This window comes from Leptidea sinapis, chromosome 13, assembly GCF_905404315.1.
Source record: "Leptidea sinapis chromosome 13, ilLepSina1.1, whole genome shotgun sequence".
In the NCBI taxonomy this organism is placed as follows: Eukaryota; Metazoa; Arthropoda; class Insecta; order Lepidoptera; family Pieridae; genus Leptidea; species Leptidea sinapis.
The window spans coordinates 3468063-3540151 of record NC_066277.1 but is presented as its reverse complement, the minus strand read 5'-3'; the positions used below and the strand labels follow the sequence as shown (position 1 = coordinate 3540151).

The 72089-nt window shown below is 36.3% G+C and overlaps 3 protein-coding genes across 7 annotated transcripts; 2 read left to right on the top strand and 1 right to left on the bottom strand.

Moving 5' to 3' along the window:
* Positions 1 to 590: 590 nt before the first annotated feature.
* On the bottom strand, positions 591 to 16317 carry LOC126967482 (protein nessun dorma-like). Its single transcript, XM_050811971.1, has 10 exons — positions 16102 to 16317; positions 15827 to 16007; positions 14218 to 14425; positions 12704 to 12927; positions 9453 to 9619; positions 8409 to 8637; positions 7430 to 7605; positions 6139 to 6246; positions 2549 to 2697; positions 591 to 669 (listed from the first exon to the last, which is right to left on the bottom strand). The coding sequence occupies exons 1-10, from the start codon at positions 16108 to 16110 to the stop codon at positions 591 to 593; spliced, it is 1530 nt and encodes a 509-aa protein (XP_050667928.1). The 5' UTR covers positions 16111 to 16317.
* Positions 16318 to 17643: 1326 nt separating this feature from the next.
* Positions 17644 to 31795, top strand: LOC126967773 (protein nessun dorma-like). 4 transcript variants are annotated; one of them, XM_050812459.1, is made up of 11 exons: positions 17644 to 17815; positions 17908 to 17982; positions 18116 to 18303; positions 19340 to 19553; positions 20414 to 20622; positions 21382 to 21539; positions 22578 to 22806; positions 25148 to 25320; positions 27218 to 27325; positions 31038 to 31189; positions 31428 to 31795. In XM_050812459.1, exons 3-11 carry the CDS (start codon positions 18123 to 18125, stop codon positions 31504 to 31506), a joined length of 1503 nt encoding a protein of 500 aa, XP_050668416.1. In that variant the 5' UTR covers positions 17644 to 17815; positions 17908 to 17982; positions 18116 to 18122; the 3' UTR covers positions 31507 to 31795. The 4 variants fall into 4 exon arrangements, with proteins under 4 accessions (XP_050668416.1, XP_050668414.1, XP_050668415.1 ...); XM_050812457.1 differs by having other exon boundaries at positions 18102 to 18303; XM_050812458.1 differs by having other exon boundaries at positions 17644 to 17819.
* A 10667-nt stretch (positions 31796 to 42462) lies between these two features.
* On the top strand, positions 42463 to 67880 carry LOC126967774 (cytochrome P450 4g15-like). Of its 2 annotated transcripts, none has more exons than XM_050812461.1 (11): positions 42463 to 42600; positions 48673 to 48847; positions 50546 to 50652; positions 53833 to 53920; positions 56509 to 56691; positions 58011 to 58086; positions 60746 to 61004; positions 63022 to 63090; positions 65903 to 66077; positions 67046 to 67225; positions 67712 to 67880. In XM_050812461.1, exons 2-11 carry the CDS (start codon positions 48685 to 48687, stop codon positions 67870 to 67872), a joined length of 1461 nt encoding a protein of 486 aa, XP_050668418.1. In that variant the 5' UTR covers positions 42463 to 42600; positions 48673 to 48684; the 3' UTR covers positions 67873 to 67880. The 2 variants fall into 2 exon arrangements, with proteins under 2 accessions (XP_050668418.1, XP_050668419.1); XM_050812462.1 differs by having other exon boundaries at positions 42574 to 42600; positions 48676 to 48847.
* The last annotated feature ends 4209 nt before the right edge of the window (positions 67881 to 72089 follow it).

Genomic DNA, 72089 nt, shown 5'->3' with positions numbered 1-72089 from the left:
CTGCCCACTGCCACTTCAGTATCGCAATCATTTGGGACATTTGGTTTTGCTACGGATCTCCTCATCTCGCAGGGAAAGTCCGAGCATAGCCCTCTCCATTACTCTCTGAGCGACCATGAGCTTCATCAGGCCCATAGTTACCGACCACATATGCGTACCGTAAGTCATCACTAGCGACAAACTGGTAGACAACCTTCGTCTTAAGTACCTGTGGTATTTGGGACGAGATGATTTTTTCTAGCTTCCCGAACGCTACCCATCCTAGTTGGATTCGACGAGTGACCACTTTCTCGAAATTGGAGCTGCCTTACTGGATTGTTTGTCAGAGAAAGACATACCCGTCAACAATTTCGAGAATACAGTTCCCAATTGTTATGGGAGTAGTTCCCGCATGGACATTTGATATGAACCTCGTCTTGTCAATATTCATTTGAGACCTACTCCTTGGGAAGCTGTATTGAGACTTCCATTTACAACCTAATGGAGTATAATTATGTCAAAGGTTAATAATATTAAAAAAAAAAAAAACAGATATAAACAAACAAAATAGTTTTAATAATTTCCCTTAAAAGCTTTCTCATAATAATATTTTAATAAACAATTTGTATTTCTTTCAATAGATCGCCTGAGCCGATCTTGCAATTGTCCGACACATTCAGTCTTTTAAATCTGAAACAGAGAAAACAATACTTTGAAATATACTAACAGCCTTACAAATGTATTTGGTATTAAGTAATACCTGAGAATAAACTAAAATATATAAAATGTCAAAATGGCTGACAATACTGTCAATACAGTGATAATTTTGAAGTTTTCAGAATGTCAGGCAGCCTTGCGGATAAACGCGTGAAACGTTATAATAGAATAAAGTATAAACCAATCTTAAGCAAAATGTCTATTGGTAAACATTTTTTGCATATTCTTGGTTTGTTCTGTGGTATAATTTTAAAACCAACACTATTTTATTAGGCCGCAGGTTATTTAAAAATGTACTAATGCATAATATACTAATACAAAAAATATTTCTCTGTTTATTGAGATTCTCTGTTATTCATTCGGAGATGAATGAAAATGGGGTTTCATATAAACGAAATTCATGAAAAAAAATCCAAAATAAATGGGTAACCGAAATGACACGTTACCGAATATAATGCGGGCGACCCTTCGACCTTATAAAGGGCGCACGCTTCTAGATACACAATATATATATAATGAAAATGGTCTTTGTTTGAGGCTCTTTCACGCCTAAACCACTGATCGTATCGACATGAAACTACCACCATTCGATGCGAAATTTATTCTAGATGGTTTATGGCTACTTATTTTTTTATTGTTTAATTTATTTCCATTTAAAATTCGCCCAGCGAAGCGGGCCGGAACGGCTAAAATATATATTTATACAATGAAAATGATCCTTGTTTGAGGCTTTATCACACCTAAACCACTGATCGTATCAACATGAAACTACCAACATTCGATGCTAAATTTTATAATTCGCCTAGCAGGGCGGGCGGGTAGTGGATTTTATATAATTCCACAGTTGCCAATAGCGATTGGATCCCTATCTAACAAAAGAGCGTCCAATGCCCTGCGCCCGCTCACCTTAAAAACTGTCACGGTGAGGGATTGGTCTAATTGCTCAGGAGCAAATAGACCAATCCCTCACCTCAGACCAAGGGGATTCCAATTGGATGGAACTAGTTGTGGTCAACATATTTATGGAGCATTTAGAGGAGAAATCAATGCAGAGTGCGCAATCATAACTAAAATGCCGGTGAAGAAGTAGATAATATCTTAGCCATATTTATTTTTGATGAAAATACGGGACGAGACGAGTAGGACGTTCAGCTGATGGTATTTGATACGCCCGCTCATTACAATACAGTGCCGCTCAGAATTCTTGAAAAACCCCAAAAATTTTGAATGGCACTACAATTGCACTCGTAACCTTGAGACATGAGATGTTAAGTCTCATTTGCCCAGTAATTTCACTAGCTACGGCGCTTTTCAGAACGAAACACAATAATGCTTACACATTACTGCTTCACAGCAGAAATAGGCGGCGATGTGGTACCCATAATCTAGCCGGCATCCTTTGCAAAGGAGCCTCCCACTGGTTTCACCAAGTTTTCAATCAGAGTGTAAAACAAACGACCACGCTTCCAAAATATCTCCCGGATGAGAGACAGCCCTAGCCTTAGCGCCACAACCGTTATAATAATAATAAAACATAAACTTCACCAGTGGGAGGCTCCTATGCACAGGACGCTGGCAAAATATTGGGTACCACAACGGCGCCTATTTCTGCCATGAAGCAGCAATGTGTAAACATTACTGTGTCACGGTCTGAAGTGAAATTACTGGGCAAATGAGACTTAACATCTTATGTCTCAAGGAGAGGAGCGCAATTGTATTGCCGCTCAGAATTTTTGGGGTTTTTCAAGAATCCTGAGCGGCACTGCATTGTAATGGGTAGGACGTATCAATTACCATCAGCTGAACGCCCTGCTCGTCTCGTACCTTATTTTCAGAAAAAAAGAAAACTTACAATTCATCATGGTCACTGGAGCCAGCATCATAGCGAATACTTCTCTCCGCACAGTTTGATATAGTACAACTCTGCAGCTTCACATCTGACCCGAAATTCATATGAATAGCGACACCGCAATTATTAAATTTACAATTCTTCATCTCGATCTGCAAACAAATAGCAGTTCAAAAGTTTGATTCTTTAATTACAATTGTTATCTTATTTAAAAAAAACCGATGATGGTTACCATGAGTTACTATTGACGACCTGTATAGCCGAGTGGTTAGCGATCCTACCTACTAAGCTAGAGGTCCCGGGTTCGAATCCCGGTAGGTGCAAGCATTTATATGATGAATATGGATGTTTGTTTCCGAGTCATGGATGTTTAAATGTATTTATGTATGTTTAAGTAAGTATATTGTAATAAATATATCGTTGTCTTGTATCCCATAACACAGGCTATATATGCTTAACTTGGGACAAGATAATTTGTGTAAAAAAAAGTGTGTCAATGAGTAGATGATTCGGTGTATTCATGTAACTTATATTTAGTTCAATTATTTTTTAAATCTTTATTCAAACAAAGAAACAAAATACAAAGTTATATAAGCTTTATTCAATTATCTAAATTTTTTGAGTTATAATAATAATAAAATATAATATTGAGACAATTTTACATAAATTATCTTGCCCCAAATTAGGCAAGAAGCATGGCTTGCAAGACAACTATATACTTACTTAAACATACATAAATACTTGTAAACATTCATGACTCGGAAACAAACATCCATATTCATCACATAAATATTTGCACCTGCCGGGATTCGAACCCGGGGCCTCTAGCTCCAGTAGGCAGGGTCACCAACTGGGCTATATGGGTCGTCTAATATCTTGATCTCTTGTGCCATAATTTTGCGAGTCAACATCTCCCGAGGATGCCTCGTGTAGAGGCGAAGCACGTATCAAATTGATTGAAGACATATACTAGCGGAATTTACACTCAAGATAACTCAAAAAAAAATAGATTATTATTTTGGATTTTCGCAAAATTACGATTAAACTGAGTGCTTTTGAATTGTCACTAGGTATATTTCTTTTAAATTATTGAATGTCCCATATGTTCGAAAAAAGTTGAGCTCGTAGGAAGAACATACAAGAAACTCAACGTCCACTCTTTTCAATCAAATATAGTATTTTACAATGGCTGTAATATACATAACAAATTATTTTGTAAGGTGCTGCATCCAATATATAGAGGTGGCCTAAACTGTTATAATTTTTCAATGAATTATACTGCTGTGTTATATTTTCCTAACTGTTGTTGTAAACTGTTATAATATATATTAGATGTTATAAATTTTAGATAGGTAGATGGTATTTTTTGTTGTGCTTTTTAGAAAGCTTTTTTTTTTACCTGTGTAGGTACCTACACAAAACAATCTTATCGACTAATTAGTTAAAGAAACTATTAACTAAACGTATATTTACACTATTCACAAAACTTTTATTTTTACACTAACACAGTCTTGTCTATACATACCTACATTACATAAAAAAAAAATAACTCAAGACGTATTATATATTTCACATATCCATTTAATTTGCTATTCATACTATAGTTTTCAAAAACATTTTACTTCAAAATGATAATAATAATTTTCAAAACACAGTTTGTCAATTTAGAAAATTGCAAATAATGATTCTCATTGGAAATATAATTAATGAAAGTGTTGCTTTAACCAAAATGTTATTTATCTTCGTCTCATCGCAAGTCGAAATAGCTCTAATGTTTATAGCAAGAGTGTTCACAATACTTTTCAATCTAAAACAAGTGTTATAATTTTATATTTGTTCGTCGCAAGTAAAAATTGCTTTTATTGTGATATGCGAAGTGTTCACATTACTTTGAATACTAAGCACTTACTAAAGCGAATTGGAAAAAGGGCCATCTGTTAAAAAACATTAAATTTACAAAATTTTTAATAAAAGAAACGCACCACTTTCCGATCGTGTACATAGATGGCGCTGTAATTAAATTTCCAACGAATTTTAATAGTACGGAAATAATTTATATATGTAATTATATTATAACAGTCTAGTGGCAAATTTTATAATGTGTTATACTGTTGTAAAAATATATTGTAATATATAATGTGTTGTGTGTTATAACGCCCACCTCTACCAATATATGAGTCGTGTTTAAATAATATAAATTATTTCACAAGATGTAATAAATAATAAAATATATAAATTATCGTATATTGGATGCATCAACCTTTAGAGAGCTTGAATCCATTGCCAGTGTAAGGTTGCTTCGTGAACATGATGGTCGTGATTTCATTATTAATTATATCTTAAATACGAAACGGTTACGAGAACTAATATTGGACGGAATGCACCTTTCATATACCATAGGATATGTTCCACATACAACTCCATAATTTTAAATAATGCTGATTTAGATCTCTCTTCAACGACAATTTAACGGAACGAAAATTAAGTACAATTGCATAATATTAATATTGTCACAAGATTTTCTTGTATATATTAATAAATTGTTAATTTCAATCATAATTTGTAAAAAGTTTAATTTAATTTACTAGTATTTTGTTTTAATTTTTAAGTCTTGTTTTTGCCTATTGTAAATTATTATGAAACGCTGTGAATGCCTTTAAGTTATAGATATACTAGACTATAAAGAATCTTAATAATGTGTAAGCAAATGTCATGTATATCTGTTTTTGGTGTTCCAATGAATAAATATTTTTTTTATTAAATATTTAGTTGAAAAATAAAGATCTAAGAATCCACCTTCGCACGACACGCTACAAGTTTCGATATCATCACTATCTGGATGTGTGGCGGTCCTCCACAGTGCGGTTTTCAAGGAGCTTTCTTCCTCGCACTACGAAGCTGTGGAATGAGCTTCCTTGTGCGGTGTTTCCGGGACGATACGACATGGGTACCTTCAAGAAAAGCGCGTACACCTTCCTTAAAGGCCGGCAACGCTCTTGTGATTCCTCTGGTGTGGCAAGAGAATGTGGGCGGCGGTGATCACTGTAGTATTTTTTATCTTGTATAGAACATTTAAAGTAAATTTAATTTATCAGCTGGTTAATGAAATTTACAAAAACGTTTAATTCATTAACTAAACCTCAGGATTGTCATCCTAGAGTATATAATTGTCACTGGGTATTTAATTTTATTGAACTCATTTCTCCTCCAATTCTATTCAAATACTAATAATTTATCTTTGTTTTAGAATAATGTTAAAGATGATATTATATTTAACAGCGGGAGGCTGATTTGCACAGGAAGCCGGCTAGATTATGGGTACCACAACGGCGCCTATTTCTGCCGTAAAGCAGTACTGTGTAAACATTACTGTGTTACGGTCTTAAGTGAAATTACTGGGCAAATGAGACTTAACATCTTGTCTCAAGGTAACGAGCGCAATTGTAGCACCGCTCAGTATTTTGGGTTTGTCAAAAATCCTGAGCGGACCTGTATTGTAATGGGCAGGGCATATCAATTACCATCAGCTGAACATCCTGCTCATCTTCTCCCTTATTTTCATAAAACAAAATACACATATATATAGACTATACCTTTGCACCTTGTTTTAGATAAATGCCTGTGTAAAAGTTTTCCAGCACGCAATCTTCAAGTAGTATCCTTGCGCCATGAAAGGCTTTGATGCCAACAGTGCAGTCTCCCTGAAATAATAATAAATTTCTTTATTGACGCAACAGAGACCCATATTTTGTTAGTAACAGGCTTAAAAACTATATTAGTAAGTTTCAATTTATACCATTTGCTTAATATAATTAACTAGCTGACCCGGCAAACGTTTGTTTTGCCATATAAAGTATAATTCACGCGATAGTTTTATAAGTAATAAAAAAATGCCTATATTATAGCCTGTACATCATTTTGTTCTATTGTCAATAGTTTTTGCAGCGCACGCAAAAATAGGTTTTCGATTTTACACCTTGTGTTACAAAATAGCAATTTTATTACGGATCCCTAATTTTGAAAAAAAAAACATAGTCTATAGCCTTCCTCGATAAATGGACTACCCAACACTGAAAGAATCATTCAAATCGGACCAGTAGTTCCAGAGATTAGCGCGTTCAAACAAACAAACAAACAAACAAACAAACACTGCAGCTTTATAATATTAGTACAGATTCATAATACATGTCACCGCGAGCTTCCGTCAAGAACTATCATTTAAGTTTAATATTATGTGTTAGGATTTAATTTCAAATTTCAAGTTTGCATTGAAAGCCGTGTCGAAAAAAGTGTTGATGATTTTGTCTATTGTTATTAGAATCAGCGCCACCTATCGGAGGCTGCATGTACGTCGAATTAATAAGAACGCCATCTGTGTGATTACATGTGCAACTGCAGGCATTGCTCCCACCGCCGGTAATGGGTCGGGCGTATCAATTACCAACAGCTGAACGTCCTGTTCGTCTCGTCTCATATTGTAATAAAAAAACGCGCGCAAGTGATCGTGACTTAGCTACGCTAAGCTATTTCACCTTCGCACGACACGCCACAAGTTACGATATCATCCCCACCATCTGGATGTGTGGCGGTCCTCCACAGTGCGGTTTTCAAGGAGCTTTCTTCCTCGTACCACGAAGCTGTGGAATGAGCTTCCTTGTGCGGTGTTTCCGGGACGATACGACATGGGTACCTTCAAGAAAAGCGCGTACACCTTCCTTAAAGGCCGGCAACGCTCTTGTGATTCCTCTGGTGTTGCAGGAGAATGTGGGCGGCGGTGATCACTTAACACCAGGTACGCTCGTTTGTCCTCCTATTCCATAAAAAAAATAGCTAGATCCATAAGTATTTTCTTATTTTGCTAATTACGTTTCATGTTAATGTTACCTGACCATCGGCTACAGAGTCATCTAAGAGCCTGCAATTTTTCAGATGGAGTCGTCCATCCCTCATCTCAATGATTGTTGTCAACAACTTGCAGCACAGCGTCATATTATGTATCTCGCAATCTTCGCTCATCATCAGCAGACAGCAACGTATCTCTGGTGCTCTTATGGTGGTCTCTGCAACATACAATAAAGTTATCAACATTAAATGTAATAAAACTCAAATTATTAGCGTTTAAAATACATCAAATTATTATTTTTTTTAGAATATTGACACACTTTTTACACAAATTATCTTACCCCAAATTAGGCATATATAACCTGTGTTATGGGTTGCAAGACAACAATATATTTACTTAAACATACATAAATACATATAAACCATGCCTCGGAAACAAACATCCATGTAAGTAGATGTATTCTGTAAACCACATATTCATCATATAAATTGCTTGGTCCTACCGATATTCGAACCAGGGACCTCTAGCTTAGTAGGTAGGATCGCTAACCACTCGGCTATACAGGTTGTTATTATAATAAAAATATAACCTTATTCTAGTTATGAATACAATAAACTTACTTAATTATCTATATGCGGTATATTTAACTATAGTTGAATATCTTATATATAAAATTCTCATGTCACTGTAACACAAGACCGAACTCGTCCGAAACGGCTTGACCGATTCTCATGAAATCTCGAGTGCATATTGGGTAGGTCTGAGAATCGGACAACATCCATTTTTCATCCCCCTAAATGTTAGGGTGGTCCACACGAAATTTATTTTTAATTTTTTTGATTATGAGTAAGCATTAAAAAATACATACAACTTCAAATTTTCACCCATCTACGATCAACAGTTACTTTTGTATCTCCACTTTAATATCGGCAATACAACGTTTGCTGGGTCAGTTAGTATATAATAAATATCTAAGTCTATGAAAGCTTAAAACAGTGTTCAAATTATGTGAGAGTTTACTTGGCTTATGTGCCTGTTCTCTGAAGCAGCGTATAAATATCTGGGACACTGGAATCTCGGGCATTTCCCATTCATCAGAACAAATCACCATCTCATCCGGGTCTAGAGCCAGGCCATCTTCAATGGAGACCATGATACTCATGGTTTGATCATTTCTGACATGTCTCTGAAGGTACCTGGATATTTCTTCAAATTCCTTCATACTTCCTCCCTGCCACAAAGCTACAACCTGAAACATTATTTTTAAAATTTTAAATGTTACCTACAACCTCGACTTAAAGATAAAAAGTTCCAAAAAAATGGTGGTTGCCTATATCTAAAAATTATCATGTAGCAACTCAATAGAGATATAATATATTCTTAGCTATTTACTTGATTTTCACACAAATTAAATTTGTAAACAAAATTTATGAATATGCGGGATATATTTATGCGGGACTCAAACCCGCGACCTCTCGCGTTCCGTGCGAGCGCTCTTCCACTGAGCCAACCGTTCGAGTGACGTCCATAAATCTTGATGTGTCGTTCAACTCTCAGGTTGTAGCTTCATCTACAGGATCTACTTTACAGTTGATAACCTGCTCAACCCCAATATTAGCATATTAGGAAATTGACTCATAAACTCGAGTGACGTTACGTTCATAAATCTGTTTTGTCTTGTTTAAATCTACTAATAATTACTACTAATAAACTGTTATCAACTGTAAAGTAGATCCTGTAGATGAAGCCATAACTTGAGATTTGAACAAGACATATCAAGATTTATTAATGTAACGTCACTCGAACGGTTGGCTCAGTGGAACAGCGCTTGCATAGTTGATAAATTTTGTTTACAAATTTAATTTGTGTAATTAATCACAGAAGTTACAGTTATCACTTTAAAAAATAACATTTTTAAACTTAAGTTTTATTACATAAACAAATCTTGTGACTTGTTAGAGCTAAGCGGGGGAGAGTTGTCACTGCACAAAAAGTCACTTTTTTAACTCTAGATATATGGTTTACTCTATGATAAACTAACAGGTAGTTAAACTCATAACATACATTCTTTTGATTCTTGTTTTGTTGATACATGTATTTAACTTTCTCTACATATTGATCCCTGATCAATGAGTTTTCAAATAGAGTCCATTTTGAGACAAGACTATCCAATTTGGCGTTTAACTCTGCACCAAGTAATATATCATTTGATGAAGTTGCAAGCATAGAATCTGCAAATATAAGTTAGATTATTTACTCGAATAACAGTCTAAAGACAAATTTTGTTTATGAATAGGAAAAACTGGTGTGTTGGTGTGTTTATAGTGGATAATCTCATATAGGTTTATCAGTGAGAGGCTCCTTTGCACAGGATGCCGGCTAGACTATGGGTACCACAATGGCGCCTATTTCTACAGTAAAGCAGTAAGTAGCAGTAGCTGTAAGTATGTGTATGCATTGTGTTTCAGTCTGAAGGGCGCCATAGCTATTAAAATAAGTGGGCAAATGCGACTTAACATCTTATATCTCAAGGTGACGAACGCAATTGGAGTGCCGCTCAGAATTATTGGGTTTTTCAAGAATCCTGAGTGGGTCAAGATTATTGTAATGGGCAGGGAGTATCAATTACCATCAGATGAACGAAAATACTGTCACCAACTGGTACAATAGACATGAAAAACGAAACAGAGGGTGTCAATTTAACAGTTGGGAGGAAGAACTAAAATTAGCAGTAGAACTGGATTTGGTACTGGTGAATTGGTCTGTTGATAATGCATAATCTCATATAGGTTTATCAGTGAGAGGCTCCTTTGCACTTGATGACGGCTTGACTCTGGGTACCACAACGGCGCCTATTTCTGTCGTAAAGCAGTAATGTAGCAGTAAGTATGTGTAAGCATTATTGTGTTTCGTAGCTAGTAAAATTACTGGGCAAATGCGGCTTAACATCTTATACCTCAAGGTGACGAACGGAATTGTAGTGCCGCTCAGAATTATTGGGATTTTAAAGAATCTTGAGCGGGTCAAGATCATTGTAATGGGCAGGGAGTAGCAATTACCATCAGATGAACGAAAATACTGTCACCAACTGGTACAATAGACATGAAAAACGAAACAGAGGGTGTCAATTTAACAGATGGGAGGAAGAACTAAAATTAGCAGTAGAACTGGATTTGGTACTGGTGAATTGGTCTGTTGATAATGCATAATCTCATATAGGTTTATCAGTGAGAGGCTCCTTTGCACTTGATGACGGCTTGACTCTGGGTACCACAACGGCGCCTATTTCTGTCGTAAAGCAGTAATGTAGCAGTAAGTATGTGTAAGCATTATTGTGTTTCGTAGCTAGTAAAATTACTGGGCAAATGCGGCTTAACATCTTATACCTCAAGGTGACGAACGGAATTGTAGTGCCGCTCAGAATTATTGGGATTTTAAAGAATCTTGAGCGGGTCAAGATCATTGTAATGGGCAGGGAGTAGCAATTACCATCAGATGAACGAAAATACTGTCACCAACTGGTACAATAGACATGAAAAACGAAACAGAGGGTGTCAATTTAACAGATGGGAGGATGAACTAAATGTAGAAATGGGACCAATTTGGAAATTAACTGCTAGGACAAAAAGGGTGGAAAAGGCTGCAGATGGCTTTCCTTCAGACGGGTGGATTCCTTGAGGGATATATTAAGGTCATAAAATTCACATGACAAGGTTTATATGTTGAATTATAAATTAATTTAATCACCAGCATTCTTGCAGCTACAGAATTTGGTTTTGGGTCTGAAACTACTTGTGGAACTTAACATAGATTCATTGAGAATTTTTTTTACATACACGAATGTGATTTCCATGACTTACATGAATTAAGTGATTTTGATTTTATTTGAGAAACACTAACGGCCATTCCCAATATACTATCTACAGATAGAGATAAATTACTACCTTCTACTGTCAGTAATTAGCTGTCAATAATCTGAAGCTGTCCCAATATACCCGATAAGTCATTCTTATCGTCTTATATTGGGATATATGAATTGCAGTTTCCGTACAAACTTCTATCGCTGGTAAGCTATACGTCGTCCCATTGACAGAGCGAGTACAGATAAGGTGAGTTACAGTCAATAAGTTTATTGGGACAGAAAAGTCAACAATAGTTACTATTTTTATCTCAAGTAGGCCACAACCGGAGATAGACTGAATATTGGGAACAGCCGTAAATTATTTTGGTTAGGGTGATGTCTATCAATCAAGAAAATATCATGCTAATCTCATCCCTGCTAACATATTAGAAGTTAAATTTAACTTATTCAGTTTAAAGATAAGTTGTTGTTAAGAGAGCTTACATGGAAATATTAATGCAAGTGAAGTCAGAGAATTATAAAAGACTAATGTGCCTTAAAAAAGCCTGTACACCTTTCTAAAAAGCAGACTTCGTCCGGCGGTGATCACTTAACATCATAATCTATCTGCCAACCTCTCTGGGAGATGTGTAATTATAATATCTTTATACTTGGTGGCCGAGAAGTTGACGTGCAAAGCTAAAATTTGAATTTCGCTCATGTTATTGGCCAATATTCTGGGAAATTTTTAAAAATAGTTAGAAGCCATAAGCTCCATTTTTTTTTTTGATACCTTGAACATTTTCATGAATTTAGCTGGAGCAGTTATCTTGAACTTACGACTTAATTCTAAACTAGTTCCGCATTGTCTAAACTATTCATAGTTTCTTATGAGGTTATTGCAACTGTAGTTAATAATTATGAACAATAAAATTAACTAAGTGTTCAAAAAAAATTAGAAAAGTCCTAAGCCACAATTAGGTGAAAAAAGCGGATAATAGGGAAAAAAAATATTATCTCCTAAACTACGCGAAATCGTAGAACATACATAGGGGTGATTCGGATACTCATCACCATTTCATGAGGCTTTCAAATTTTAGCTTTGGAGGTCAACTTCTTGGCCACCCTGTATATATAAATACAGTGTCCTGATGTTTGTTTCCAGTGAACTCCTAAAATAATGAACGGATTTAAATGGGGATTACTTCATGGAGTGCAGTTTAGTCCAACTTGAAAGATAGGATAGTTTTAATTTAAATTTGGGACCCATAACATGACAAATTTTCTATGAATGATAATATATTGACACACGGTTTGACAATTCTGCAGTGAAACAATTTAATTATAACAACAGGGAGCATATTTTAAGAAATAATTCTTGATGTTATGAAATATTATTGAATACAGTATTTTATTTATTATGCACAGAACAACGTCTGTCGGGTCAGCTAGTAATGCATAATTTGTATGTTACCATCTGAGTCCATATCTCCTTCATTATGTGATGAATCAAGTTCCTGAATTTTCTTGTACACTGTAATAGCACTGCTCCTAATACTTCTGATCTGGCGGGCAACACAGTTTGGTATAACTTGAGTGTTAAGTTCATTCCATAATCTCAATCGATCTTCTAATGTATTCGGCAAAAACACTTTTTCCTGATCATCCCATGGCATCCAAAGATGTTTGTAGAAAAACCTGTAAAGTACACAGATTAAATTTGAAAATAAAATTTATGAATGTGACATCACTCGAACGGCTGGCTCAGTGGATGAGTGCTCGTACGGAACGCAAGAAGTCGCGGGTTCGAGTCCCACGAGTTCATAAATTTTATTTTCACAATTTGTTATTTTTAAATTGGAGGGTTTCACTTTTAAATCTGTAAAGTAATTATTATAAATTCCATGTATTTTATTCAACTTTGGTGGCCTGACCTTTGGATTTTTTCAAGTTTTTATTCAGTGTTTTTGTTATAGTAATATATCAAATATTGTTATTAAACATAGCCTAGTAATTTCAGTTTAAATTTGAAAAAATAATAATAGTTCTATTCAAAAGACTGGCTTTAGTAACTAATAATATCAACTATTAAAATAATGTTTAGTAATAACTAAGTAGTAACTAGGTTTCAACCGTTTTAGTTTAAACAGAAAAAGAATTACAAGAGAATCTTGAAACAATCCTCAACAAATATTTTTTTTAATTCCAAATATTTGCCAAACCAATATTTTTATGCAAAAACTAGAGCTAACTACGTAATTTTGTTATCTATTAAAACCCTAAACTACTTACAAAGGTATTAATTATGAATGTTGCCATATAATATAGATACAATTATTTTACCTCGTTTTTTTAGAATGCATTAAAATAATCATATTTATAATGCACTGGTAAATAATATAAAACGAATGAACAGATTATGTCATGGAGTGCAGTTTAGTCCAACTTGAGAGATAGGATAGTTTTTATTTCGATTTGGAACCCATGATTATTTTTATTTTTAATATTTGTTTTGTATGGACATATTTTCTATGAGAGAATTTAGTGATGCATGGTTTGACAGTTCCACTGTGAAACAATTTCATTATAAGAACAGGGAGCATTTTTTACGAAATAATTCTTGATGTTTTGAAATATTATTGGCAAATTCCTATAAAACAGTATTTTTTATTATAATTTACAGAACAATGTCTGTCAGGTCAGCTAGTAACATATAATTAAAAGTTAAAATTCTGCAAGTTTTTTAGTAGTTAAAACCAGAAGTACTTTTAAAAGAAAGACATATTTTTCGAAAATCTCTTCAAAACATCCTAAGCTATTGCTTAGTTTCAAGTCAATCTGATATCTATAACACTTAAAAAGTGAAGTGGTAGGCCTTCTTGACTATAAAACTTTGGACTTTTACAGAGTACCTTCGGTCTTACAAGGTTAAGAAGGTACTTACTATTAACGTTTAAATAAAATATTTAAAAATTGGAGCACTAATACCTGAGGAGGTGGATAAACTCAGCTGTTGCCTCTGCATTTACAGTTTCTTCTCTTTGCAATACTGTTGGGGATAGATCTGTTAATGAAACATCAGAAACATATTTTGGAATGGCTTTCTTTGTATGACTTTGCACTTCAACATTGGCCGTGAGCTCTTCAAAGTTTACCGATGTAACAGATACAAACACTACACATGGTGCTCTTTGATCTGAAAACAACAATATCACATAAGTAAGAGATTAAATGTATTTTTATACACTTTATATTAGCTTCACTTGTATGTTTGTAACTGACTCCACTTTAAAATGCCAGATTTCATTCAAACTTTGTAGATTTATCAAGGACCGATTCAATATTGCAAACTAAGATTTTTGTCAATTTATATAATTTTTATCTATTATTATTAGTTAATAAGGCAGGAATTGATGTTAAAGTACTTAATAGTTTAAAAAAACTAAAAAGCAGGCTTTATATAAAATTCAACTAAAAAATAGAAAATATATTTTAATAGATTTTAATTGAAAATAGTGTAAAAATAATATATTTTATTGTAAAAAAAAGTGTGGGGTGTAGAAGAATTATTATTTTAATAATATCTTAGAAAGTGTGCTTTTTAGTTTTTTTTTTCAAACTATTATTTATTTAAATGATCCTAACAGTATTCATATTCTTATATATGAGTACGTATTTAGGTTGGTATTATAGAATAGTACCATTACATTATTAAATTTTTGAACCAGTTTCTTACAAATATATTTTAGAAGTCTTGCATTTAAACTTCCCAAATCGGCACTAGATTTTTCAGAAACAACAAAACCGAGTGTGCTATATGGCACCCTTCTTCCTACTTCCTCACCAAGTTCTGAACCTTATTTGTTTTATAAGATGTTTTATTTTGCATAGTCTTATAGCTTGTTTCAATAGCTTTTTGATACATTCACTCAAATCATCCTAATTTTAAGCAAACTATAGCTACATATAAAATAGTGCTCATTAACAATATGTTGAGCAAGAGTCAAAATCGCGCCAATCTGAGGCATACTACAGTATCAGTTTTTCCAGTAATGGAAAGGGTAACAGATAGATATCATTCTTTTTTTTATTGAATTAGATAACATGCCAGTGAAAAAACTATCTTATATAGCACCAGAAGAATCACTAGGAGTAATACACAACTTTCACATGATTGGACATGTGATGTTCATGATAAACCTAAATTGAATATAACAACTGGACTGTAGGTGTCCTAAAAGACAATAATTGTGTTATGAGTACAAATTTCAAGTAGAATTTAATTGTAGCATGAAAATATATTACTACTTTTTGGTCAGTTGAGACAATGGAGTTGTGCAAATTTGTAAAGCAATAGACATTGCAATGATTACAGTCGAGATATTAATGATTATAGGTCCTTATAATCCATATTCAATATGAAAACCAATGCATCTATAAGGTTGGATCTTTATGAATGCTTATAGGGCTGTAGCCCTGATCCCGTGGATAGAAAGGGCCACTGGAGTCTTCCCTTGATCTGTAGGTAAGCTAGGTAAAACTCTAACATACTCGAATAGTTTAAAAGATTCCACTACAAAGTACGTTTATAACTTACCAAATTGATTGCAAAACTCCTTGGAAAGTTTCCACATAGCATCCCAACCAACTGGTTCAATAACTGTCTCAGCGTGCATAATAAATTGATCCTTAGCCGTGGTTTGACCAGAACCTAAGACTCGAAATAGTTCATTGCGTATTTCAGAATAGCTTTGTTTAAATACATAAACATTTTGCGTCTAAAATAAAAATGTAGAGAAATTAAGTTAGTATGTAAGGATTTAAGGTATACATTTCCGTGTAGCTTAAATAGGTTTATATTTATTTACATACTTCCCCCATTGTATCTCCTGAGTTATGTACACAAATTAAATACAATTCTTATTATGTTACGAATCCGAAGCCACAACTTTATCCTATGTACAGGTTATTGAATTTGTATTAAAATAGTTCCTTTTCCAACAATTTTGAATAGCTAATAGATAATTATTGTTCACGGAATACTATTAATCAAGTGATTGTTATTTCAATTTTTCAAAATTCAAAAAGTTACTTGAAAAACGTTTCGCATTTCACTCTTTGATTTTTTTTTGGTTCTGTTCGTCCATCTGGACAGGCAAAGGGGTCAAAAGCCCATACAGCCAAGTCTTCATTTTTATTTTTCTATTCTTCACGTTACACAGCTTGTTCAAAGTCAAGCTAAGTCTTTATCTCATCTTCATGTTCAAACATAAATATGTAGTACAATTTCACATAAAAGTAGTATTTCGTGTTCTTCATGTTTCATTTTCTTCATATACATATAGGTTCGCATGAAAGGCCGAAGCCAAGTCTTTTATTGATAACTAGCTGACCCAGCAAACTTTGTTTTGCCATATAAAGTATAATTCTCGCGATAGTTTTATAAGTAATATAATATTGCCTATATTATAGCCTGCAGCTTTATAATATTAGTATAGATATTCTTGTTCCAATGAAGATCAAGCTGAGCCCCTTATTTTTAATAATAAACTTTTATCATATAATACTAAAATATAAATCTCATATACGTTATAAGAAATATATTATACATGAATTATAAGTAATAATGATGAATATTAGTTGAATATAATTATAAGATAATATGAAACTAATTTAAGGTATAACTATTTTTTTTTTCACTCTTTGAATAAACGTTGCATAATTTTTTTCCAATTTTATGACCTGGTAACTAAGACCTTTTTTTAGTCAACTCAATTACTATTATCTAAATATTTATGCTTTTCATCTCACAGTTCAATAATTATTTCACTTTTTTTTAAATATATCTATATATTAGTTTATAACTCTTTATGTTTGTATTACTGATTCAATAACCCACAACAGTACAAGTCTGTCAATAAGATATGTTTGGCAGACGGCGGTAAAAATTTTCTTCATATTCCTTTATTATCTTGATCTTTCTTCCACATATTTAAACATATCTATGTACATCCGTGTCCCTTCCCTTTCCCTACATCTATAAAACCCATAAAAACCGTAACCGTAAAAATGTATTTTGTCTGTAAATGATACTTTTCAAATAATTTTTGTATATATTTATTTACCTACTTTTATGTTATCCATATCAAATATCAAAATTATCGTTTTGCACATATTTTGACGCGATTCTTTTCCATAGCTTGGAATAAATAAAAGCTTAAAGCACTTCGATGTAAAATATGCAAGAAAACTTCCAAAAAAATAATGACAAATAACTTAAAGCTGGCGGATGCACGGGATGTGAGAGCCAAAATCTCTAAAACAAGAACAAGTGGAAAATTCTAAATTAAAAAAAATACCAACTTCCCTCGATCGTTTACTATTTTAAATTTTTTTAAACAATTAACAAACCTTACTAGTTTTGTAGTTAATATAAAATAACAATACATACCTACATTTTGATTTTGTCAAGTGCGTTTTAGATTACCTCAAAGAGTATAATAATATATAGGGGATTACCTAAACTTATTAAAATATTGATCACATATTGATAATAGCTGCCTACTGTAATACGATATAGGCATTAGTAGGTATATTAAAATTTAATTAAACTTATTTTACCTGTAGAAGTAACAATTAATTTAATATTTGATGAACTGATGAAATAATATTTTTAAGCTTTGGTGTGTAATTGGTGTGGCTCTATTCGTGAAATCGAAAAATTCTGGGAATATTTAATTCAAGAAAAGTAAGGTACGTATCTACACGTAAATGCGCTTACTGCTTGTCATAAATCGTTACGTACCACGAAATGCTTTAATTTGAATTTAAAGTTTAGTAATATTTTGTCTGTATTCTTTTCATTGGTCTAGGAAATGTTTTCCAGTGTCCAAATGCCTGCTGCTTATCCGTTTAATAAAAGTGACAATGAAATACTCCGGGATCTTCTACTGATGTTTAGTTCAAGTCAAGGGACGGCCAAAGAGCAATGGAGTATACTCACTGAGACACTGATAAATCAAGTAGGATGGGATGCATTATGGAAACTCTCTAAGGAGTTTTGTAAGAAATTTGGTAAGCTTTAAGAACAACACCACATTTTGTTATGTTGTACCTTGTTAATTTTTACCATATACACACTTTAAATTTATTAGCTTCACTTTTTGTAACCTACTTATTTGGGCGCGATTTTGGTCCACTTTAAACGGCCAGATTTCGTTCAAATTTTGTAGATTTATTGAGGACCAATGACAATACTTTAAATTGATAAAATTATTCTACTGTTCAATTTGCAGTATAAGATTTTTGTTAATTTATATCTTTTTTAATCAATTGTTGATAAGGCAGGAATTTAAAAATGAAATTTTAAATTTCAACCATATATTATTATCTTCAATGGTTTAAAGACTTTTGTATTTTTTTCTTGTTTGGCAGTTTTTAAAGCTCCTTCAATTTTATTATTCAGGTTAGATTAGATACCTATTGGAATCTGTTTTGTTAATATGTATCTGCAAAATTGGCATGTACCAAATAGATTCACATGTAAAGAAATCTTTAGCTGCGAACATAGGAAATTAATTGCATGAATAGTGAAAATGCAAATAAAGGAAGTGTGAATAAGGAGCTTTTACTGTATATATATTAACGTGAAATTATCATTTCGTTATCTATACATGCCTGCTAACAACAAGTTAACATTATGGGCTGCTATCAGTTTGCAAAATAATATTCTTCGTATGTCACCTACAATATTAATTTATTGTTATTTCTTTCGACATTTTCACAGCTGTCACAGTCTATCTAGACATATAAATTATCTAAAAAGGAATAAAAGGCATTTATTTTCTCAAAATTGATTCCTTTAGAATTCTTTTTGATGTCATTTCTAATAACTACTAGATACTACTACCGCTTCGTAAACAAATGGCGCTCTGAGAGAGAAGAAGCGGCGCAAGAAACTCTCCTAGCATTCTTTTTTTGCCCTCTTTTAAAGGGCCTTAATCATATTTGGACCCAACAGTACATGTGTTCAACTGACTTGGGCAAGTACTGCCTGTACACATTTACAGACATAACATAATTTTTAGCATGTACTCTATGTATTTTCCAGATGAGAGATACCCCTGTGTAGTGTTTGTATCTGTAACCTCAGTTAACTCGGAAGAACTTAGTGCGAATGTAGAAGTATTAAGTGTACCACACAAAGATGTGACTTTGCCGGAATACGTTATGGATGTTCCCTTAATAGAACTGTGGCCTACGCTCAAGCAGAAAGATGAGTGTGTAAATGCAGAGGAAATATCGGAATTTATTCATCTCCAAAGGTATGTGCCCAGTATTACAATTACTTTCTATACAGTAGCCCCTTTGTAACAGTAACAGCTTTGTTTTGGCATGATGCCTCCAACCATGTAGGTAATACGTATACTATTATATACATAACAAATTTCAAAATACACAATCAAAACTAAGAATATTAGGTTAAATACATTCTACTTTACTTACAATTACATTAATACAAATAATTTATCTTAGCATTGTTTCTAATAAACGAAATCATATATATTTTCTATCTCAATATTAGTTGTATACAAATAAACGAATTTGCATAAGTAATAATTGTGTTGTATTGTTTATTCTTTTAGTCATAATTTGATAAACATATTTATTTATAGAATAGGATGCACCATATATTCATACAATGATGATTACAAAATATTTCAAGCATATACTATATACTTAGGCTATATTATGGGTACCACAATGGCACATATTTCTGCCGTGAAGCAGTATTGTGTAAGCATTACTGTGTGTCGGTCCAAAGGGTGCCGTAGCTACTGAAATAACTGGGCAAATGAAACTTAACATCTTATGTCTCCAGATGACAAACACAATTGTAGTGCCGCTCAGAATTTTTGGGTATTGCAAGAATCCTGAGCGGCACTGCATGGTAATTGGCATGGCGAATCAATTACCATCAGCTGCATGTCCTGCTTGTCTTGACCTTTATTTTCATAATTAAGAAATAAAAAAATATACACACAAGGGATGGTGTAAGAGATAGCACATCGCCTCAGGGAACTCGGATTTTTTCTATAATAATGCTTCACGACTTCAGATGTTACAATTTGTCAGAAAGTTTTTCTTGTTCTAATTTTTTTTTATTTATGCCTTACTTTGACAGATATTTTTTTGAAAATCTCTGGATGCCATGGGATGACCAGGAAAAAGAATTTTCTCTGAACACCATAGAAAATCGAATGCAACTACATATAGAACTAAATAATGGCACAATACCAAATTGTGTTGCACGCGAGATAATACAACTAAGAGAGAACGCTATCAATGTACATGAAAAGATTCAGGAGCTTGATCCACTGTGCGACGATGATGGTGAGTGAAATTAATGACATTTGACATTATTTTGGAATGCAATATTAATATAGTGGATGATGTATGTATTGTGTCATAGTTTCTCAACCTTATTCTGCACACCGCTCACTTTGAGTATATGTTTTTTTCTAGAGTATTTTCGTGTATTTTTTTGCCTTTTTAGACTTTATTTTTTAATCTACCCACGCCCCATCTGCGCCATCTCAATGCCCCCTAAGTTTCTCTGGGTCTTCCACCGAAAGTCTCAAACGCCCACAAGGGGGCGCTGTCACCCACTTTGAGAACCTATGTATTGAGTGAAAGAGTACATTTCCCATTGCACAAAGCTAAAATAAACCTAAAGTAATAAAAGTAACTAAGTAAAGTAAGCCCTTTATATATTTGAGGAAATAAAAATGATAAATATAATTAAAAAAGCCGTTGTTCTCTGCTCGAAATCACTTAATATTATAACAATTTGTTATTTTTAATTTTTGTTTAATTCATCCCAGAAGTGAGGGCTTAAAGTTAAATATTAAGGGTGGTCCACACGAAATTTATTTTTTTGTTTTTTTTTTTTTAAATTTGTTTGATTATGAGTCAGCATTAAAAAATACATACAACTTCAAATTTTCACCCATCTACGATCAACAGTTACTTTTGTATCGCGATTTTAATATCGGCAATACAACGTTTGCTGGGTCAGCTAGTAATATATAAATGTTTTTAATTGGTATATTATTGGTGAGTATTAATAAACTCGTATTAAAATTTTCGTAGACTCCATGTCGCCCGGTGAGACCTTGCAAGATGTGGAACTTAATGCCCGATTGGAAACGCTGATGTCGAAATGGACACTGTATGAAAACCCTTTGATAAGGGAGCAATATGTAGCGCGGGCGATGCAAAAATGGCAAAATCACAAGACTAAGAATAATGTAAGACTTTTTATTATTATAATAATAATACTAATTCCTTTATTTCAGGCTACAAGGCCCATAAAATAAATTATATAACTATTAAATAACCTTATAGTCTAACATACATACGATACATAATTTACATCTACGTCACATTTTCGCGGCGATGTGAGGCGCGGATTCGGTAGCTTCCGGCGGTCGGCGACGTCCGCGATACTTGCGGTACATGACCCCCTTCGGCCACAGCTGCACGTCCAGGAAGGTTGATATATGTTCTGTCGGGACGCGAACAACAAAAGCGTTGAAGTCTACTGCGTGACGCGTCACCATCTTTTCGACCCCCAACCGGAGCCTTATTATTCAATAGACTGATTTTCCACTGCTAACTTAGGCCTATAATAGTCCATAGATGAGTAGCTTCTTAAACGCGTATTTGTCTAAAACTAGAAACTATGTCGACGGCATAGACTTTTTTTTATGGAAACGGAGGATAAACGAGCGTACGGGTCACCTGGTGTTATATGATCACCGCCACCCACATTCTCTTGCAACACCAGAGGAATCACAGCAGCGTTGCCGGCCATGAAGGAAGGTGTATGCGCTTTTTTCTTAAGATACCCTATAGATGATGATAGATGTTGTATAGTCCCGGAAAAACCGGGGACCCAGTGCTCTGTGAACGGCTGGAGCACTGGGCGTCGCTTCATTGTGTGTCTTCGACCGCATTTATCACGGGGAGTGTTCCGAAGCGCTGTTTTACCTGATTCTTGCTATTACACGCCACAAATTAGGATACCATCCCCACCATCTGGATGTGTGGTGAAGAAACTTTCTTCCACGTACTACAAAGTTGTGTAATGAGCTTCCTTGTTTGGTGTTAACGACCAGCAATGCTCTTGTGATTCCTCTGGCGTTGCAAGAGAATGTAGACAGCGGTGATCACTTAATACCAGGTGACCCTTTCGTTTGTCCTCCTTTTCCATAAAAAAAAAAGATTTCCTAGAACATTCCACAAACTTCCCCAACGAAGTGATTAATGAATATTATTTCTTCCAGGCTGTAGCTTTATGGAAGGGTGGTGACGTAAGTAGCTTTGAAGCAGTATCCAGTTTCCTGAAGACACACGTCTCAAATGAGTTTGCCCTGAAATTCATGGTCTCGTTTGAAGATGCCCTAGCTCTAGAACCTGATGAGGTGTTTGTGTGTTCTGATAATTATGAAGTGCCGGAGATGCCGCTGTCTCAAATATCTATTCGTGGGCTTAGACAACGGCTCCATAATAACGGTAAAATTATAATATATTTTACTTTGTATGAGAAATAATCTAAATTAACAATTGAGATAGCTTAGGGAATAATAAGTATTAGGAAAAAAATAAGTTTCAGTTTTTTTTTAATGGAATAGGAGGATAAACGAGCGTACGGGTCACCTGTTGTTAAGTGATCACCGCCGCCCACAATCTCTTGCAACACCAGAGGAATCACAGGAGAGTTGCCGACCGTTAAGGAAGGTGTACGCGCTTTTTGATTGAAACTAAAGTGTGATTGAACTAAAAGTTCATAGTAAAACATTGTAAAAATAATACTAGAAATAAGAAAGACACATGGGGTCACATATCATCAGTAAAGATTTTTGTATTTTATTTATTTCAATATAAAATAACACGAAGCGTATATTACAACATTTGAAAGAAGCCATTGAGTGTTAAGATGCAATACACACAAGCATCTTTACAAATAGCCAATACACACAAGCATCTTTACAAATAGCCAATACACACAAGCATCTTTACAAATAGCCAATACACACAAGCATCTTTACAAATAGCCAATACACACAAGCATATTTACAAATAGCCAATACACACAAGCATCTTTACAAATAGCCAATACACACAAGCATCTTTACAAATAGCCAATACACACAAGCATATTTACAAATAGCCAATACACACACTGGAATATAGAGTTGCCGGAATAAAAAAGCTATTGTTGCTAGGTTATGTTCCTAGGTAGTGTTATCTAGTTGGAACGTATTGGAGCACAGCTGAGACCAATCCTTAATCTAAGAGTATACACTTGTTTACATGATGATTCGACGTCATAAAGAACATGGCGTCCAACCCTTTTTAATAGCGTTTTTAAGACAGAAGAAGATTGAATAAAAATTTTGTGTTTCAACTTTACGATTTAATTGAGATATTTTTCAAAAATAGCAGTGTTATCGATATCTAAAAGAGCTATTGGCGAGTTTCTTACTTGGTAGCAGTGATTATAAATGTTATTGATAATCAAAATGGTTTGGTGCGATGTACAAATCCGGTGGCAGGTATCAGGTTATACTTCTCTTCGGAACACTTGCCGTGATAAAAAGAGTGTGTGTGTTAGCTCCGATGCACGACTGGAGTTTACTCCTCAAGAACGATTGTCTTTGAACAGGTACTAAACAAAATCAAGTCCAATGGAGTCGGTTACAAACAGACATACAGCAGAAGCTAATAAAAGCGTATTAATTAAAAAAACAAATAAATCCTTAACGCTCACAATATGTCAGGAAATGCCCAAACACAACTCCTGTTAAAAGCGGAACTCAAAATTTCAATTTTAAAAGGTCCATCAAGGAAGTTACATTTTGGCATACCCTGATAGGTATGTTATACTACATGCATAAGCTATCACGCAGTATACTGTGTAAGCTGGCTACACACAAGTATATATTCACACACACACACACAACTGAAAAGTGAAAGGTGCGCGAGAAATGTTACTATGCCATTTGATGAGTAGGTTTTACTCTCCATATTTTCCTTATACCGGGCGCCTATATATGAAAATCGATTCTTAAGGAGTAAAAATCCAATAAATAAATGCAGTAGAAGGCGCATAATGATTCCACACCTGTACGCAACAGCTTACAGGCTAAGAGCTCAAGCCGTTGACAAAGTAAAGTCTCCGACCGTTCAAGAAGCTTTGTGGCCATGTTCTAGTGGTTCAAATTCAAATATTTTAATCCAAAATAGGATATAAAATCACTTATTGGAAGTCAAAAACTACCGCCCATTCCAATAGGTATGCCTCAGACCTGAGAAGAACGGGCGCAACAAACTGACCGGTATTTTATTTAATAATATGGTTACAATGTAGAAACTTACAATAAAATTTATTATTTAATAGCCTGTGGGCGGTCGCTCAATTCCCAATCAGTGGTATCATTAAGAAAGTCATTTATGTTATAGTAACCTTTACCACACAAAGTTTTTTAATTAAATTCTTTTGAATTTCGTTAGTACATTTGTTTTGAACATTATCTGGGATCTTGTTGTAAAAGCATATACGACTGCCCAAAAAAGACTTAATAAATTGATTTAGTCGAGTAATAGGTTTAGGTCATTATATGTTTGACAGTTTTTTGCAAGTTCACTTATGTGTCTATGCATATATAACATTATAAAGAATATATTGAGAAGCAACAGTCAAGATGTTAATTTCTTTAAATTTTGCTCTCAATGATTCTTTCTCGATGTCCTGATCTGATAGCTTCCTTACAATCTTATGTGTGTGTTTTATCACAAGTTGACACCAACTCTATTTCCTATGATTATAATAATTAATATCTCGCCGTTGCAGGTGTGACTTTGATTGCAACAGATATGCGCTCCTGTCTCCTGAGCTTAAGCAAAGAATGTCAGATTCATGACATGACGCTGCACTGCAATTTAGTCACCACTGTTGTTGCGGTGAGAGCTGGGAGCCTTCATCTCAATAACTGTAATCTGCTAGACGACTCTACAAATAGTTTGGTACGTCATACTATATCATATCAGATATCTCTCGAAACCTCACATCCGCTCCAATTCCTACATTAAGGCGACACTAAATGCTAGCGACCTTGAGCGATATGAGTAACAAAGCCAACGTTTTCAAAATCCTTGCGTGGAAATCGTAATATTTTAACAGGCGCAAACAGTTTATATGCTTACAATTCTCATTATTGGTTACTAAACTGAACAAATGTACCTACACAAAAAAAGTACAAGCTATATAAATAACTTTTCTGAGAATAGTACTAAACAAATGCGTCATGCCTTGAAAAAACTTGTTTAACTGCAATGAAAAGTGGTAGTTCAAAATAGCTCTGGAGTGTTAACTACATATAACCAACAGCAAACATTAGAAACCTACAAATAAGCCTTAAGGGTATGTGTTATATGATAAAATAGTGTACATAGCTCCAAATGCTGTATTTTCACCACTAAAATTGTCTAAAATGCCTCCTTTGCGTGTTTCTGCTTACCGTTCGCCTTAATAGCATCGATTCATTAATAAAACACGTAGTGATTTCTGTTGTTACTGAGTATAATGTGCATTGACTGCATCATCATCAACCAGAAGACGTCCACTGCTGGACAAAGGCCTCCCCCAAAGATCTCCATGACGATCGGTCCTGCGCTGCCCTCATCCAACCTATTCCAGCGATCTTTACCAGATCATTGTTCCATCTTATGGAGAGCCTAACAAAACTGTGTCTACTGGTTACTAGAAAAGCACGCTTATTTGCTACTTGGTAGTATATTTACCAGTGGGAGGCTCCTTATCACAGGATGCCGGCTAGATTATGGGTACCACAACGGCGCCTATTTCTGCCGTGAAGCAGTAATGTGTTAGCATTACTGTGTTTCGGTCTGAAGGGCGCCGTAGCTATTGAAATTACTGGGCAAATGAGACCTAACATCTTATGTCTCATGGTGACGAGGGCAGCTGTAGTGTCGCTCAGAATTTTTGGGGATTTTCAAGAGTCCTGAGCGGCACTGCATTGTAATGGGCAGGGCGTATCAATTACCATCAGCTGAACGTCCTGCTAGTCTCGTCCCCTATTTCACAAAAAAAAGTGAAAAACCATTTCAGCAACAACAATGTGTTCAAGTGTTTAGATATTCCAAAAATTTGGCGCCATTCAAATTTGGTAGCAATTCTATTGTACATTTTATCATCTATCATCGCCGCGCAGACTTTAACTGAAAATTCGTGTTGGAACGATGCAGGTCTTGTTATAAAGCAGTATACTTCTGAGGTCTGTGTAGTATATACTCAGCATGCTTTAAATGAGCATTTTTTTTAATGAAAATAAGGGACGAGATGAGCATGACATTCAGCTGATGGTAATTGATACGCCCTGCCCATTACAATGCAGTGCCGCTCAGGACTCTTGAAAATCCCGAAAAATTCTGAGCGACACTACAGCTGCCCTCGTCACCTTGAGGCATAAGATGTTAGGTCTCATTTGCCCAGTAATTTCAATAGTTACGGCGCCCTTCAGACTGAAACACAGCAATGCTTACAAATTACTGCTTCACGGCAGAAACAGGCGTCGTTACGGTACCCATAATCTAGCGGGCATCCCGTACAAAGGAGCCTCCCACTGGTAAATATACTACCTAGTAGCAAATAAGCGTGCTTTTCTAGTAGAATGTCTATTAATGGCTTAAATCTCATTAGCCCAATCATTTTACCACCTACTTTGACGTACTTAATGCTTACACATTACTGTTTTACGGCAGAAGCCTCCCACTGGTGTACTTGTTACATCAACGGATGTCATTTTATTTATATGATATGGAACCGATGAAAAATATGATGATTGACAATATTATTATAAATGATAATTCGTCAAAATTCAATGAATGGTATTTTTTTCAGGGACATTGTACACAAGGCATCGTAGCATGCGCGGGCGCAAGAATAGTTATTGAAAATTGCACTTTTGAAAACTTTTACTTGGGAATAGTAGTCCATCAAGGTGCACAGGTAAGCCTTCGAACCATATATTTTTTTTACAATTCTTTTATATTGAAGGGTATTAAGACACTAATGTGGATTTTTTTTTATGGATTTAGGCCTCCTATTGCTTGTAATGTAATATTTTTTTTTATGGAATAGGAGGACAAACGAGCGTACGGGTCACCTGGTGTTAAGTGACCACCGCCGCGCACATTCTCTTGCAACACCAGAAGAATCACAGGAGCGTTTCCGGCCTTTATGGAAGGTGTATGCGCTTTTTTTGAAGGTACCCATGTCGTATCGTCCAGAAATCACCGCAAAAGGAAGCTCATTCCACAGCTTTGTAGTACGTGGAAGAAAGCTCCTTGAAAAGCACACAGTGAAGGACCGCAACACATCCAGATGGTGGGGATGTTATCCTAACTTGTGGCGTGTCGTGCGAGGGTGGAATTCGGCGGCAGGAATCAGGTGAAACAGATCTTCGGAAGACTCCCCGTGATAAATGCGGTAGAAGGCACACAATGAAGCGACGTCTCTACGTCAAGTGATCCAGCCGACAATTAGAACTGCGGAATCGGATCCTCGACACTAACCAATGCGAAACATAGCGGCACTAGGCCGCTACTTCGCGCCGGTATTATGTGCGAGTGTGGTAATAAGCCCGGACGAATCTGGCCCGATTGTGCTGACGTCATAGGACGGCACTGTGACTCTCCCACTTCTGTAAAGCCCTTAGACGCCTCCTCCGACACCCTTGGGCCTGGGACTCCCCTATTCTTTATTCGCCCCGGGGAAGTTCAGCAGTACAGTATGGTGTTGCTTATTATATATTTATTTTGGAAGAGGAGAAAACGAGCATACAGGTCGCCTGATGTTAAGTGACCACCGTTTCCCACGTTATCCTGCAACACCAGAGGAATCCCAAGTGTTGAAGGCCTTTTAGAAATTTCTGAAGTATATCTCGTATCTTGGAAACATAGTTTGGTTGCTCGTGAAGGAAAGTTACTTGAAAACAGCACTGTAAAGCAATTCTAGATAGACAGAGTGGGGGTGATATGCTACTTTGTGGCGTGTCGTGCGAAGGTGCGTACCGTCCATGTCGTATCGCACATCAAAAGGAAGCTCGGAAGAAAGTTCCTTGAAAACGGCAATAGATATATAGTGGGTATGATATCTTCAGAACACTGCCCGTGATAAATGCGGTAGAAGACCCATGAAGAAAGTGACGTCTCTGTATACAAAGCCAATTGATCTAGTCGTTCACAGAGCAGTTCTGCATTATACTCGGTTTAATGGTTAGAGCTAATACTGGGGTGCGCCACACTAGAGTTGAGAGCAATTTTCCATATATGGTAGGACCTGTGATTTGTGGAGAGCTAGAATGTGAGCTGGTTTCAAGTGTTACCTTACCTTATTTATGAAGCTCTGTTTTATCGAACCCAATCTGGCTTTGTCTTCCAGATGCCTGTGAAAATGACAGTCGCTCTTTTTGTGGTTACCTAGCTGACTTGAGTCTTCTTCGGGTTAAATTGAACAATGTTCGTTTTACCATTTACTACATATTCCATAATACAACAAATAATGAATTAATATAAGGCTAATTAAAAGATTAACAATTAACAGTTTGATTGTATAATATTTACCATAATATCGGTCATTCTTCAAAGAAGGGATTATTTAAAGAAAAATTTTTTTTAATGAAAATAAGGGACGATACGGGCAAGACGTTCTGCTGATGGTAATTAATGCGCCCTACCCATCACAATGCAGTGTCGCTCAGGATTCTTGAAAGTTCTGATCGGCGCTACAATTGCGCTCGTCACCTTGAGACATAGGATGTTAAATCTCATTTCCAAGTAATTTCACTAGGCTACGGCGCCGTTCAGACCAAAACACAGTAATGTTTACACATTACTGCTTCACGGCAGAAATAGGCGGCGTTGTGGTACCCATAATCTAACCGGAATCCTGTGCAAAGGAACCTCCCACTGGTAAAACTATATCCGAAATGTATGAATTAACCAAATATCCCACTTCTGAACCCATGTTGCCCCACCCGAAGAGCTGTTGCCACAGTATATCTACCTATCTATCTTAACACAATAAAAGTTTGTATAGTTGCGTAAAACGTTTTTTATCTGCACCCATTTCCAGAACGAAGTTTATTCAGTCAGTTCATTCGGTATTTAATGATCTGGAAAGAGCACCACTGAAATGAATACCAATTCATAGAATCAAACAACATCTACATGAACTATATAGTGAGAAGTCATTTTATGTATAACCTGATTCCTGCCGCCGAATTCCACCTTCGCACGACACGCCACAAGTTAGGATATCATCCTCACCATCTGGATGTGTGGCGGTCCTCCACAGTGCGGTTTTCAAGGAGCTTTCTTCCACGTACTACAAAGCTGTGGAATGAGCTTCCTTGTGCGGTGTTTCAGGGACGATACGACATGGATACCTTCAAAAAAAGCGCGTACACCTTCCTTAAAGGCCGGCAACGCTCCTGTGATTCCTCCGGTGTTGCAAGAGATTGTGGGCGGCGGTGATCACTTAACAACAGGTGACCCGTACGCTCGTTTGTCCTCCTATTCCATAAAAAAAAATCATAATGTACTTTTTCTCGCGTATCTTAAAAAATACTCTAACTTATGTATAAATGTATGTTGTAGTGCAAACTTAATGCATCAAATAAAATAAATATGACTTAGAATGTTGTTAACTGGGAATCTGGAAGTGATAGACTGGAACTTTGAATATGTAATAATGTAATGTAATAATAACCTCAGTATAGCCAGACTCTGCCTTTAAGCAGTGTATATTTGTCGGTTCTAGGGGTACCGTAACTGGTACATAAAACGGGGCTATGGGACTTGGTTCCTAATGTCTCAAGGTAAGAACCGCAAGTGCTGCCCGAAGTTTCAGTTTGCTGAGCGGCATTGCATTACTGTAGGCAGGGCATAACACTTACCATCAGATCAACTTCTTGCTCGTCGTGCCACTACTTAGCATAAAAAAAATCTTGTTATGTTACGTTCAATAAGATATCGACGCATAGCCAATTACAGTACAGATTGTGAGCATATTTAAAGTAAATAAATACTAAATTGATCATAAATTTCTCTATGCAAGTAGCGAAGTACCGATTTGCAAATGAATGTATCGGTACGAACACTGATGGTGCAGGCAAGAGCTGGATGACATGACATTCATTACCGCATCCCATGGTTGCACTGTCTAGTGGCCGCCGAGTCACTATTTTTATGCATTAGCTAGCTGACCCAGCAAACGTCGTATTGCCGATATTAAAATCGCGATACAAAAGTAACTGTTGATCGTAGATGGAGTGAAAATTTGAAGTTGTATGTATTTTTTAATGCTGACTCATAATCAAACAAATTTAAAAAAAAATGTCAAAATAATTAAAAAAATAATTTCGTGTGGACCACCCTTAACATTTAGTGGGATGAAAAATAGATGTTGTCCGATTCTCAGACCTACCCAATATGCACTCAAAATTTCATGAGAATCGGTCAAGCCGTTTCGGAGGAGTTCGGTCCCGCACACCGTGACACGAGAATTTTATATATTAGATAACTTGTACATGGCACTATTATCTCACTTAAAGCAGTTTTCAGTGTTCATTGAAATTTCTATGGAGTAGGTATGTGTTTAATTGTCGTTCATATATCCTTAAAATACAGACAATTTATAAGTAATGAAATTTTTTCAGGTTCAATTAAAGAATTGTCACATAAAGCGATGCGGAGTTGGCATTGAAATGTATTCCGGATCTGAAGTGACCCTGCAAAACTCTACAATATTAGACTGCTCAGAGAAAAGTATACGATATCAAGCTGATGATGTTATTGGGGACACGAACGTGTAAGTCTTAGCTTTTTACAAGACATTGAATTGGGTATTTACATTCATACACTTGTACTTGTCAATAATTGTAAACAAATTTAAGGTTTTCGACTCGGTATGTGATCTTTGACCCCCCAATGTGAAAAAAAAGCTCCCTTCCAAAACAATCATATCTAGATCTAAAACAAACATACCGACGAGTTGAGAACCTGCTCCTTTTTTGAAGACGGTTAACAAGTTCATATTTTATTTTTAGGATCGAAGGACTTCACGTGTCGAACACTTGTAAAATTGGCAATGGAGACCTGAATAACGAAATTGAAATTATCTCGTAGTATTGTGTACATATTATATTCTTAAATTTAAATGGGTTTTACTGAGGGTAGATAGAAAATAAACTGGACTGTGAAAAGTATATATTTTAACAGAGGATAAAAATCATAATATTTAATTTAAATATAATGATATATTTTGAAAATATAATGTTAGCTCAGTTGTAATCTCGTTTAATCCATACAATAAACCTACTGCATGTTTCTATTTACCTGAGAGTTCTATACACCCGCTTTTATGATATACATATATATTAAATTGTAAAGTGTAATAAATGCTATTTTTTCTGTCCGTGTTTTATATTTTGCTTAACCCTTCACCCAAAATAATTGAAAAATGCTTGGCTATTTGCTTTACCCGTGGGAGGCTCCTTTGCACAGGATGCCGGCTAGATTATGAGTAGCCCAAAGGCGCCTTTATCTGCCCTAAAGCAGTAATTTATAAACATAATTGTGTTTCGGTCTGAAGGGTGTCGTAGTGAACTAATAACTGGGTAAATCATACTTAATATCTTATCTCTCAATGTGACGATCGCAATAATTTTAGTGCCGTTCAGAATTTTTGAGTTTTTGAAGAATACTGAGCGGCACTATATTGTAATGGGCAGGGCACATCAATCATCACCACATGAACGTCCTGCTCGTCTCGTCCCTTATTGTTATAAGAAAAACGGGTGTAACCAGACAACCTCAGAATACGTAAAGGTTCTTTAGAGCTCCATATAACTAAATACTGAAACAGTTAATGGCATTTTAGCGAGACTGCTGAAGCCGCAGGAGAAAAGTTTGAGGGTTATCCTCGGAGTTTCCCTGCGAGATCGAATCAGAAATGAGGAGATCCGTAGGAAAATCAAAGTCATCGATATAGCTCTGAGGCAGGCACATAGATCGACGGACATAAATGGCCCTTGGGGCAGTAAAGTCCTTGAATGGCGACCACGAACCCGAAGATGTAGTGGTGAAAGGCCCCCACAAGATGGACCGACGATCTTGTCAAGATCGCAAGAGTAGGTTGGATGAGGGCAGCGCAGGACCGATCGCCATGGCGATCATTGGAGGAGGCCTTTGTCAAGCAGTGGACGTCTTCCGGCTGATGATGATGATATTAACAGCTCGTCACCTGTCACTTAGTCAACAACTCACAGTACAGTTTACGCCATATTCGATTGTCTGGTGATCTTCTCGTATACCTAACATGGCAGATAGTATGGATACGGTGAATATCCTCGATCAGATGGCTAAGAAAAATCCATAATTTGTGCTTCCTGAAAGTGGTTATTGTACACGGACAATGCTCGGACACAAAGTCCGTGAAGTTTGGACACCCCCAAAGCTTTTAGATATCTCCCGCAATGTTTCATCTGCATATAATGGATGCCTCCAACATGCAATGCATATACATGCAGATGACAATGCTGTACACGCAGTAAACACCGACAGTAGCACTTGGTGGTTTTTGCGCTAAAATTATCCTTGTTCTATTTAACCCCCAGAAGACTCAAGTTTGCTAGAAAATGTTCATTGGTCGTATCACTACTCTGCGACGTGATTCCCCGTAATGCCTCGCCTATTATCAGAATTGGCAACTCCACGGTCAGTAGGCGTACTTGAAATGGCTTCCAACAAAGTAAGGGGTAATAGAGCGAGACAAATTTCACGCTTGCCCACTTGCTAGCGCTCTATGAAGCGCAGGGCCGGCCATTTAGAGTATTCGAGATGACTTACGGATTTATTAGATGGAGGCACCTCGCACGGGGCAACGTTTCCCCCGCAATGGTCTTGCAAAATCTTCCTATATTCTCATCTCTGGTCTGGTGCACATCACACAACCCGAACCATTTGACCGCGCCCAACGCAGTGTTACATGAACCGTCAGGGATCCAATACTCTGTAAACGGCTTGATTACTTGGTGCTGCAATCATTGTCGTCTTCTACCGCAATAAGTGTTCTGAAGAGCTGATTAACCCAATTCCTATTCCACCTTCTTCACCATTCACCCAACTACATGCGACAAATTTTAAAAGCATTCTCAGCACCTTAATGTGTGGCGTTCCTCCACAATATGGCTATAATATAACTATGAAATGAACTTACGAACTTACTTCCGCAGCGTCTTTAAGACGATACGGCATCTTCTTACCATAGAAAACCACAACCACAGGAACCACCTAAAATACCGGAAACGCTTCTTTTATTCTTGATCATCCGCTGGTGTTGCAAGAGAGTGTGGATGACGATGATCACCTACCATCCAACCAATGATGGAAGTTTCTTACCACCTAAAAGCCTTTTCACGAACTGATGTTGCTTCATGATGTTTACCAAGTCTTGTTGCAATATGTTATGTTGTTGTCATTTCATCATAATACAATTTAAAGGTTTATTTATATGATAGGAAAGCTTTGCTCTAAAGGGATTTGAGCCTTAATTAAAAGAACGTAAAAAAAGAATGCTGGGAGTAGACATAGAGGTATCCAAAGTTGCAAAGATAACGGGCAAACTGAGCGAGTCTCAGGACGAGGATCATGCGAGGAAGCTTCTGTCTGTGGATTCCATAAAGGGGAAGGGAAGAGGAAGACCTCAGACTATCTGGTTGAAGAATGTCCAGAGGGATATGAAGTAATTGGGTGTGAGGGAAAAGGACGCACGCACAGCGAAGGATCACGTTGCGTTACATGATAAGCCGTCCCCGTGTAGTGGGTAAAGGCAAGGCCAAAGAAGAGAAGTATCATCTAGCCTCGTCGAACAATGACTTAAGTCCGCACTTACTTATCCATAAATTGTTCACGCAACGACTGGTATAGTACACCTGCGTGAATACAAACAAAGAGTCTCATAAGAATTCTTATAAGACCAAGACGGATATGATACACTAGGTCTGTTGAGGAGTTTCGTTGCCCACCCTCCGTCTGGTTTCTACGCCAGATCAGTTCGATGGTACTATTTTCTTTTTCTTTTAGATTGGTTATAGTCGTTTCTATCTTGCCCCCGCACGTAAAATACTTAACTAAGTACATCTCCTATTGCCTTACGGTATCCTTAACTACATATTACGCGTTCGTGCTACTTGTAGTATACTCATATACTTGAGCAAACGTTTATATTATGTGTCAACTTGATTATCCTTAGGTACTTCGTAGCTGTATCACTTCATATAACTATAAAACAAAGTCCTCCGCCGCGTCTGTTTTTCTGTCAGTTCGCGATAAACTAAAAAAACTACAGCACTGATTTTCACCAATGCATGGTTTTCAAGGAAGGTTTTAGTATATAATTTGTTAAGTTTTTCTGTAAATTTTTGTATATATATTTTTGGTGGAAGTGTCGGAAAACATAAGCCATCTGGGAGCTTTCACGAAAACGGTCTACAGAAAAGTCCGCGATGGCATATGTCTATCTACTTATGATAACAAACTATATCCATTTTATTACTTTAAAAAATTGTCAGTTATGTAATAGAACAGGTATTTACACAAATAGTATATTCATCCTTCTCATTTTTTATATGGAAAAGGAAAACAAACGAGCGTACGGGTCACCTGGTGTTAAGTGATCACCACCTCCCACAATCTCTTGCAACGCCAGAGAAATCACAGGAGCGTTGCCGGTCTTTATGTAAGGTGTACGCGCTTTTTTTGAAGGTGCCCATGTCGTATCGTCCCAGAAACCCCGCACAAGGAAGTTCGTTCCACAGCTTTGTAGTACGTGGATGAAAGCTCCTTGAAAACCTCACTGTGGAGGACCGCCACACACCCAGATGGTTGGGATGATATCCTAACTTATGGCGTGTCGTGCGAAGGTGGAATTCGTCGGCGTTCCTCCCCATGATAAATGCGGTAGAGGACACAGAATGAAGCGATGACTACGCAACGCCAAGTGATCCAGCCGACTGGGACCCCGACAATTCCAGCTGCTCTGCGTTGCACGCGGTCAAATGGATCGAGCTGATACTGGGGTGCGCCAGACCAGAGATGACAGCAAATTACTACATAATGTTATGAAATCATTCAGAAATACGTTTTTGTTTCATTTTTAACTGAATAACTTTGGTTACACAGTTGCGATGGCTTTAGACTACATTATTTGAGAAAAATTACATAATTATTTTTTCTTTTGACAGAACAGCTAGTTATTTATAAGAATTATTTCATATTATAAGTGTGACGTATTGTCGGCAATGAAAATATCCAATTAGTGTATTGTCAACCTTGTATTATGATTTGATTCATTGATAAAATTAATCACAATTCTATTTAAAACAAAACTGATCGAACGCAAATAAGAGTTTTTTTCACATTATAGTAAAACTTATAATGTATGATTGTTTTTAATAAATGAACAAAAAGTGGTTACATTTTTATTGCATTTTATGAAATAAGTATTAATGTTATTTTAAAAGGCATAAAAGGCATTTATTTTCTCAAAATTGATTCCTTTAGAATTCTTTTTGATGTCATTTCTTATACTACTAGATACTACTACCGCTTCGGAAACAAATGGCGCTCTGAGAGAGAAGAAGCGGCGCAAGAAACTCTCCCATCATTCTTTTTTTATGCGCTTTTTTCAATAAAAATATACAATATTGTACAGTCGCTATAAAATAATCACAATCTAATCCCAGGCTGTCCGATCATTTAGATATTCAGCAGTGGAGTAAAAGGATTTACGACAGAGCCATTTTTTTATAAAACATTTAAATTTATTTATAGATAATGCCTGAACAGTGGCTGGGACTTCATTGTAGAAGTGTATACATTTACCCTTAAAGCTATTATGTATCTTATGAAGCCTACTAGAATTAGTTACAAGCAATCCCTTATTTCTAGTGTTATAATAATGAAAATCACTATTAAGAGCAAAAAGGTGACGATTTTTGTGAACATATATTAAATTTTCATAAATGTTCTGACAATAAACAGTCATAATATTTATTTCTTTAAATTTTTCTTTGAGAGACTGTCTATAACCAAGCTGATATATAGCACGAACAGCTCTCTTTTGCAGAGCAAACATTATATCAATGTCAGCAGCATGACCACATAGTAATATACCGTACGTCATGATGCTGTGAAAATAACTAAAGTACACTAATCTAGCGGTCGCAACATTCGTGTACTCTCTAATCTTTCTAACTGCATATGCTACAGAGCTGAGCCTATCTGCTAGATGGGTAATATGTGGACCCCACTGAAGACCGTAGTGTCCACAAGTTCCAATCTCTGGTCATTTATAAGTACGTTGGTTTGTACTTCCGCTGTGTTTGGTGTAATGAACCGTAAACACTTTGTTTTTTTACTGTTTAAGTGCAGATTATTCGTCTCAAACCAACGCACTATCTTTGAGAGTGCATTGCTTACCTCGTCATCAATATCCACACGTCGCTTCACTTTACAAATAAGTGAAGTATCATCAGCAAACAATACAATCTCATGGCTATCATCTACCACAAATGGTAGATCGTTAATATATATAAGAAACAAGAAAGGACCGAGAATAGAACCCTGTGGAACACCTATTCCCACAGGTTTACCCGAAGACCGTTTGCCATTTACATCGACTATCTGAACTCTTTCGCTTAAATATGATTTCAACAGATTCAGGGCTCTATTTTTCACTCCATAATGCTTTAGTTTTAGGAGTAAAGTTTCATGGTGGACGCAGTCAAATGCTTTTGACAAATCACAAAAAATGCCCAATGCATCCTGTGACTCTTCCCAGGCGTCAAAGATGTGCTCAATGAGTCTAGTACCCGCATTAATTGTTGATGAGCCCCTAGTGAAACCAAACTGATTTTTGTTCATTAATTTACAAAAATGCATTTGTAGCTGTTGAAGCAAAAGTTTTTCAAACATTTTACTAAAAAAAGGCAGCACTGAAATAGGTCTGAAAAAGCAGGGTCAAAAGAACTGCCCGATTTAAACAAAGGTATAACTTTGTTGTATTTCATGAGGTCAGGAAACACACCCTCATCTATGCATTCATTAAATATTATTGCTAATTCAGGTGCTATAATGTCAAGTATGTATTTAACAATATTAGTCGAATGGCCCCATAGGTCTTTTGTATTTTTTAGGTTAATTAATTTGAAGATTTTTATTATATCGCTACCTGTAACATACTTAAATTTCAAGTCAGTAGAAGATACTGGTACGTGTAATTTAAGCATATCATATGCTTATGATTTTATTTGTTCATGTTAAATGGATCCAACCACTGCACTGGCTTGGAGTCGGACTCGCAAAGTGGAAACTGCCTTCGCAGCTTGAAGTATCTTCTAAAAGATACTTCGAAAAGTGACCTAGATAAAGTAATTTTTCTAGTTCCAAAAGACTCAACTATGCGATCAAAGTGGTGTAAAACAGTAACCATTTGACCTTGTTCTTCCACAGAGCGGTTTTCAAGGAACTTTCTTCCACGTACGACGAAGCTGTGGAATGAGCTTCCTTGTGATGTGCGATACGATATGGACGATACGTAATGGGTACCTACAATAAAAAAAGCGGGTAGGTAAACTTTTTTAATTGGTCGGCAACGATCTTGTGATTCCTAAACGACGGTATTGTAGGAGAATGTGGGCGGCGTACCCATGTCGTATTGTCCCGGAAACACCGCACAAGGAAGCTCATTCCACAGCTTTGTAGTACGTGGAAGAAAGCTCCTTGAAAACCCCACTGTGGAGGACCGCCACACATCCAGATGGTCGGGATGATATCCTAACTTGTGGCGTGTCGTGCGAAGGTGGAATCCGGCGGCAGGAATCAGGTATACAGCTCTTTGGAACACTCCCCGTGATAAATGCGGTAGAAGACACACAATGAAGCGACATCTCTACGCAACGCCAAGTGATCCAGCCGGCCCCCGACAATTCGAGCTGCTCTACGTTGCACGGGGTGCGCCAGACCAGAGATGACAGCAATACTCCATGTGTGGCCGGACCTGTGCGCTTTTTAGAAAGCTAGAATTGGGCCGGCTTGAAGTATTGCCGTGCTCTAGTGATGACGCCGAGCTTCTTCGAAGTCAATTTGGCTTTGCCCTCCAAATAGCCACGGAATTGGCAATCGCTCGAGATTTCGAGACCCAGTATTCTGATAATAAGCGAGGCTTTAAGGGAACTGTTGTCGAAGAGCGGTGTTACGGCAAATCGGGTTTTTTTAGTGGTAAACGCGCACACTTGAGTCTACTTGGGGTTAAATTGGACACGGTTCAATTTACCCCATTCCGCGACCTTCTCAAGAGAGGACTCGATAGAAGACACAAGTTTCTCGCGGCACTGGCCAACGATTTCCCGAGAGAGACCTGCATGGCCCGTGTATACGGCATCACCAGTGCTATGGTTTTGGAGTGCAGAGAGTTAATAGCAATAGGCCTGTAGTTCGCCGGATCCAAACTGCCTCCTTTTTTTGGATCGGATGGACAAGGGCTGACTTCCATGAGTCGGGGACTACGCCTTTGATAAGAGTGCCGGAATAAACGCGTTAGCACCGGCGTCAACTCAGGGGCAGACGTTCTAAGTACGATTGGAGAAATGCTATCGGGCCCACTCGACTTCCTGACGTCCAACGAAAACAGAACTCGCCTAACAGTTTTTTGTCTGAACTGTACTTCAGGCATAGAGCTCGGACAGGAGCTCGGCTTTCTCTTTTGCCGTATGGGCCAGGGTGTCATTCGTCATGTGCAACGGCGGCATGGACGGCTGGTTGAAGTTACCAAGAGCAGCTTTCGACAACGACCAGAACTTGCGTGTTCGTCGGGTAATTGTAAAGCTGCTCGCCGATTTTGAGCTCGACGTGCTTTGATTTCGCAAAGGCGATTTGCCGCTTAAAAAATCTGGAAGCACGGTTAAATTTCATTTTTAGAACTTTGCAGTTCGGATCCTTTGAGCCCAGCGCCGAAACCCAAGTTCGATACGCCTTATTTTTGCAGTCAGATGCTGCTTTAACTGACGCATCGAACCAGGGCTGTGATCTGCTACCGATCGGTACTACAGAGCTTGGTATAAAAATATCCATGCCCTGCAGTATCACATTGGCTACTGCAACAGCGCAGGCCCTAGGATCATCCGAAGGGAAACAAACCTTGCCCCAAGGGTAGGATGCAAAAAAGGAACGCATCTTATCCCAATCTGCTGAGTTGTAGTGCCAAACACGGCGGGTCGCTGGTGGTCTGCGATGTTGGAGTCGGATAGGCACTACACTCCTGACCAGGTAATGGTTAGACGTTCCGAGAGGGGCATCGACGGAGACCTGGTAACTATCTGGATGTTTAGTCAGCAGAAGATCCAATAAGGATGGCATGTGGCTATCCACATCCGGGAGCCGCGTTGGCGACTCAACCAATTGGGACAGACCATACGCTAATGCGAAACTATGCACAGATCGCCCTGCGTAGTCTGTGGTACGTGATGCAAGCCATTCGGCATTGTGCCCCTTGAAATCACCCAAGACTACGATTTCAGCGGAGGGGATCTGTGCAAGCCCGTCGTCAATTGCCGCTTGAAGGCAGCCCTTGAGATGATCGATGCCCTCCCCAGAATACGACGGGCAGTCCGAGCGAGAATGCTCGGGGAGGTATTCTCCGACTCTGGTAGAGCCGGTACCTGGTACGTATCTCCAACAACTTTGTTAAGTTGATGTGGTATTATACAAGGTACCAATTTCGAAGTGAGTGTATAGAAAATAATATTTTTTATATAGTTTATAAATTTATTGTTTTTTACATTAAAATGTATCCTTAAAACAGAATATTAACATTGATATGATTATCCTATGATTCTCATTGAGGTCTTTTATAACAGAAAAAAACATTAGATATGGTAATTCCAATTAAATGATATTTTCTGCATTTATGTTTAGTTTTACAAATAAATTCAATAAACTTTAAAATTAAATTAATTACTTATTACATAATTACCTTGTAGCTTTCACTCTTTTAAATTCAGCATAAATTAATAATAATCTGGAGTTTGCAACACAAAAAACCCGTCATCAGATAGCATCATAAACGCGTCTATTTTTGGAAGATTGTCTGATTGCGCTTTAAAAAATCCACTTTCAGTCATTGTAAATAATAAATTATACAAATCATTGAATAATAAGAAACCAACATAAAATTTAATATATCCCTAACCCACCGAAAATAATATCTAGGAACCATACCATTGCTTATGTTTATCTAGATTTTGACGCATTTTGACGTCACAATGCCCTTCAACCAATAGCATTGCGTTTCGATGTTTTATGTTTCGCGCGTACTTATTGTACTTTTGTTTATTTATTATATATCATTCGGCGAAAATTTAACAAGAAAAAACTATTTAAAATAAAGTCAATAATTATAAAGATTAAAAAAAAAATAGGAAAACGGTGGACCCTAAGGCCATCCCTGCAACAACCCGCTAATTCCATACCTAAAGGCTTAAAATTGTTCTTATGGCGATTTTGAGCAGCTCAAAAATATATTTTTTGTTATATTGAGTTATTCGAATTCTTAAATTTAGCTGTTCTATGTTTTTGAGCTCTTTATAAAAGTACTCAGAACATGTGTTTCATCAGATATTAAATTTCGGAGTAATATGAAAAAAAAAAACATTCTGAAAATCATGTCTATAATAAAACTATTAGCGATACTAATTACTATATGTCCAACTTTTTTTTTATGGAATAGGAGGACAAACGAGCCTACAAGTCACCTGGTGTTAAGTGATCACCGCCGCCCACATTCTCTTGGAACACCAGAGGAATCACAAGAGCGTTGCCGGTCTTCGTATCGTCCCGGAAACACCGCACAAGGAAGCTCATTCCACAGCGTTGTAGTACGAGGAAGAAAGCTCCTTGAAAACCGCACTGTGCAGGACCGCCACACATCCAGATGGTGGGGATGATATCCTAACTTGTCGCGTGACGTGCTACTGTGTTATCACTAAAATTACTATTTTACATTGTCAAAGTTGTAAAAAATTCCGACAGTAATGAAACTACATTATTCATACCTCTGTACAAATAATCCTTATTCCCAACACTAGGCCAAAATTGCTCGGATGTATATCTATACTAATATACTAATCTATACTAATATTATAAAGCTGCAGTGTTTGTTTGTTTGTTTGTTTGTTTGAACGCGCTAATCTCTGGTACTACTGGTCCGATTTGAATGATTCTTTCAGTGTTGGGTAGTCCATTTATCGAGGAAGGTTATAGGCTATGTTTTTTTTTTTCAAAATTAGGGATCCGTAATAAAATTGCTATTTTGTAACACAAGGTGTAAAATCGAAAACCTATTTTTGCGTGCGCTGCAAAAACTATTGACAATAGAACAAAATGATGTACTGTATATATATAGGCAATATTTTATTACTTATAAAGCTATCGCGTGAATTATACTTTATATGGCAAAATAACGTTTGCCGGGTCAGCTAGTCTACCTATAAGATTCGACATTATATTTCGCCGTTGTAGTGCATCTCAGAATGTTTGGGTTTTTCAATAATAAGTGGCACTGCATTGTAATGGGCAGTGCGTAACAATTACCATAAGCTGAACGTCCTGCTCGTCTCATTCTTTATTTTTAACCGACTTCAAAAAGGAGGAGCTTATCAATTCGATCGGTATGTTTTTGTATGTACACCGATTACTCTGAGATTTATGATCCGATTTACGTAATTTTTAGCAGAATAGATGCCATTTGGTCCCATAAAAAATTACATAGTTTGGCCCAGTAGTTTTCATTTTATGAACATTTTTTATCAAAATTTTTGTTTACCTCGATGATAGTTGCCGCACTTTGCGACTACGCCTGCGGTATCTAGTTGGAGCGCAGCGGAGACCAATCCATAATATAAGGCTAGTATGTTCTAACTCTATATGTCAGAGTCATGTGATATCAATGTCGCGTATCACAACCTTATGTTATATGATACACGTATGATATAATGCTGCGTACATAAAGTTGAACACGGCAAAGATTTATAATAGACGTCACTATCTCTCCGCGTAAGTTCGTTGTGTACAAAATGTTACTCGTATAGCAATTTCGCTGTTTAGTTCTATAAAGTTTTGTATGTTAATGAAATTTATTTGTTAAATATTACAGTTATTAAGGTGAGTTATATTCTTATATTAAATATTTATTATATATTATGAGTCAATATTGCGATACTGACCGGTTATAAATTATATTTTTAGCTTAAATAATACATACACAAAATGGAAAAGTACCTAGTCAAGATTTGTAACTAAAAATAAAATGTATTTTATTCAATAGAAGATTTTATTAATAAACTAGTAGACCCGACAGACGTTGTCCTGTACACACGTCTTAAATCTAAAAAATCGGTCCAGCCGTTAGGAGGATTTCACTAACATACACATGAGCAGGAGAATTATATATGGACGGAATTGAGAATCTAAACCAATCTCAAATTCCCTGGAACACATAAAAAAACATCAAAATCGGTCTAGCCGTTTAGGGGGTAGTTGAATTGTGAATCTAAACCATTCTCGAATCCACCTGAAGACTCACAGAAAGTTTCATTAAAATCAGTCCAGCCGTTTAGGAGGACTTCAATTACAACAGAAGAAGTAAATATTATATTAAGATACATAAAATTTAAGTTATAACATAAGTTTTCTTCAAGTTAAATAATTTCAATATTAAATAGTTCTACTTAGATTAGTTTAAGTTATCACTTTGGTTGGGCGTGGTTTTATCTGTTTTTAAACGCTTTTTACTAACTTTACCTGCATGTATGTTTGTTCGTTTGACTCATACATTTGGCTCATTTGACTCATTTGGGTGCGATTTTGACCCACTTCAAACGGCCAGATTTCGTTCAAACTTCGTTTACTTTATCGAGGACCGAATTATTCCATTTTTCAATTTGCAAAATATGATTTTAATTTAATTTAACTTATGTTATTTTTTCATCTATCGTCGATAAGACAGGAATATATATTAATATTAAATTTCAACCATTATCTTTTCAACCAAAGCGTATTTGTTAGTTTTTTTTTTTAATTGTTTTTATTAAATGTCGGTCTAAAATATTTGAAATATATCTTTATGTATAATTCTGTAACTCAATTTTCCCTGTTCTTGTACACAAACTCGCGGCTTTTCTTTATGTTAGGTATGTAATGGGGGTTAAAATAAATTGAATTAAACAAAACTCAAAAAGCATACATTCAAAACAGTTTCAAACGGCATGGGCGTGGCTTTACCTCGTATGTTTTCCACCCCAATACAAACGGCTGTTCCCAATATTCAGTCATCTCTTACTTGAGATAAAAATCTTAACAATCGTTGACTTTTCTGTCCCAATAAACTTATCGACGGTAACTCACCTTATCCGTGCAAGCCTGTCTGTCAATGGGACGACTTATAGCTTACCAGCGATATAAAGTTTGTATGGAAATTGCATTTCACGCGTCCCAATATAAGGCGATAACAATGACTTATCGGGTATATTGGGACAGCTTCAGATTATTGACAGCTAATTACTGACAGTAGAAGGGAGCAATTTATCTATCTGTAGATAGTATATTGGGAACGGCCGTTATCATGCAACGCGATTTGATCCGTCGCTGTGCGTGCGTCCTTTTCCCTCACACCCGTATATTGGGAACGGCCGTAAGTAAAGAGACAGCACGTGTGAAAAATCGCCCAAAAGAAAATCATGTAAGCGTCATATGTAGGTATCAATTTGTGATTATATTATCAATCAACTGAGTGAAAACATACTCTTGTAAACATTAAATAAATTGCATTAGAACTTAGATAATTTATACGTCTAGATAGAATCTCTTGCTGTTAGACAACCGATAAAAGCAATAGCGCCCTTTTCGTGCTGGAGAGATGAAAATACTATTATTTTTGGCTAAAGGATTCTTTTAAACTATAGAAGCATTTATCTATTAGCCATAATTTAAATTTTTTATGCATTATTGTTTTAGGAATCTCTCTAATATTCTTTGGAAGGTGGATAAAGACCATAATACTCATAATATTTGCGTTATTTTGATGAAGCGCTGTTCTACAGTTGAATAAAGTTTATTAGATTTTGACTTTGGGTATGTTCCGATATGCACTGCGAGCACAGCACAGTGCTAAAACATTGTAGAAAAATTCGTTCCGTTATGGACTGCCAGTATACTGCCGTAGTACCCTAGGGAAATATATAACGTCATAAATCGCCGCCATATTCTACTGTGAGCACTGGCGTTTTCGAGGTAAGGTACTCGCAGTACTTTGATCACGTGATCAGTCAAAACCACTCGAGTGCCTAACGTTTTATAAACAACACCTACAGTTTAATCCCAAATATTTTTAATTTGACAGTACTCCATACATACACTCGAGAAAAATAGACAAATTGAGAAAGATAATTTGATCATTAACACCCAAACAAAACTTATTAATAATACTATTTCTTTAGGCCATTTTATGGAAATACTTCGTATTATATACCTATGGACAAAAGTTAAACATCTTTGCCTATTTCGACATATGGTACTTATTACACCACTAACGTTTTAACTAATTTTATATCTTAATAAAATAATAGTTAAACCCGTGGTGTGAAGACGAGGAAAAAACAATTTCTATCCTTAATCATTCGTTATCTAAACTATCGAGAATGTCGATATCATGAGAATTGAAATTGACACATCACTTATACCAGTTACCTACAGGGTGTAGTAAAACCCTTGGTGTGACCACGAGGAATAAAAATTACTCGTAGTCACACTGGTGTGACCACGAGTCGTGAATGAATTTTTTTGCGACGTTTTCACAGCTGTCAGCTATATTCAAATTCAAATTAAATATTTTTATTCAAAATAGGATGTGATGTCACTTATGGAAAGTCAAATAACTACCACCCATTCCAAAATGAATGCCTCAGGCCTGAGAAGATAGGGCGCAACAAACTCAGCGGGCTTTTTTTTTCATAAAAAAATATGTTTACAAAGGCACATTTTACAATTAAACTTATTATTTAATAGCATGAGGGCAGTCCCTCCATTCCCAATTTGTGATATCATTAAGAAAGTCATTTATGTTATAGTAACCTAGAGGTTAGTTGGTAGACCACACAAATGTTTTTTAACAATTCTTTTGTATAACATAAAACTTTTGTTTTGAACATTTTCTGGGATCCTGTTGTAAAAACATGTACATCGCTCCTCAAAAGACATGCTAACACGACTTAGCCGAGTAGTAGGCATTATAAGCTTATGTCTGTTCCTGGTGTTAACATTATGGTTATGACAGTTTCTAGCAAATTCACTTATGTGCCTATGAACATACATTACATTATCAAGAATATATTGAGAAGCAACAGTCAAGATGTTAATTTCTTTGCATTTTGCTCTTAATGATTCTTTAGGGTTATAAATAGCGCGAATAACCCTCTTCTGCAGCACAAATATTGTATTAATATCGGCAGCGTTGCCCCATAACAATATACCATAGGACATAATACTATGGAAATAACTATGGAAATAACTAAAGTATACTAGTCGCGCCGTATCTTTGTCAGTTAATTGTCTAATCTTTTTAACCGCGTATGCTGCAGAACTATAGTCTAACTAGACGTATAAATGATCTAAACAGTACAAGTATTCCAAAGCTTAAATTTTTTTAAATCACTATTTTATTTTTAAACCAGTCAAACTCATCGCCCTCAGATGACCCTGGTGGCTTTTCTATCGAGAAAATTTGTTTTAGTCAGCTTCGGGCACATATAATATATTAAAATAATAAAGTCAATAATTATGTCTAAAAAAATTTAAAAAACGTTTTGAAAAATGGTTAATTCATTCTATAGTGATAGGTAAAAACTCCAATGATAAATTATAACAAAAACTTCAAATAAATTTAAACAAGAATTAAATTGTCAACAACAATAATTATTAAATATATTGTAAAAAGCGCTTTGTCTTTTTTTACTGTCTATTGTATCTACCTATTCTTTTATACTTCTATAAACCTTTTTTATATATTTTTTATGACAATAAGGGACGAGACGTGCAGGACGTTCAGCTGATGGTAAATGATACGCCCTGCCCATTACCACGCAGTGCCGCTCAGGATTCTTGAAAAACCCCAAAAAATCTGAGTAGCGGCGCTACAATTGCGCTCGTCACCTTGAGACACATGATATTAATTCTCATTTGCCCAGTAATTTCACTAGCTACGGCGCCCTTTAGAACGAAACACAATAATATTTACACATAACTGCATCACCGCAGAAATAGGCGCCGTTGTGGTACCCATAATCTAGTCGGAATCCTGTGCAAAGGAGCCTCCCACTGGTATACTGGTACCTACATTGAAATACTTACAATATTTGATATTATATGTCGCCTAGCTTTCTCTAGCTCTACAGATAAATAAAAAATTTCTATAATCCTAGAATTCGTGAGTTATAAAACGTTTATTTTTATAAAATTTCACTAAATGTAGGTACTAATTTCACAGTGGGAGGCTCCTTTGCACAGGATGCCGGCTAGATTATGGGTACCACAACGGCGCACACTGGTCCCATATCACGAAATCGTGGACTTAGGGTGAGGTTAATCTGAAGGTCAAGGAATCGAACAAATTTTTTTTTGGTAGACTGCTGAAACTATTACAAACACCTTTTACTTATGTATTTTTTCTGATATCCAATAGCTTAAGAGAAAAAAAACATTGAGTTGTTTTTGTATGGAGAAAATTATGTTTTTGTCAATTAGGGGGCGTCCATATATTACGTGAGGTGTTTTTATGAAATTTCTGTAAACTCCCACCCCCCCCTTGTGAGGTTTCGTGAGATTTTATTCAACCCCCCCCTCATCCCCCAATCTCACGTGCGATTTTCCAAAATGGGGGTTTCTTACGTACACGCGTTGGATTGTTATTGTAAAAAGATAAAGAAAATTTGCTTCGTGCTTTTATTTACGACTAGTTAAGAATAGTAATCAATATTGCTGAGAGTTATAAGTGTAATAAAAATTTAACAATAGAATACTTACTTAAATCGTAACTACTGTGATTAAAAAAAGAATATCTACTCTAATTCATTCAGTCCATAGAGAATCATGCACGGTCTCAAGAGAGACTATTGGATCCAACATGTCCATATGATAAAATGGATCAAAATAGTATAATTGTTTTTGGTTTCAATTAGAAAAAAAATTGCGTGATATTTGCCGAGACCCCCCCCCCTCTGCAACGTAAGATTAGATGAAATTTGACTCGACCCCATCCCCCCCTTAAACATCTCACGTAAGTAAGGGTGCGTCCCCCTTACTTGCGTGCTTCATAATTATTTAAAATGAAACTTACTACAGGTCATTCAGGAAGTCACGGCAAACATTTTATTTCCTTACACTTATCTGCAAAAATCTGCGCAAATCCGATTCGCAGTCTATCAAAAAAATCTATTCGATTCCTTGACCTTCAAATTGACCTCACCCTAAGTCCACGATTATACAATATGGCACCAGTGTGCGTAGCCTATTTCTGCCGTGAAGCAGTAATGTGTAAGCATTATTGTGTTTCGGTCTGAAGGTCGCCGTAGCTAGTGAAATTACTGGGAAAATAAGACTTAACATCTTGTAAGTGGCCCTATTTGTGTTTAGGTATGGTCGAGGAACATATTTTTATTTTTATATTTTTATTTAAAATAAGATGTGACATCACTTATTGAAAGTCAAAAACTACCACCCATTCCAAAACCTTTAGCCTTAGACCTGAAAAGACTAGGTGCAACAAACTCAGCGGGCTCTTCTTTTTCATCAAAAAAATATTTTTACAAACTATTATTGTACAATTAAACTTATTATTTAATAGCCTGAGGGCGGTCGCTCCATTCCCAATCTGTGGTATCATTAAGAAAGTCATTTATGTTATAGTAACCTTTACCACACAAACGTTTCTTAACAATTCTTTTGAATAACGTAATACTTTTGTTTTGAACATTTTCTGAGATCTTGTTGTAAAAGCATATATATCGCCCCACAAAAGACTTAGTAGCTCGACTAAGCCGAGTAGTATGCATTATAAGTTTATGTCTGTTCCTGGTGTTAACATTATGGTTATGACAGTTTCTAGCAAATTCACTTATTGCCTATGAACATAAATAACATTATAAAGAATTATACATATTTTAAACACAATTTTCGTTTCAGAAGGACAACGTCATGATAATTTGGATTCCAGGATGCTTAGCATTCATGAGTTTCATATATATGATCTATTGGAGATGGACACACCGACGTATTTTAAAGTTAGCTTCTCTAGTTCCCGGCCCTCCGTCTTTGCCAATTTTAGGCAACACGCTCATGTTACTAGGTAATCCAGAAGGTAAGCAAAAAGAGGTGAGATAGACCCTTAAAAACTATTTTTACTGATCGTTTCGAAATTATTTGCAATGTAGTCGTGTTTGGCACAAGCGGATTTTCCATTTACCCCTGGAGCATACTATCTGTTCTGTATTTAAAAGTACCCCCTTCGTTGTGGGCCACTGATTTGTTATGGAGCAGAATCGTCTAATCAAGTGTATCTGCTATAGAATAATAGGATATTAGAAATAGATTGACTACGAATTTGACCGACTGGCCAAACGATAATGGTGCCTCTTCATAATTGGCGACTAAAGGCAATTACACGCGAGCACGATCGTGTAGATGGCTTATTCGCTTCTAGTCGACGATCATCGTTTATAACAAAGAGTATAATAATATATAGGGAAAAGACAGCCCTCTCTACGCAGTATGAGCTGTCTATTTGAAAACTAGCGCCATCTGGAGATTGGCCCCGAAAATAACTATATATATGCTCGAAATTATAAAATTCATATTTAATGTTGTGACGCAATTAAATAACTAACTCTACTTTTTAATGTAGGTATTGCGATTTTTTACCATGTTGAAATTGCGCGTAGAGTTAGTTATTTAATTTTGTCACAACATAGAACATAAAGAACAGATTTAGTAGTGTAAATATGCAAAATGGATCACGAGAGCTACATACATGCGCAAACGCTTTTTCGTCTCTTTAAGGCGTCTGTCCCACCCCTGGTATATAATCGTCCGAGTGATCGTGGCGATCGGTGACTTGTGGTTTTTCGGGTTCGCATCAAAGGGAATTCGCGTGTAGTTGCGTGCGCGTGCCCACACGATCGCCGGTCATTCATTCACTGGAGGACACTGGACAGTAAGCGAAACTAGTAACTAGGATTAAGTTTTATTTGCCCAATAACTAGCTACGGCGCCCTTCAGACCGAAACATAGTAATGCTTACACATTACTGCTTCACGGCAGAAATAGGCGCCGTTGTGTTACACATAATCTAGCCGGCATCCTGTGCAAAGCAGCCTACCACGGATCTTTCGACATTAAGTAATAGGCCTCCCCCAATTTCTTCCACTTATCTCTATCTGGAGCTAGCCTTCTCCATCCTGTTGGTAAATTTCGAGAGTTTTCACAGGATTTTCACATTTCGAGAGTACCACTCTATTACGTTCTTTGTCCGACATCATTATATGTCCAGTCCAATGCCATTTGAGTTTTCTTATTAAATTGAAACTTTTATTACATCGTCTCAAACTTTTTCGTCTGTGTGTTGCATGTCGCGTGACGGTCGGGCGGCGCCTATAGTTCGCAGCAGCTGACCTTGTATTATATAGACTATTACTCATTTAGTTGGAGACATAGTCTACTTTTATTATTTCCCATTGTCATTCCAATTTTCAAAGTACAAAAATTAAGATTGATAAAGCGATTTTTATACCCTTAATGGAATATTGTTCCAAAAGTTTTTAGTTAAATGTCTATAATGTGAAAAAAAGTTTCACTTTTACCGTGGTTTCATAAAACCACACAATCCTTTTTTTTCTTATATCTTCGCTCACCTTTATTATTTTTGAGGTTTTCCACTGAGCAGCCTTATGTTTATAGTTATATGGGTCCTAAACAGTTAAACAGATATTATAATCTTATTTAAAATTTTGCCACAGACTATAAATTTAATTAAATCACTAACGAGTTAATTCATCTTCAGAGTATCTAAACAAAATGGCGGATATGCTTTATCAATATGGCGACTACGTAAAGTTTTGGCTCGGTCCGGAGTTATTTATTTTTGTGAAAAATCCACTTGATATTAGGGTAAGTTTATTTTATTAAAATGAGCTTTTTTTATAGAATTATTTAAACCTTTTTATACATATTGGTAACGCCAGTTGTCCAAATAACAAACAACCTTTTCCTTAACCCCTTACACCTTTATCCTAGCAACTTAGCCGGTACAAGTTAAGAATAAACCGCGAGCCGCGACATCTATGGTAGTATGGCGTAACACACATTCCGTCAAGTAACCGCACGCGAAGGTTGAGCTCCCGCAACATTTAAGTATAAATCCAGGAACGTATTCCTGTTGATTTGCCGCCGTGAGATCGGAGTGATTTCTTCGTTAAGTGTCCCGCGATATATATCTCGGAGATTTATTTGGATTTAAAATCGGGCGTCACGGTGTTGGTATCCTCCATGTTGTTTTAAGTCGATCAGTGCGCACAACTCGCGCGGGCGCTAGCTTGAAGACGACTGCGACTTCTCAATAAGCGCTCTACTGATGGATGATAACTAACTTCAATCACGTCACCGACAGTGACGTACACAGTGACAACTTCAAACACACTTTGAAAGATGACGTTCGCCATCAGTTCAGCCCAATACACAGAGTAGAATATAATCATACATGCCATATTACTTTTATATTCTAATTCTCCGACATATATATTGTGGTTGGTGGTGAATATAGAAGAACCCAGGATCTTGCAGAAGAGGTGAGTAACGGCTATTCCCTTTACTCCAATGATTCCTGTTCTGTTCACCTGAGTACCCTTTCTATTAATACAGTCCACTCTAAATTCCCTGGCGCAACCACATATAACCACAAATAACAAATCAAAAATATACACACTTTATGCTTAATACACTCTAGATTTTTTTTATTGTTGTTTTATCAGTAATTAGTCTTTGCACTTTATTCTCAGAATCGGCTAAGCCCAGTAAAATGTTTTATCACTGATGTATTGGAGCAGGTTGTTACCAAATACCTGTTAAATATTTAGTGATTTTTTTATTGTAATGGACTCACTAATACAAAAGTCAACTTGGTTGAAATTATATAAAGGACTCGGCGCCGTGATATTAGCAAGTGAAGCACCTTTATGCTAGTGTGTGTGCGTTTACGGGGGATACTAGTTACACAATTTTTTCATCCTTAAATAATCATATATCCACAAATACTTTTATATTATTGTTTTTACACTTTTTCACAACCCACAACGCCATTTTTAAAATATTTTATTGCGACGCAAACTGATCTGTGACAGACGATGGCAAATCTCATAATGGTGGCCAATCGGCTTGTATTAGTGTAAGTGTATGCGTGGGGCTATGTATTTACACGTTTACCGGCTTGTTTTGGTGCCTCAATGTTATACTTGTTGTTATATGTTATAGATATGTTTACTACTCCATGGGGCGCTCTTAATTTTTTGTATGGAAGAGGATTTGATTGATTAGGACTAAGGAACATACCCTAAGATCTCATGGGAAGTGACACCAAACAATGAATGAATGTACGCGCTTTGTGTACTCATATCATATGCTCTTGGAAACACCGTGTAAGGGTGTTCGTTACAAAACCTGGTGTTTACGGGTTTCTGGAATTCGAGTGTAATCCGGAGATTTTATTGTTTCTGCGTGATAACGAACCGTTCACTAAGTATAAGCCCTTGGAGTTCGAATTGCACGTTTCAAATCGTGTATGAATAAAAAAAAACTCGCTTTAGCAATCTTTTATGAGAATAAGTGACGAGACGTACCAGGTTTTCACCAGATGGTAAGTGAGCCCCTGCTCATTGGTGTTATTAGTTACGCTCAGGATTTTACAAAAACACAAAAAAAAATTCACATTAATTGCATAGGTATAAAAATATTCAAAAAAACGATTTTAACTAAAAGTCCTAAACCAAACCTAGAACCGTAGAATATTGCAGCGATAATAGTCTAAGCCTAGAATGTATTTTACAAAAAATAAATAGACAAGTTTTTCAATATTTAAAGAAGCTTGAATTTAAAGAAAACACTAACCAAAGAGGATGTAAACACTACATAATAAAAGGCAGGACTGCCAGTAAGTAAAAATTTAAATTTAGTTTAGTATGAAACGTAGCAGTCATTTAACATAAGTTTGAAATAGCAGTAATTACAGTATGGCGATTGGCGACGACGTATAATCCGGCAAATTTTGAAAGCGAACAGTAATTGCTTGAAACGTAGTGGATTTTGGCTATCTCCATTTTGATGTGAAACATCTATAGCCGCACGTAAAACCGATTTCTGGCGTGGCGACGCATGCCGTGGCGACGCGTCGCCTTGTCACAGTAATACCGTCCTCAGAGGCAACATCGAATATAACTATTACCGAAGTCACTGATTAAACGTTAATTTTAATTCGTAAATTTTTGTATTTAATGAAAATAAATGTTTATTCAATAAATAGTCATCGTTATCTGGAAAAAAATCGTAATATTTTATTTTATCATTATGACATATTTAGTTCCTATCACAATATGTTATTTTCTGCATATTACTTTTAAAAAATAATGTCGATGTTTCACATCTGCCAGGCGTCCCGTCACGGCTCACTTTTTTTTTTACAAGATTATAGCCGTCATCTGTTAATCTATCAATGAGTTCACGATTCATACAATCGAGTGAATCTCTTTCTTCTTAGAGAGTTTCGCTACGCTGCAGGTAGGAAGTACCTGTGACAATTTGTCCAATGCACTCGTCACTTTGAGATGACTACGGCGCCTCTCAAAACGAAACACGAATACAGCTGCTTGACGGCAGAAAAAATCATCTGCAAAACACTAATAATATAATAATACTAGTAACCGTTGTATTGCCGATATTAAAATCGCGATACAAAAGTAACTGTTGATCGTAGATGGGTGAAAATTTGAAGTTGTATGTATTTTTTAATGATGACTCATAATCAAACAAATTTAAAAAAAACGTGGACACGTTGGCGTGGACCACCCTTAAAATTTAGGGGGATGAAAAAAAGATGTTGTCCGATTCTCAGGCCTACCCAATATGCACTCAAAATTTCATGAGAATCGGTCAAGCCGTTTCGAAGGAGTTTAACTACAAACACCGCGACATGAGAATTTTGTATATTAGATGATGACTAATAATATTATGATGACTAAAATAAAAACAATATATATACAAATATCGAATTCATTCCTTAATTTTAGATTTTATTTTTAGCATATTTTGACTAGCAACCACGTGAATCAAAAGGGGCCGTCGTATGATTGCATCGTACCATATATTGGAAGAGGAATTCTGACAGGAGGTACGTACGTCATTCCATCCATCAGCGATTTAGTATGTCAATTATGTTTCTTATTCTTTGTATGGCCTGTTTGTTCGTGTTAGTTTATCTTCGCGAAAAGGCCAAGGCTTATCCATCAAATATGAACAGCTGTCATCTTTGGTCTGTCGCACCTCAGTATCAGCTCGATCCATTTAACTGCGTGCAATGCAGAGCAGCTTGAATTGTCAGGGATCCAGTGCTCTGTGACCGGCTGAATCACTTGGCGTTGATTAGAGACGTCGTTTCATTGTGTATTTTCTACCGCATTTATCACGGGGTATTCAGAAGAGCTGTTTCACCTGATTCCTGCCGCTGAATTCCACCTTCTCACGACATGCCACAAATTAGGATATCATTCCCAACATCTAGATGTGTGGCGATCCTCCACAGTGCGGTTTTCAAGGAGATTTCTTCCACATACTACAAAACTGGGGTGTTTCCGGGACGATACGACATGGGTACCTTCAAAAAAAGCGCGTACACCTTCCTTAAAGGCCGGCAACGCTCCTGTGGTTCCTCTGGTTTTGCAAGAGAATGTGAGCGACGGTGATCACTTTAAACCAGGTGACCGCTCGTTTGTCCTCCTATTCCATAAAAAACTTTCAACAAAAAACAACCGACTTCAAAAATGTTATTCCAAAACAATAGATATAATGTCTCAAGCACATCTCACCTATTACTCTGTATCTAGTAACAAACCTATCTTGGATGACACCGACTCCAAAAATTCCGGTAAAAAAAAGCTGTGGGTACAAGACAACGATATATTTAATACAATATACTTACTTCGCACCTCAATAAGGCTACTGGAAACCCAAGCGCTGGCACCTACTTCGGTCAACGGATCAGCCTAGCTATCCAACGCGGTAATGCTGCCAGTATTCTTGGTACGCTTCCACGTAATGATAGTTTTAATTTTATGTAGTCATAGTATTGTAAATCTTAATATATATAAATTACGTGACACGTTGTTTGTCCGCGATGGACTTCTAAACTAATGAACGGATATTAATGGGGATTACTTCATGGAGTGTAGTTTAGTCCAACTTGAGAGATAGGATAGTTTTTATATCCATTTGGGACCCAAAATTATTTTTATTTTCATTATTTGTTTTGTATGGACATATTTTGAATGAGAGAATTTAGTGACGCACGGGTTGACAGTTCCGCTGTGAAACAATTTCATTTTAAACACACGGAGCATATTTTACGAAATAATTCTTGATGTTTTGAAATATTATTGGCAAATTCCTATAAAACAGTATTTTTTTTAGTATCTACAGAACAACGTCTGTCGGGGCAGCTAGTATAGTTATAAGATTTGTTCTGTATGAATCATTGTATTTGTTGGTTGCAATTAGTAAATGTGACAGTAATCACGACCATCATGTTCACGAAGCATCGCGGTTACACAAACAATTAATTCAAGCTCTAAAGGTTGATGGATCCAATATACGATAACTCTTATTTATACAGGTCATTCTTTATTACTTTTTATGAAATACCATGCTGTTGCATGATGCAGCACTTTACAAACTAATTTATATTACAGCCATTGTAAAATACTCTATTTGATTGAAAAGAGTGGACGTTGAGTTTCTTGTATGTTATCTCGAGCTCAATTTTTTACGCACATAATATGGTAAATTCAGTATTTTAAAAGAAATATGCATCCAATATACGATAATTTATATTCATACATTTAATTCTTTATTATTTTTCATGAAGTAATTTATATTATTCAAACTTGACTCGTATATTCGATGCAGCACCTTACAAACTTATTTTTTATGTAAATTAAAGCCATTGTAAAATACTCTATTTGATTGAAAAGAATGGCCGTTGAGTTTCTTGTACGTTCTTCTAGTGATCTCAACTTTTTTTTATAGTTTTGTAGTGACGATTCAAAAGTGCTTAGTTTAAGCCTAATATTTGAATAAAGTATATTTGACTTTGGCTTTAGGGAGCGTCCATAAATTACGTGAGGTGTTTTTTTTAATTTTCTGTCCCTCCCTCCCCCCCTGGTGAGATGTCGTGAAATTTTATTCAACCCCATCTCCCACTCTCACGCGAGATTTTTCAAAATGTGGGTTCAAAAATTGCTTCGTGCTTTTCTTTACGACTACTTAAGAGTTATAAGTGAAGTAAAAATTTAACAATAGAATACTTAAACCTTAACTACTTTGATTAAAAAAAGAATATCTACTCTAATTCAGTTCATGGAGAATCATGCGCGGTCTCAAGAGAGACTATTGGAACCACATTGTTCATATGATTAAATGGATCAAAATAGTATATTTTTTTTTGTTTCAATCAGAAAAGAATTGCGTGACATTTGCCGAGACCCCCCCTCTCTCCAACGTAGGATTAGATCAGAATTGACTTGACCCCCCCCCCCCCCTAAACATCTCACGTAATTTATGGACGCCCCCTTACTTATTAAGTCATTATATTTTATGACCTTCTTCATATCTTTGTCGTAAACATTTTTCATCATACTCTTTAACCAACAACTTCAATTCATTCTTTCTAATTCATAGTAAAAAATTTGATCTTTCACTGCGCAGGGCCGACCTGGCGATTGTACAGGAAAATAGCAAACCCTGCTTACGGCAAGAAGGCAGTGGACGCGTTTAGTAAAGTATTCAATGTAGAAGGTAAAGATTTGGCCAGAGTACTTGCCTCCAAGGATGACAAGACCTTCAATGTATACTTCGACGTCCTGCACTGTACGACACAGTCCGTTTGTCGTGAGTAAAAAATTTCTGTTTATTAGTGATGATGGTCGTATAACAAAGAACAGTAAGGCCCAAAGTCACTGGACAAAGCCCAAATGATTGCGAAACTGAAGTGGCAGTGGACAGGGCACATAATTCGACGGACAGATGGCTGGTGGGGCAGTTAAGTCCTCGAATGGCGACCACGTACCCGAAGACGCAGTGTTGGTAAACCTCCCACAAGATGTACCGACGATCTGGTCAAGATCGCCGGAGTATGGATGAGGGCAGCGCAGGACCCATCGTCGTGGAAATCTTTGGTCTTTGTCCAGCAGTGGTCGTCTTCCAGCTGATGATGATGATGGTCGTATATTCTGTTTATTAGAGTAAAAATCGATTAAACAAGTCTTTTATTGACAACCGGTTATTTCTAACAATATTGGGTTTATTAAGATCTAAAATTGTATATTAATATGTATTAACAGTGTCGTATTCAGTATATAGCTAATCAATGTATAAGGGCTGTATCTCATGAGGCAGTACTACCAATGCGAGGATCCTTTGCACAGGATGCCGGCTAGATTATGAGTACCACAACGGCGCCTATTTCTGCCGTGTAGCAGTTATGTGTAAGCGGTATTGTGTTTCGGTCTGAAGTGCGCCGTAGCTAGTGAAATTACTGGGAAAATGAGACTTAAAATCTGTCTCTAGGTGAAGAGTGCAATTGTAGTGGCCCTCAGAGATTTTCTGTTTTTCAAGAAACCTGAGCGGTACTGGATTGTAATGAGCAGGGCGTATCAATTACCATCAGCTGAACGTCCTGCTTTTTTCGTCCTTTATTGTCATAAAAAAAATATCAAGAGGAATTCATAATTCGCTTGATCATGGTATAATTTTATTTGTTATGTTTAATGTATTGTTGGGGGTTAACTATACTGTTTTCGGGCGATAAATTTTATTTTACTTATCCGTTAATCATTCTATTCATTTATTTAAGTCTATATAAAGCACGACTAGCAACAGCCTAAGGGGCTTCCTAACGGTTAGAAGGAAGCCCACAAATCTCTTACGGCCGTTTTGAATAACCTATCAATCCTTAGTTTAACTTACGGATACATTGCTGTCACCGTTTAATGACCAGATCTTATCAATATAGTAATAGTTCAATGCTTTATCGGCCGTTTTCAATAACCTATCTTTTCTTAGTTTAACTTACGGATACATTGCTGTCACCGTTTAATGACAAGATCTTATAATGTATCCGTAAATAGAGATACGTTATTGAACACGGCCGTTAGCCTTTTCCGCGTTATAACTCAATGTCACCCTAAACTGTTATATTTTTTTTTCAGAAACTTTAATAGGACTATCGAAAGAGGACAGTGTAAATGTGACAAATTTAGAAGAAGTCATTCTAGGAACGCAAAAGTAACTATTATCATAATAATTTTTAATTATTGCTCAAAAAGTAAATAAGATAGATCTAGTCATAAAAGGCATTTATTTTCTCAAAATTGATTCCTTTAGAATTCTTTTTGATGTCATTTCTTATACTACTCGATACTACTACCGCTTCGGAAACAAATGGCGCTCTGAGACAGAAGAAGCGGCGCAAGAAACTCTCCCAGCATTCTTTTTTTTGCGCTCTTTTCAATAAAAATATACAATATTGTACAGTCATTTCTATCGCTATAAAATAATCACAATCTAGTCCCAGGCTGTCCGATCATTTAGATATTCAGCAGTGGAGTAATAGGATTTACGACAGAGCCATTTTTTTATAAAACATTTAAATTTATTTATAGATAATGCCTGAACAGTGGCTGGGACTTTATTGTAGAAGTGTATACATTTACCCTTAAAGTTATTTTGTATCTTATGAAGCCTACTAGAATGAGTTACAAGCAATCCCTTATTTCTAGTGTTATAATAATGAAAATCACAATTAAGAGCAAAAAGGTGACGATTTTTGTGAACATATATTAAATTTTCATAAATGTACTGACAATGAACAGTCATAATATTTATTTCTTTAAATTTTTCTTTGAGAGACTGTCTATAACCAAGCTGATATATAGCACGAACAGCTCTCTTTTGCAGTGCAAACACTATATCAATGTCAGCAGCATGACCCTTCAGATTATTGACAGTTAATTACTGACAGTAGAAGGTAGTAATTTATCTCGATCTGTAGATAGTATATTGGGTACGGCCGTTAGAGAACATCGCAATGGCTGACTCCAGGTCAAACGCTGCTTGACAAATGTTTGGTAGTCACTTCATGGTGTGGTTCACTACAGCTTCCTCAGATCAGGTCAAGAAATAATAACACCAGATGTGTATAGTACTGAACTTCAAACATTTTTTACGAAACTCGTAGTCAAACTGGCTCATGCGTCATGCTCGTGAACGGGCGCTGCGTGTGGTGGCAGGATGATCCTGTTGCCGGAGACTCGGTTTCAGATTCTTAGAGTTATTGTGTGTATATTATATGTATGGATGTATACATATTTATTTATTTATAATCGCTTATAAAATACTCACAGAATACCTTTATTGATTTATGGTGTATGTGGATGATGCAGCTATTGTACTCAATAACTTTTGTATTAATTTACATTTACTTTTTTGACTTTCTCGTGTAAGACATTGACTATTTGACGTTTGAGTGTGTTTGTTGCATCATTTTGCATTTAACATATTATATTGTAATTGAAATGATTTGTAAATCTTGATATAAAAGAGTCGCAATGAGTTTTTTGCCACTTCTTCTCATTAGCTAAACCGTTTACGAAGTAGCGGTAGATTCAATAAGATTTTTTTTTTTTTTAACATTCATAAGTGTCATTTCCGTGACCTACGTGAATAAACTGATTTTGATTGATTTGACAGCTCCGAATCGTTTACCAATCTTGATCGTTATTCCTCTATGATATCGCAAGACCTTACACGGCTTGAAAAACCCTTTTAACTTAACAGGAACATTTCTCGAACAGAAATCCTTAGATTTCATCTGCACTCGCACGATCTGGCCCCAATTGACAATATTTTATTCTCCGATATGGACAATTTTTACTACTTCAGTAAATTTCTTTTCAAGAAGAAATACAAAATGTCTTCACATAGTTTATTGGGTCCCGGTTTCCAAGACATGATACAGCATACGAAAATAGCATTAAATTCATTCAATTTAATTAACCCGCGAGGTGCCAATCAGACGTCCGACGTCTGCAAACAAGCCGAAACACTTCAAAAGCAATAAATTTTATTGTAACACGAGCCCTATGAAATTGGCGTCGGTAGCGCGCGGCGGCTTAAGATGGGCATGTGCGCCACGCGCTTTGTGGCAGCTTAGCCAGTGACGGGTTAATAGAGCACGGCAATACTTCAAGCCGGCCCACATTCTAGCGCTCTACAAAGCGCAGGTTCGGCCACACATGGAGTATTGCTGTCATCTCTGGTTTGGCGCACCCAGTATCAGCTCAATCCATTTGACCGCGTGCAACGCAGAGCAGCTCGAATTGTTGGGGACCCAGTGCTCTGTAAACGGCTGGATCATTTGGCGTTGCGTAGAGATGTCGCTTCATTGTATGTCTTATCGCATTTATCACGGGGAGTTTTCCAAAGAGTTGTTGAACCTGATTCGTGCCGCCGAATTCCACCTTCGCCACAAGTTAGGATATCATCCCCACCATCTGGATGTGTGGTGGTCCTCCACAGTGCGGTTTTCAAGGAGCTTTCTACCACATACTACAAAGCTGTGGAACAAGCTTCCTTGTGCGGTGTTTCCGGGACGATACGACATTGGTAAAAAATAGCGCGTACACCTTCCTTAAAGGCCGGCAACGCTCCTCTGATTCCTCTGGTGTTGCAAGAGAATGTGGGCAGCGGTGATCACTTAACACCAGGTGACCCGTACGCTCGTTTATCATCCTATAAATCCATAAAAAATTATCCGCTATTGTAAAGATTTTAAGAAAATACTTGGCAGTTTCTTTAGATTACTTACAATTAATGATTATTAATAAAATAATTATTCTACAATGTCTGCTATCAGTTCATATAATAATAAAAGTCTCTTTTTCAGTATATACACTGAAATGTTCTCAAAAATGACCCGATGGTGGTTGCAAATACCATTAATATATTGGCTCACCGGCAACGCTAGTAAACAGGGCAAATTTATAAATGAAATCGACGGAATGGTGTCGGATATGTTACAGAAAAGACGTAAAGCAATTACCACAGCTGCGCCACATGACGTATTCGGTGTTATAGACCGTTTCATTTTTTGCGGCCTTAGTGATGATGAGATAAAAAGACAGACATTTGCCCTATTCACAACAGTAAGTAATGACTAGAGACCGGATTATATGCAAATGCATATTGCATATGCTTTTGCATATTTCGTACCTTTACAGAGGTAGTTGCATATTTTAGAAAAAACAAATAATTATGCATATTTAAGCTCGATCTCGCTCATCGTTCGATGCTTTTCATAGTACACCCAAACATTGCACTCAAATTTAAATTTTGTCCAATAACCTCAGTAGAACGCTCCTTTTCCGCTTACAAAAATTTACTAAGCGATCGTAGACACAATTTATCTACTGAACATTTAGAACAGTACTTAGTAGTACATATTTTTAAAGGTAAATCTTAAATTTCATTGTTACCTAAGTAGATATATATTGTAAAAGTTTTTTTCACAAATACAATTGTCAGTACAAAAAAAAAATATTTAGAAATATGACTTTTTTTTTCCTGTTTAATTGTATGCATATTTTGACCCTTTTTTTGGATTTTCGTGCATATTTTAGCAATTTTACTTGCATATTTGCATGCATATTTTGGGCATTTTATGTAGCATATAATCCGGTCTCTAATAATGACAGTCTTAGACTAAGGTTTAATTTCTTTCTAAAAAACTTATCGTTACTTTAAAAAACATTCAGCACACTAAATTACTAAATTAAATGTTAATTTACTTAGTAAGAAATGCACGAAATTCTTAATTACACTTTTTATTAGTGTCTATATTATTCCGACTCGTACATCACTACGATAGAAAGCATTAGCTTTAATAGATTAAGATTGGTCTCCGCTGCGCTCCAACTAGATACCGCTGGCGTAGTCGCAAAGTGCAACAGCCCGTACTCGAGCAATGTGTGACGCTGACGGGTCACATGTTTTGTTTTGTAAAACTAAAATGCCGGGTTGAGTAGTAGAACTTCGTAAAAATTATACTACAAGAAATAAGAAAGACACTGGGATCACATAGCATCAGTAATTATTTTTTATTTCATTAATTTGAATGTAAAAATAACACGAAGCGTATGTTACAATATTTGAAAGATGCCATTGAGTGTCAAGATGCCACGCACACTAGCATCTAATAGTTGCCGTAATAAAAAGCTATTGTTCTTAGGTAGTGCTGTATCTAGTTGGAGACCAATCATTTATCTCAGGATATAATATTTTCTTTGAGTAAGGCTTCGCTCGAAATAAACTCGGCGCGACTAAAATGCATACTATCTCATCCAACATCATGTGCGAAAGTGATACACGCTGTAAAGAGTGTATGAAGCTAGTGCGCTCAGTTATAATAAATATTGACGAAACGCCATTAAATATTTTGAAAAAAGCACTGAATGTCAAGTTCAAAATAAAATTATTTGAATTTTTAAGTGTTAATTAATTATGAGATATTATAATATGGAAAGTATGAGAGTGAAAGAAGAGTGAGAGAGAAGAGAGAGCAGGAAACATGGTGAATGGAGCTTTACACTCCTTTATGAACAGTCAGAAGGTGTCTAATAAGGCTCGTTTGGCTGTGCTGGTTCCAACACTCATACACGGAAGTGAATGCTGGGTATGGCAGAAGAAACATGAAAGCAGAATAAATGCAGTTGAGATGAGAGCGTTAAGAAGTATGATAGGGGTTAAACTGAGCGACAGAATAAGAAATAGTGAGATAAGGAAACGTTGGGGTCTGAAAGAAGATGTTGTGACACAAATTGAGAAAGGTATGCCGAGATGGTTTGGTCATGTCGAGAGAATGAATGAAGAACGATTGACGAAAAAAGTTTATAAGGCCAGTGTGAATGAAAGTGTTGGAAGAGGTAGACCTAGGCGGACGTTTCAAGATCAAATCAGGGACGTCTTGAATGAAAGTGGACGAAGCGAAACAAGTATGTAAGGATCGTAGCAAGTGGAAAGAAGTGGTCTTTGCCTACCCCTACGGGAAAGAGGCAAGATTTTATGTTTGTATGTATGTAATTAATTATCTAAAAGGTAAAGGTAAGTAGGAAGATTACCATCTCAAAATTTGGGCTATATTATATAATTTTTGTTTTCTTTCAGAGCCAAGAAGCGTCTGCAAAAATTGCATCAGGCGTTTTGTTATTCCTAGCTCATCTTCCCGTTTGGCAGGTAATGTTTTTTTTATAGTATATCCTTACATTAACGATTAGTCTCCAACTGGATACAGCACTACCTAAGAGCAATAGCCTTTTCATTACGGCAACTATTAGATGCTTGTGTGCGTGGCATCTTGACACTCAATGGCATCTATCAAATTTTGTTACATACGCTTCGTGTTATGTTACATTGAAATTAATAAAATACAAAATACTTACTGATGATATGTGATCACAGTGCCTTTCTTATTTCTTGTAGTATCATATATTCATCAACGCCACATATTGTTTGAGCCTGGCTCGAGTACGCCCACTTGGGCGTTGTATTAGTTGCCGAACTTTGCGACTACGCCTACGGTATACAGTTGGAGCGCAGCGGAGACCAATCCTTAATAAGAAGTCTACCCTAATATATACTAAATTGAACGATCTACTAAAACAAATAATCAAGTGGCAATGGACAAGTCGCTGGCTATCAAGTGACAACCACGGATCGGATGTCGAAGTACGGAACTGCTGAAATGGACTAATGACCTTATAAAGATACTAGCTGCCCCGACAGACGTTGTCCTGTTCATATTAAAAAAAAATCTTGCGGATGTAATTTCGAAAAATACTAAGCTGACCTCTACTCGGCGAAAGGAATATTCCTACCAAATTTCAAGTCTCTACACCTAATGGTTCCCAAGATATCGTGATGAGTGACTATATACGTGGAAATCTCTTATATATATAGATGATATAAAATAAAATTTGAAAAACAAAATTTTATGAACGATTCGGGACTCGAACCCACGACCTCAGGCTTTCCGCTCACGGTTCATTCCGCTCAGTTGGTTAGAGCACTGGCTCTAACCAACTGAGCCAACCGTTCGACTGACGCATCGTCATAAAATCTTGTATGCCCTGTTCAACTCTCAGGTTGTGGCTTCAGAAGTAAGGGTTATCACTTAAAAAAAATCAACAAATTGTTAAGATATGATATGATAAGACTTTATGGGAACCGTTGTGGAAATCAGACCTTGTGAAAGCGCATTTTCATCAGTGGAAATCTTGTAATAGATCACTCTTGGTTATACTATCTTGTAACAATAGCCAAATCACACATATACCTTATATGTACGCACTTGTTGAAGGTAACCAAAAACATCGCGCATAGAAGGTCATTCCATAGATTCCTTGAAAACCACCCTGTGGTGAAACGGCACTCATCCAGACCGGGAATATGATAATCAGGAATCAGGTGAAACAGCTCTTCGAAACATCAGGATAGACTGGTATACCTTTGACCAGAAAAGGCGTTATAAAAGCTCAGGAGAAAGGTCATCATCATCATTATCAAAGGTCCACTTCTGGACAAAGGTTAGAGATCTCCAGGACGATCAGTCCTGCGCTGCCCTCATCCAATGTATTCCGGAGATCTTGACCAGATCGTCGGTCCATCTTGTGGGGGGTCTACCAACACTGCGTCTTCCGGTACGTGGTCGCCATCCGAGGACCTAAATTTAATATTTTGCAGGCATTAAAACCTTAATAAAAGATATCTTATTTCAATGAACGTAGCTCATTGAATGATGCCGTCCCTTTAGCGTTCGAATTATTAAGATCTTTTTGCCCGAACAGCTTTATGGATTTTTCTGTTGGCTAAAGTATAAGATTTAAGGGCATAAAAAGGCATAAAAGGCGTTTATTTTCTCAAAATTGATTCCTTTAGAATTCTTTTTGGTGTCATTTCTACTACACACAACTACTAGATACTACTACTGCTTCGGAAACAAATGGCGCTCTGAGAGAGAAGAAGCGGCGCAAAAAACTCTCCCAGCATTCTTTTTTTGCACTCTTTTCAATAAAAATATACAATATTGTACAGTCATTTCTATCGCTATAAAATAATCGCAATCTAGTCCCAGGCTGTCCGATCATTCAGATATTCAGCAGTGGAGTAATAGCATTTACGACAGAGCCATTTTTTTTATAAAACATTTAAATTTATTTATAGATAATGCCTGAACAGTGGCTGGGACTTTATTATAGAAGTGTATACATTTACCCTTAAAGCTATTATGTATCTTATGAAGCCTACTAATTCTAGTAGGCTTCATAATAGTTACAAGTAATTCTAGTTACAAGCAATCCCTTATTTCTAGTGTTATAATAATGAACGATTTTTGTGACCTTTTTGCCCTTAATAGTGATTCTCATTATTATTAAAGAGCTATAAGCACATATAGAATGTACCCTTTCATCAATGTAGGTATCCCTTAGACCTTTTTTATTGCAGATATCAAAGGGTTACTACCATTATTCGGTTTGCTTTTCGTAACACACGTATACACTTTTATAATAAAGTCCCAGCTACTGTTCAGGCATTATCTATATGTGTATAAATAAATAAATTTAAATGTTTTATTAAAAACGGCTCTGTCGTAAATCCTACTACTCTACAGCTGAATATCTAAGTGATCGGACAGCCTGGGACTAGATTATGATTATTTTATAGCAATAACAATGACAGTACAATATTGTATATTTAATTAAAAAGAGTGCAAAAAAAATGCTGGGAGAGTTTCTTGCGCCGCTTCTTGTCTCTCAGAGCGCCATTTCTTTCCGAGGCGGTGGTAGTGTTAGAAATGACATCAAAAAGAATTCTAAAGGAATCAATTTACAGAAAATGACCTTTTATGCCTTTTTAACGCTAACCCTTACTAAAGATCGCTATATCAAAGGCAAATCTCTAAGCACCTTGGTTTTGTAGCTATCCAAGTGCATCGGTAACTTGTATCTTTAGTTGCTATATATTGACAAATTATTGTTTATCTTTTTAGAAAAAAGTCTATGAAGAAATTGTCGAAGTTCTGGGAACGGATGCTACGGATGTTTCTGAGGAAAGCTTGAAGAAACTTCATTATTTGGACATGGTTTACAAAGAAGTACTAAGATATTTGTCGATAGCAGCCCTCATCCAAAGGAAGGTTGAAAAGGACATCACTATAAGAAATGGTATTCTATTATTTAAACGCCAGTGTTCAACGCTAGTTTTTGGCTCTATGATCTATGTTGTATCTATGATCAAATACGTCGCGCTACCGTAGTCATGTGTTCGCAGGAACAGATGTTACTTTTCCAAGATTGAAGTTCAGCTTTTCAATAAAGTTGCAAAATGCTTTTAATCGAGTCATCCTTGTGAATCTGTGAAAGCTATTGTTTCCAATTTTTCTTTCGTTTTACCAGGTTCCTATCAATTTCGTATAAATTCTTAAATATAAGTCCTATTTAGACACAAATTTATGATGAGTTACGATCTATTTTTATTCATCATATCGTTTGTGTCGTAGTTAATATAACAATAGAACACCTTGGGCATGCCCGAATCGAGGCCACACACTTTTATTAATATAAAAAAAAAACATAGTACATCGAGATCAACACACAGCCTCACTTAAGGCGCTATAGTCCTAAAAACTAACATTTTTGAGAATCTACTTAAAATACTTCTACAAATACTACGGTTCCAATTTTTTGGCATGTTTATCTTCATTTCTTTATCTAAATTATGGCAGTTTCGAAAACACGATTAAGAAAAATAAATCTCTATAGCTTTATTTTTTGAAAAATAGGCGTTTTTATTTGAATTGTTTTATATTATCATAAAACTATGATAGCTATCTACACAAAACTTATTTTAATCCATAGTTTATAAGTATTTATAAATTTTCTTCGTTGGTTTTATCAATACGCTTTGTGAATTATTTTATATCAATCTTTTTCGTAATAAACCAAACGCAACGCCATGGTTGCATGCTCGCTTATACCAGCAGATAACAACTGTTCTTCTTAGGAATTTATTTTCCGATGTGGTGGTGTGGTATATTATAACTTCAATAAGTAAATGTTAATGAATTGGAATTTTGATCAAAGTTTTCCGCTTTCCGTATTAGGTAAATACTGTATCTATTTTAAAATTGCAGGTGAATTAACGATTCCAGCTGGAGCTGTTGTTGTTATCCCGATCCACGAACTCCACAGGGATCCAAGATTCTGGGACGATCCGTACAAAGTGAAGCCAGAAAGATTTCTGCCAGAAAACTCTAGAGAAAGAGATCCCAACGCGTTTGTACCCTTTAGTTTGGGCCCCATGGATTGTTTAGGTAACGTTACAACGTAAAATATTTTATGTAATTGTCATATAATCGGAACTTTGAGCTTTTTTCGCCTAAATATTGTGCCAAGAGTCCGTCGCGTCATTTCATCTCTATTGTATCCTTTTCCCATCCAGGCTATAGCATATTCTACCAGCATTTACCAGTGAGGGAGGCTCCTTTGCACAGAGTTCCGGCTAGAATTTGGGACCATAACGGCGCCTATTTCTGCCGTGAAACAGTAATGTGTCATTATTGTGTTTCGGTCTGAAGGGCTTTTGGGGCAATCAATAAATAAGTTCAGTAGTTTATGAGTAAACAGAAGATCCAGGAGTTCCCTACGTTCATCCAATGTGGTCATTTTGAAGAAGAAAATCATCGTACCTTTAAAACTACTTAATTATATCAAAATAATTAACTAGCGATATAAAAGTACTTAGTGCAACTCTACATTCTATTTTTGAATAGTTTTTTTTAAATCTAGTGTGTCCCCAGGTCGAGTGTATGCAACAGCTCTTATCAAAACAATTGTAGTCCAAGTGCTGCGTCGTGTGGAGCTTGAAGCTGATGGAAACATTGAAGACCTGGATCTTCACATCGCTATTTCTGTGAAATTCGCAAAGGGCTACAACTTACGAGCACGCCCTAGGAAATAAGCTCAAAATACTAATTCTAAAATCGATTATTTGATCCAAATTAGCTAGTTACCTACCCGTTTGAAGTCGAGACTCATTAAAGACTTTGTTTAAAGAAGTAAATATAGTAACGGTTAATTCGGAATACATATATCAAAATCTTATAATATAATTTATACGTCTAGATAGAGTATCTTGCTCTTAGACAGCCGATAATAACAGGCCAGGAATATTAGTTTAGTGTGCGTGACAAGGTATGACACTTTATATTAGTGTGCGTGAATTGCTCAAAATAGGAGGTAGTTCTTAACTCAATTTTTTCGACGTTTTCACAGCTGTCACTGTCTATCTATACCATAGTTTCTCAACCTTATTTTGCTCATCGCCCACTTTGAGAATATGTTTTTTTCTAGAGAATTTTCGTGTATTTACGAGAGAACCGAGGACCTCGTGGATTTAACTTAAATATATACCTTGTATACTTACCTCCCGATCTGAATGTCACTCAATGTCGCACTTTTTATGATAATTGTTCTCGTCTGTGCCCTAGTAAAGCCTACGATACCAAATCTTCGCTACTTATTGATCTACTGGAGGTGGGTGGCCTGTCGCAATATAATTATGTTCGCAATTCAAATAATCGTACTCTTGACCTTTTTATGACAGATCTGACAGACGTATCTTTATCTGAGAGTTCCCCATTATGTGTGCCCGACCGACACCACCCAGCCATAGAGATCGATGTGTCTATTGAATCCAATATTAAAAATATACGAAACAAATCTATTATGGTGCCTAACTTTTGTAAATGTGACACAAAAAGTTGTATATTACAACTTAATAATAACACATGGGACAGTATTTTAAGCCATAGTGATGTCAACTTGAGTGTTAAATATTTTTATGAAATACTTAACGACACAATAAAAAGAAACACAAAATATAAGCGAATAGGTCGATTGAACTATCCTATTTGGTTTTCAGAATCTTTGAAAGCCTGTATAGAAGAGAAAAATCGTATCCATAAAAAATATAAAAAAACCAATAATCCGAGGGACTTCGACGAGTTTCGGTTATTACGCTCTAGGTCCAAGGCTCTGATTAAGGCTTGTTATAACTCATTCCTTTTAAGTGTGGAAGAGTCGCTTAATAATTCAACCAAACTATTCTTTTCTTATATTAAAAGTAAAAGACTTGGACCGTCAATCCCCGAGACCATTAAGTTTGGTGACAAAATTGCAACTGGTGGTGAAGCCGCAGCCGAACTCTTCTCCGAGTATTTTTCATCAGTTTTTGAATCAGATAGGCACATGAACGATTCTTTATCAAGTCAGCCTACTATTAATTATCCTCTATTTTCAGTGCACATATCTAAAGAGAATATTTTAAAGAAACTCAATGCATTGGATCCTAACAAAGGAGCTGAGCCAGATGGCATTCCTCCCTACTTTATTAAGCATTGCTCAGAGGCTCTGACAGACCCTCTTTACTTGATTTTTAACAAATCTATACAAACTGGTGTTTTTCTTCATGCTTGGAAAGAAGCACACATCATACCAATACACAAATCGGGTGACCCTAGCGACTGTACTAATTATAGGCCTATAAGCATCTTATCCGGTTTTGCCAAAATATTAGAGTCCTTAGTCTACGACCACCTATACCACCACTTTATCCCGCATATCACTCAGAAGCAACATGGTTTCTTAAAAGGAAGGTCAACCGCCAGTAACTTGATGGAGTATACAGACTTTATTTGTAGAGCTTTCAACGATCATGGTCAAGTTGACTCTATCTATACTGACTTCCAAAAGGCTTTTGATAGAGTAAATCATAGAATATTGGCCTGTAAATTGGAGACTATGGGTCTGCATGGTTGCCTCTTACGTTGGATAAAATCTTATATATCCAATCGTAGTCAATTAGTAGCTCTAAAGGGATTCTACTCACGACGAGTCTCTATAATATCCGGCGTTCCTCAGGGATCCCATCTCGGCCCATTGATGTTTATCATATATATTAATGATCTGATCCCTAGGCTAAGAAATGTTTCCCTACTTTATGCGGATGACCTTAAAATTTTTGTCGAATTAAAACTGTTAGTGACTGTATTGATCTACAATTGGATCTTGATACTCTACTCGATTGGTGTAGTGCTAATAGTATGAGTTTGAGTATAAAAAAATGCTCCATTATATCTTTCACTCGTATTAAAAACCCAATTTCGTTTGACTATAAAATTGATAATATACCACTTGAGCGGAAGTTTGTTTTACGGGATCTAGGTATTGCTTTAGACTCGAAACTAACTTTTAAATATCACTATGTAGAAATAGCCAAGAAATGTAATAAGCTATCTGGCTTCATATGCAGAGCTACTAAAGATTTCATGTCACCAAATAGTTTACTGTTACTCTAGTCGCTAATCCTGAGCCAAATCGAGTACGTCTCCATTGTCTGGTCACCTCAATATAATACATATACTGATTTGCTTGAGTCTATTCAAAGACGTCTTCTTCGCGTATTGACGATTAGGATTGGTCTAAAAAGGGGGCTGACTACATATGAGGAAAGGCTATCTCACTTCAAGTTACTGAGCCTCGAGAGTCGTCGCAAATTGCATGGCCTAACGACTTTATACAAAATACTGGATGGCACAATTTCTACTTCCCTCTTGTCGAATATTCATCTAAGAATTCCCAATCGGTCTTCAAGACATGAACAGCCTTTTATCATTCCGTTCTGCAATAATAACGTGTCCTTCCATAACCCTATCTATAGAATTTGTCGTCAATACAATGCACTACTACAGGAAATCAGTGAAGTACCTAACATCCACAGTTCATCTGTTTGTAAATGGAAATCTAGTTTATATAAATTCCTTAATTAGTTTAAATTTTTAAAAAAGCATCTTAATATAACTACCATAATTATTCACTTCTATTTGTCCAAATATATATTCTCTCTATCTTTTTCTTTTATAATACTACATTACCTAAAGCTAGTTTTAAAATCGCTATTACTGTTGTATTTGCATAGTTATTAATTTATGCTAAACATGCTGAGTACTCACCCTCGTGGAGTTGCAGCCTATCTTGTATTTAGCTGATATTTTATTTTTTTTATTATGTATTTGTTGTAATTCTGTTGTGTGTACCTATTAAATAAATAAATAAATATTTTTTTTTGCCTTTTTAAGACTATATTTTTTAATCTACCCACGCCCCATCTGCGCCATCTCAAAACCCCCTAATTTTCTCCGGGTCTTCTACTGCTCCTCCGAAAGTCTCAAACGCCCACAAGGGGGCGTTATCGCTCTCGTTGAGAACCTATGATCTAGACGTATGAATGATCTAAGATCAAAATATTATTTTTATTATAAACAATATGCGTAAAAATGGTGATTAACCATATAATTGCCGTAACCAGTCTTAGAAGTAGCAAGGCAAATAAATAAATAATATCGAAAATTTTGTAAGACTTTATTATAAACTCGCCAATCTTAAGAACTACCTGACACAACCTTCAATACGCAAAAAAGTGTTTTAATGGCAACGGTTTATTACGATATACTTAACATTTACTAGTTTCAAAAGCTTCTCTCCAAGAACATATCTGTCTAACGGATATACAGCAAGATAGAAAAGATAAGCGAAACTATTGCGACTGCAACCGGTTTAATTGCCATGTTTTATAATACAATTTAAGACAATTTTACCAGTGAGAGGCTCCTTTGTACAGGATGCCGGCTGTAGTAGTAATGTGTAAGCATTACTGTGTTTCGCTCTGAAGGGCGCCGCAGCCAGTGAAATTATTTGGCAAATGAGTCTTACCCCCTTATTCATAATGGTCCGCTAACTTTAAACAGCCGCTTAGGAGTGTTTTTTCTCATTCTGACTTAGGTCAATAGAAGAAGACAGAGTGAGAATTAGCAATGCTTTAAGTTAGCAGACTATTATGAATAAGGGGGTTAAAATCTTATGTCTCAAGGTGACGAGCGCAATAGTAGTACCGCTCAGAATTTTTGGGTTTTTCAATAATCATGAGCGGCACTGCATTGTAATGGGCAGGGCGTATCAGTTACCATCAGCTCAATGTCCTGCCCGCCTCGTCTTTAATTTCATAAAAAAAAGTCTTAAACAGTCAGCCACGCTTGGGTTTGCTCCTTAGTATTTTGATTATAAGGCCACTAGCTAACGCACATATTGGCAAATATGATTTGTCATGTATTATCGGCC

Bases quoted from the DNA above. Each gene is read 5' to 3' on its own strand.
- LOC126967482 (XM_050811971.1), bottom strand. The intron at 14,426-15,826 runs GTAAGTTATAAA...TGTTGTTTTCAG, and splicing joins GGAGTTTTGCAATCAATTTG to ATCAAAGAGCACCATGTGTA. The intron at 6,247-7,429 runs GTAACATTAACA...TTATTATTTCAG, and splicing joins ACTCTGTAGCCGATGGTCAG to GGAGACTGCACTGTTGGCAT.
- LOC126967773 (XM_050812457.1), top strand. From the start codon at position 18,105: ATGTTTTCCAGTGTCCAAATGCCTGCTGCTTATCCGTTTAATAAAAGT. The intron at 18,304-19,339 runs GTAAGCTTTAAG...TGTATTTTCCAG, and splicing joins GGAGTTTTGTAAGAAATTTG to ATGAGAGATACCCCTGTGTA. The intron at 19,554-20,413 runs GTATGTGCCCAG...TTACTTTGACAG, and splicing joins GAATTTATTCATCTCCAAAG to ATATTTTTTTGAAAATCTCT.
- LOC126967774 (XM_050812461.1), top strand. From the start codon at position 48,685: ATGATAATTTGGATTCCAGGATGCTTAGCATTCATGAGTTTCATATAT. The intron at 63,091-65,902 runs GTAATGTTTTTT...TTATCTTTTTAG, and splicing joins CTCATCTTCCCGTTTGGCAG to AAAAAAGTCTATGAAGAAAT. The intron at 67,226-67,711 runs GTAACGTTACAA...GTGTGTCCCCAG, and splicing joins GGGCCCCATGGATTGTTTAG to GTCGAGTGTATGCAACAGCT.